This window comes from Carassius auratus, chromosome 27, assembly GCF_003368295.1.
Source record: "Carassius auratus strain Wakin chromosome 27, ASM336829v1, whole genome shotgun sequence".
Classification (NCBI taxonomy): Eukaryota; Metazoa; Chordata; class Actinopteri; order Cypriniformes; family Cyprinidae; genus Carassius; species Carassius auratus.
The window spans coordinates 16,230,765-16,302,853 of record NC_039269.1 but is presented as its reverse complement, the minus strand read 5'-3'; the positions used below and the strand labels follow the sequence as shown (position 1 = coordinate 16,302,853).

At 39.7% G+C, this 72,089-nt stretch overlaps 2 protein-coding genes across 8 annotated transcripts; one reads left to right on the top strand and one right to left on the bottom strand.

Annotated features, from left to right (window-relative positions):
* Positions 1–13,695: 13,695 nt before the first annotated feature.
* cryz (crystallin, zeta (quinone reductase)) lies at positions 13,696–69,476 on the top strand. Of its 7 annotated transcripts, XM_026206195.1 has the most exons (11): positions 13,723–13,781; positions 13,943–14,110; positions 31,316–31,917; positions 33,925–34,077; positions 34,186–34,349; positions 34,459–34,510; positions 54,531–54,680; positions 60,374–60,475; positions 60,553–60,648; positions 60,813–61,194; positions 69,316–69,476. In XM_026206195.1, the coding sequence occupies exons 3-10, from the start codon at positions 31,510–31,512 to the stop codon at positions 60,972–60,974; spliced, it is 1,287 nt and encodes a 428-aa protein (XP_026061980.1). In that variant the 5' UTR covers positions 13,723–13,781; positions 13,943–14,110; positions 31,316–31,509; the 3' UTR covers positions 60,975–61,194; positions 69,316–69,476. The 7 variants fall into 7 exon arrangements, with proteins under 7 accessions (XP_026061982.1, XP_026061983.1, XP_026061980.1 ...); XM_026206197.1 differs by lacking the exon at positions 31,316–31,917 and having other exon boundaries at positions 13,696–13,781; positions 13,995–14,110; XM_026206202.1 differs by lacking the exon at positions 31,316–31,917 and having other exon boundaries at positions 13,729–13,781.
* LOC113045661 (zinc finger MYM-type protein 1) lies at positions 24,920–27,784 on the bottom strand. Its single transcript, XM_026206194.1, has 2 exons — positions 25,537–27,784; positions 24,920–25,293 (listed from the first exon to the last, which is right to left on the bottom strand). The coding sequence occupies exons 1-2, from the start codon at positions 27,140–27,142 to the stop codon at positions 24,983–24,985; spliced, it is 1,917 nt and encodes a 638-aa protein (XP_026061979.1). The 5' UTR covers positions 27,143–27,784; the 3' UTR covers positions 24,920–24,982.
* Positions 69,477–72,089: the final 2,613 nt, after the last annotated feature.

Sequence of the window (72,089 nt, the reverse complement as noted above, 5' to 3'; positions counted from 1 at the left end):
GTAAACATTGAAATTCCACAAAAAAAGGCTGATAAAGGTGGAATAAAAACAAAAGAATAATGATAAAAGAATAATGCGGATAATGTGTCATACCTGGCGGAAGTGTGAAAGACTCACGGTTTACCAACCGTGATCTCAGGGTTTTGCACTATGTGGGTGAAGTCTGTGTGTTACGCGTCAGCACTGATTAGTTTGTGGGCGTCTCCGCTAATTGTCATCAGCAACAGCTGTCACTCATTACTCATCCCTGTATATTGGCTTGTCTAGCGTCTTGTGTTTGTGAGAGCATTGTTTCATGTACCTCGTCTTATGTTTGCTTTCTTTTGTGTTTCTGCGTTTGGATGTCCATGTCTCCCCGGAACCCCGTCCACTCTTCGCACATCACCAACCAGCAACATCACTTACCTTCGGCTCGCTTCCCTGTAGTTCCTGTGTCACCCTCTTCTGCTGCCAACTCATCTCCGCCATCCGGATCCTTCACTCACCTGCACCATCCTGGACTGTGTATTCCCTCCAGTATCATCTGTGTCCATTGTTCTCATTAAACTGTATTAACTTGCACTTGCTTCCTGCCACTCCTTTCACCCCAGTCGTGAAACGGGGAGTTTTCAAAGCCAATACACATACAGAGAGCACAGGAGTATTTACATGTTTGATCTTACAAAGATGACAAGTGCCATAAATCAATCTGATTAGCCTTCTCTAAAAACACACATGTCATGGCCTTAGAAAATATTTTATAAAATTCACAGTTTTACAGATTCGATTATGAAATTTCTAATGAAGGTTTGGAAGACTTGTGGCTTTAGCTACACAGTATTTCTAAACTCATATCTTACATCAACAATGTTTTTAATACATTTAAAAAATATGTTTTTATTATTTTCATTTTTGTTTTTATGTTTGAGCTTATATACCTCTATTATCATAATAGTCTGAGTGATTCTGATTCCTGTACATGAAAACTTTGAAGTGTCAGCTTTGTGAAAAAATGTTGATTATGTATCTAGTCAGAAAGAATCGTGAGCAGAAACCTTTTTATTTTGGGTATGTCATTTCTGTCTCGATGCCAAAAAAGGGGGGTGACTGGTAAGGTTAATTGCCCATCTCGTGAGATGGGATGAAGGTTGTGTTGGTTGAAAACCCAGGTAAGGGCGGAATGATCTGTCAGTATGCCAAAACGATGGCCTTCTAGGTATTCACACCATTTCTCCAGCCCACACAACTGCCAAGCATTCTTTCTCTGCTGTAGAATAGGTTTTTTCAGCTCCATCCAGGAGTCTTGAAGCATACACTACAACTCTTTCTCCCCGCTCTGACTCTTGAGGAAGGACAGCTCCAAGCCCAATGTTACTAACATCAGTCTGCACTCAAAAGTCATGACTGAAATCAGGGGGGCACAACACAGGAGCTTTCTGAGGAGCTTCTTTCAAGGTTTCAAAAGCTTGCTGGCCCATTCCCATCTAGTCTTTTTCTTCTTTAGTGGGCGGCAGTGGCTCAGTGGTTCATGTAGGTTGTCTACAAACCAGAAGGTTGCTGGTTCAATCCCTGGGTCCACCTGACCAAGTGTCGAGGTGTCCTTGAGCAAGACACCTAACCCCAGCTGCTCCCGACGAGCTGGATGGCGCCTTGAATGGCAGACACCGTAGTCGGTGTGTGAATGGGTGAATGTGAGGCAAATTGTAAAGCGCTTTGGATGGCCATGTTTTCTGTTGAAAGCGCTATATAAATGCAGTCCATTTTGGGAAGTTGTGGCCTAATGGTTAGAGAGTCAGACTACCAATCGAAGGGTTGTGAGTTCGAGTCTCGGGCCGGCAGGAATTGTAGGTGGGGGGAGTGCATGTACAGTTCTCTCTTTTGAGTAATGATGAGGTTGATTCAAATAATCATGTCAGGTGGTATGACCCCTGGAAATCTTTGAAAATGTGTTGTTATTATAAAAATGTGTATTAGATAAAAAAATTTATCTATAACCACGAGCACAGGGTCAAACATTTGTATAGGCATCCAAGTTAATGCCTGTTAGATTTTAATTAAGTTTTAAATGTCAGGTGGTGTGACCAAAAATGTCAGGTGGTGCGACCGTCCGAACATACAAGCAGAGAACAAAACTGAGAAATAAATGTTAATTTTCTCAATTAAATTCTTAATCAAATATTTTGGCATGATTTATGTTAAATTCCTTATAAACGAGGGGAAATAGTGTATCGGTGCTATTTCAAAGCTATTCTATTGCTTAAAACTCTTTTGTCCGGAAAATTAACTTCTACTAATGTCAGGGAGAGTGACCGACATAAAAATGCAATTTTATGCAATGTTCCTTTAAGAAAACCATGTGACAGCATATAACATCACACAGAAGACTCCTGAGGACCCCTTTAATGCAGTAACAAAGTTAGTCACCCTCCCATAAATATTAGATATTTTGACCTTTTTGAGTAATGATGAGGTTGATTCAAATAATCATGTCAGGTGGTATGACCCCTGGAAATCTTTGAAAATGTGTTGTTATTATAAAAATGTGTATTTGATTAAAAAAAATTATCTATAACCACGAGCACAGGGTCAAATATTTGTATAGGCATCCAAGTTAATGCCTGTTAGATTTTAGAAATGTCAGGTGGTGTGACCAATATGTCAGGTGTCGCAACCAGAGTTACAGTTAAACCAACCAAAAAAAGTCATGTTAATTTATGTTTTGAAAAAAAATTATACATTTTAATAAATATATAAAGCTTTTAAGTTGTTTAAAGAGACAATCTGCATATGAATATATATTTGTTTATTTTATTATGGTATGAGTCCTATTCTTCAAAAATATTGGACTGTATAATCAACATTGATAGTAAAACAATTGCAACTTTAAATTAATCTATAAAAAAAAAAAATGTAGATACCATTATCAAGCAAGGAGAAAACAGCACGGCATAGAGCTTGTTAAAAGTGTGATCCAGTTGCAAGGGCAGAGTACCTAACCCTTTCTTGACTTACTGTAAATACTGAATCTATGGGCTAGGTGCACAAGATGGCGCCGGTGAGCTTCAGCGACGCGAGTGTGTGCATACTTATTTCCGGTCTTGCGACGCTCGCATTGACTGTAAAGGCGGGCGTACACGGTGCGAATTCGGATGGTTGGAAGATCGTATGTCAACGCACACGGCACGAGTGAATTTATCTGAAAATCGTACGGACGACATGATATACGACACGATTTTACAACCTGCGAATTCCAGAAGCAATCGCACGAAGTTGATAGACGCGCTCGACTTGAAGCAGCGCTGCATGCACAGAAGGATCACTGTATGACATTACCGCGAGAGCGATATGAGAGCACACATATCCAATGCATTCGAATCGCTCTCGCGGTACTTTGATGTCATACAGGTGATCATTCTGTGCGTGCAGCGGTGCCTCAAGGGGAACGTGCCTAATATAACTGCTCTCCCTCTCTCATAACTGCAAATAAAATATTGATACGAGCCTTGACTGTTTCCTACACATACAGGTTATTTTTCAGCAATAGGAAACCGGGACGTTTGGTTACCCTGTGTGTGTGTTCTTGTAGGCCTGTTTATAAATATCTGAAATGGGTATTAAAATGTAAACATGGTTTATGAGGACAATTACTGTGCTCTCGTAAACCAAATGGCTTTAAATACTATACGGTGTTTAATAGAAATTTTAAACATGCATTTTTCGTGATGGATAGAAGTAGTGTACGGGGATATACAGTATAGAATACCGTTACGTCTATGGAGAGTCCCTGTAAACGATGCATGTGTGAGAGAGCGAGAGAGAGAGAGAGAGAGAACTAAAAAGGCATTGGAATACGTTGCTAGAAACATCATACAGCGCTCGCTGTTCCTGTCAGACTTCAGCTGCCGTCTTCGTCTTTCTTCTTCTGTGGTTTTCCTAGTTCGTGATTGGTCAATTTCAGATAAATCAACAAATCGGCTCGTTCAACCGCACAAATGGCACGAATTCAAACCGATAGCTCACGAACTTTTTAGACATGTTTAAAAATGATCGGGAGGTCGGGAAGTGCTCGTAAGCCACTCTGCTCGGCTCGTAATTCATCGCAAATGATATGAGCCGCGACATACGAGCATACGCGATTTCCACACGATTGAAAAAAATCGCATGCAAACTCGTACGACAGCAAAAATCGCACCATGTGCGCCCGCCTTAAGGGAAACTTACATAGGCCTACGAAACTTGGCTAGATGTATATAATTAATGATTTCCAAATTCAACAGCCGATAGTGGTATATCAAAAACATGGGGAAACATCCTCCCTATATTTTGCGTACCTCTGTGTGGAAATTCATCAAGATACAACGCGGAGATTGCTTTATTCTTCTGTAGATTATGCGGATCAGCGTCAGGTCAGGTCCACATGGATTTCTTTTTTCAAACAGAAACCTCTCAAATATGCAATACTTTTCATTTTCGAAGAGCTGGTTTGTTCTGTTATGTAAGATAAATGTTTCTGACTGTCAAACAAGACGCACAGAGATTTCTTATAAAACATGTTTTATTAACTTTATTTGATGACATAATTTATAACTAACTGTACAATTAAACGTAATATAATTATGGTAGGTTTGCCTTAAATAAAAGATCGCTGTTTGCATTCATGTGTGTTTTTATCTGTTTATTTGTTTTGTGAAAGATCTGTAGCATAAATCATTATCTGTCTATGAGCAGCCATGTATATTGTTATTGTTTTGAATTAATTATCAGATTAAACAGATATTAAAATTAATCACGTATTTTTTACTGTGTAAAATAATAAAATATGTTGTGAAAATAACGATGAAACAGACTGATGTATGTGTACAATTGAGAAATGGATACTTCTGAAGATAAATCGCAGCCCACGTCTCACAAGGTAAATATTAAATATAAAAATACTACACACCATGAGTTCAACTTTCATTTCGTGAACAGTAGTGAACATTAGTGTATTTAATTCTTTCACCAGACCCAAACATACACAAGTTTCAAATCCACTGGCTCAGTTAACATTTGTAGTAGGCCTATAGTGATAATAGCAGTGTATATCTTATTTGCATATGAAGTGATAATATAAATCCTGTAAACATATAGAAGGTAATATTTGGACTTCTCCGGTTCTCTGCACTGACTTTAAGCACAACCGGAAATATCTACGCACACACTCGCAAGACCGGAAATCCAAGATGGCGGAGATATGCAACTAGCCCATTGAACAGTAGATTGAATTCTGCCCTTAATGTTTTTGGGCCCAATATTTGCACTAATTCACTGTGTCATGATATGACATTTTATAAAAGATGTTCTCATTTTTGAAAAGTGTTCCAGGAGACGTTTTAAATATCTAGATTTATAGATGTGATGATCAATTTTTTTTCTTTTTTTTTTCTTGACTTACTGTTACTGAATCTATTGAGCAGTAGATTGAATTATTTCCTTAATGTTTCTTGGCCCAATATTTGCACTAATTCACGGTTTCATATAAAAGATGTTTTCATTTATTAAATGTGTTTCTTGAGGTTCCAAAGTTATATTTTTAAAGAAGCAATGATCAAATGTTATCATAACATGCAGTATTGTTTTGCACTGTATAATTAATGAAATTTAATTATATGATTGAGATAGAATATAAATTGGTCAGAGGATTAAAATAAAAAAAAGCCAATTTAAACCTGAATAAAATTAAATGACATATATTTTTTTTTATTTTGTGAATATCAATCATTGTTGATCACAACGTCAGGTGGTGCGACCGGTCATGGTCAGGTGGTGCAACCAGCAAATTTACATTTAAATATCTCAATTCCCACTGCAATTGCAAAATGAAGTAAGAAATATAAATGTAAACTTTCATATAACGTATACAAATCATTTTTACAGTTAAAAACAAAACATAAAAAGTCCTCATGGAAAAATGGGTGTTTGAACACACAGAAAAGCAACCGTTTATATGATTTGGAATAAAAGGGCACTTAATAAAGAAATAGAAAGGGAAATTACCATGTGATATGCATTTTAGACACTACAATGATTCATATTTACAAGTCTCAGTAGTGCTAAGTAAATTAAATGTATATTATTTTTAATTAACATATGGTCGCCCAACCTGACATTTTCTGGGTGGTAAAATCAGAAATCTTGTTTAATAATGAATTAATGCTGCCTAGAATGCTGTAAAACCAATATAAATCAACACAAAACATTTTTGGGGGCATAAAAATGCATTTTAAAACTGTTTTGCTTAAAATATTTATTTTTTCTTCTTGAAAATCTTATTTGTCATTGACCCACGTACAAAACATACAAATTACCTTTCAATAATAAACTACTTATGGATTAATAGATTACAGAAAAAGCATTTTAAAATAAAAATTCTTAAGAAATAAAAAAAACATGCCACAAAAAAAAGTTACGAGCAAATCAGGGAAAAATCTTAAACATGACACAAGTTCTAGATGTTTGTATATCTTTCTTGTTAACAGACATTGAAATTGTATTTAAATGCAACTTCAGTTCTTGTTAAAGTGGGGGTTACATTTATATTTACATTTATGGACCTGAAACTTTCCAATAAATAACAGGAGGTTATACAAAAACTTGCATCAAATAGATTTATCCAATAGATAGATATTTATTATCTTTGGCATAAAACCCACAAATAATGTGTTTATAACACAAAGAGAAATCATAAATTAAAAAAAAAGAAATTTGGACAATCACATTATTCCAAAAATAACAATAAAGGGACATTCCCAAAACAAATGAGGTATAGTTTCAGAAGAACATTTACAGAAAGAACAAGATGTATCAATGTCACTTTTACATTTCTGCAGAAATTGCTTGACAGGATAAATTTATTTTTGAATTATTTTTTTGATTATTTAATCTGGATCGGCTCGGTGTTCATCTTAAGTTCTCTCTTCACAGCAGTGCAGTCAGTGTACTGTTTGAGTACATTAATTACTCCAGGATATTGGTTTGTTTGAACTCAGAGGGAGTGTCAGCCACATTAAAAAAGTTAACAGCTTAAGTCATTTGTGGAATTATGCTTATTGGAGACGCGAACCGTTTCAAACAATTCAGTTCGATTTTGTGAACTGATTCAAGAAGATCTGGTTACATCGAGTGATTCGTTCGTGAACCAGATATTACTAAACTGGAGTGTTTTTAATGCGCTCACAACAGATCCGGAAGAGAAGACAAAGCTGAATAAAGTCATAGTTTTTGCTATTTTTGAACCAAAATGTATTTTTGATGCTTCAAAAAATCCAAACTGACCCTCTGATGTCACATGGACTACATTGAAGATGTTTTTATTACCTTTTTTGGACATGGACAGTATACTGTACATACGTTTTCAATGGAGGGACAGAAAGCTCTCGGACTAAATCTAAAATATCTTAAACTGTGTTCCCAAGTTGAATGGAGGTCATACGGATTTGGAACGACATGAGGGTGAGTCATTATTGACATAATTTTCTTTTATCGGTGAACTAACCCTTTGAGACATAACCAACAGTTTTTTTGAACATCTTTTCCAAGACAGGTATTTTGAAATCATTTTGTATGTATTTTGTCGGTACAAGAGCAAGAAGATGCAAATTCTGTTCTAGGACTAGGAAATTCTGTTCAGGTGCAGGAGGGTGCGAAGGAGAGCACAGGTTCGATGTATCTGTTCGTGAGATGCGGCTCTCTTGCATGCGCACCGAACACAGTGCGCGAGTAGCCTACTCAGTTGAGATTTCCCACGTCTTGTGTTTGAATGCCTTAAACACTTCTGAATGTTTAAATTGGCAAGGTTTAAAAACACGTGAAAATGATAAGCTTTCGTGACAACACACAGCAGTGGCCCATCCACTGTCCTTAGCGTCTTTTTAGGCTGGCCTCAGCCAGTTTTTGAGATCGCCAGGGGCCCTGTAATCATCACCATCTTTTACCCCGGCCCTGATTCCCTATAAAGTTTGGGAAGGTCAACACACCCTGTCATGGACCCAGAAAAAATAATTATATTAATTATAATAAAAAGATTGTTAATACTTATATAAGAATAAGTATATAATATAATATATATATATAATTATAATAAGAAGAAAAATAAAGAAGAAAAAAAGGAAATAAATCGGGTTTTGAAAAATCACAGTGTAAGATGCATACTATCTTCCTGTTAATTAAAGTAACTGGCCCATTAATCTCAACTTTTCTTCCTTCCCTTATTGCCTTTTCAACGAGTGGCCAGAGTTTGTTTCTCGCCTCCTTGTCTTCCTGAGTGAGATCTTCCAGTATTTTCTTCTGTTTCAGCTGCTCAGATCATTTGGCTTCTGCCCATATTGCTTCACAACATGTGCGGGATAAGAACTGGACGATGATCCTCCACAAGTTGGACTTTCTAGACTTGGGGCCAAGTCTATGCGTGATGTCGACCATGTCCTCTAGTTTCTCCATGGAGTGTGGAGAGAGGTTCTGGAACACCACAATAATAACCATTTTGCCGTTTTCACGCTCAGGTATCCCAGCTACACAGAGATTCCATCTGAGTTTGTAGCTATCCAACCCCCTGCATTTCTCCTTGAGAGACTTGTTTTCTTTTGCGAGGTTCTCAAACTTTGATTTATGGCTTCAAGCGAGCAGGTAAGCTTGCAGACTGAAGAGGTGTTTTCATTCACCGAGGCGGTCCTTGGCGTACTGCAGTTTTACCAACGACTCTTCTTGTAATTTGCTGACCTTTTAAATTGCCGTTAGGCACCACAAAATTAGATGGTGTGTCGGGGGTGTTTGTTTGAGATTTCTTCTGAGAAATCTTTTGGGAGAGTTCCCAAATGCATTCTCTAGGCATCTTGCATAATTACGCACCTTTAGATTATCACTGTTTCCAGAAGCCTCAACAGAGGCTGTATCCATATCTTCGTCCATGTTTGTAGCAACCGAGCAACTTTACTCAGGCGTAGAGAGTAAAAAAAAAAAAAAAAAAAGGATCCCAAAATCATTAAAGACAGTCTTAAAAGATTATGCTGAACTTCTGCAACAAGTTATAGAAAAGAATGGCACATAAAATAGAATAAGACCCAAATAAAGTTGCTGTCAACGTGGTGCCATCTTGACACCTCCCCCATCGGCTGACTTACGGTGCTTTCCAAACAGAATTTATCGCCTTCTGAAGGGCACTTTGGAAACAATCATGGCTGCTATATCGAAGGGTAGTTCAAAACCGAAGTGCTCAAAACTGGCCACTACAAAGGGCCCTTTGGAATGAAGAATTTCAAAGGGTATAACTGTTGGACACTTCGGGCTCCCATGATTCTTTGCATGATGCATGTGGGAAACACAACACTATTATACATTATTTATTTAACACAAAAACTTATTTACATTTCAGATTTGCACATATCATATATATATATATATATTAGGGGTGTAACGGTTCACAAAATTCACGGTTCGGTTCGATACGATACACTGATGTCACGGTTCGGTTCGGTTCGATACGTTTTAGATACAGCAAAATGTAAAAACATCTCAACTTTTCAGAATGCCGCAAGCGCACCGCGGGTCATGTGACAAGAACCAACCAATCAGCTTCATCCTTTCCCGTAACAACGTTGAGAGCTCAGCCAAGATGAAGGAACAGCTGATCATAGTTGTATATGGATTGCAATTTTGAAATAAATTCAGTAGCAGAGCTACTGCAAGCGATTTTTAGAGCTGCAAATCCATTTATCCTTCGCTGAAATTTCCGCGTCTCATGGAGAGAGCACGTCATTGTTGCTTAGCAAAGACAGACGCCTCATGAGCGCTTCTGCCCGAGCGCTTTGGAAAGGAGGAGAAAGACGTGCTTAGCGTTTTCCATGCGTTTTTAGGAGCGATATGTGAACGGCCCCTAAGGCGCTCGCTCACTCAGCACGCGCTGAAGGCTCGTTGCAAAATGTCTAATGCATTTAACAGACCAGAAATATAAGATCCTAAAATAACCAACAGGTCTGGTGTTTGGGTTGGATTCCCTGTAAGCTATAGTGTCTAAATGCTGCAGGGATAGTTTGCTGCGTGCATGTTTCTCCTTTTTTTCGTCTTTTCCCAGATAGTACTGACGCATATATCCCAGATATTCCCGCTGTTTTTTTTTTTTTTTTTTTTTGTAATCCCGCTGGTGTACCCTGTCATGTTGCAGATGCGACATACCGTTGTTTATTTATCCACCACTCTCTTGCCATCACCATTATAGCTTAAAGGGAATCCAAAGTGCACCCAAACACCAGACCTGTTGGTTATTGGAGGATCTTCTCATTTCTAGTCTGTTAAACGCATTGGCTATTTTGCAACGAGCCTTCAGCGCGTACTGAGTGAGCGAGCGCCTGCTGAGTAGCCTAACATAAACATATAAGATGGTGTTTTTTTCTTCTTCGGGAGTGTCAGGGGCGTTGCCTGTTACGTTGTTTGGGTTATTGGGCTACCTTGTTGAACGCATATCATTATATTTCTTTCTCTCTCTTTTTTTTTTTTTTCAAATATAATTAATTACTCCAACGAACCGTTCGGTATACATAATGCGTACCGCGTACCGAACCGAAAGCGTCGTACCGAACGGTTCAATACGAATACGCGTATCGTTACACCCCTAATATATATATATATATATATATGTGTGTGTGTGTGTGTGTGTGTGTGTGTGTGTGTGTGTGTTATTTAAAAAATATATATTATTATTATTATCTGTGTCCTGTCTTGTCACTCTCCTTCTGTTTGCACTATGGAGCTTCTTTTACTAAAACAAATTCCTTGTATGTGTAAAAATACCTGACAATAAAGCTCATTCTGATTCTGATGATGACAGCGCCTCCGTGTGGGTACGTGATGATGACGAAGAAGGGCACTTCAAGAAACAGTTGTTTGGTCCCCTACACCCTTCAACCCTTGAAGCTCCCTTTGAAGGGATTAGGGCGTAGGGATCATCCCTTCCGAATGGAATGCAGGAACTGCCACCAGAGTTTCTCCAGAGTGACTGCAGGGCTGCATTCAGCCCCGACAAAAACGATGCAAAACATTTTTTAAACGGAAAAAGTGGTTTGTTGAACACCCTGTCCTAATGAGTTGCAACTATGGCAGCTGAGAAGGCCATTCTTTTTGTTCTTTTGAAGAATTTTCGGAGCCTGATGAATTCGGAATAAATACGTGCTTAAAGCTGCGGTAGGGAACTTTTGACACTCTAGCTGTTAATAAACAGAACTGCTTGTGTTTTGCGGAAGAACATCGTAGCCGGAATTACTTCTCTCTGTTTATGTCTATGAAGAATCACAAAGGTACTGGGTTACTCCGCCGCGGTACCCCCCGAAGCAATCTAAAATAGTCCGAATATAAACACTTATTATAGGTGCACCCTAGTGATTCAGGACAAGCTAAAAACACGGTTTGGAAAATGGATTCATGGTGTACTCGCTTACTATATACATCTTTCTACATTTTGAACACAAACAAAGTTACGGACCGCAGCTCTGATTGGTTGATTTCTTACCGGGAGCGGTCCGTAACTGCAAATGGCAATAGACAGTTTCAACAGCAACAATATAAACAAACGTTACTGCGCGTGCCCATATTATGGACCTAACTTAACTTCAGGTAGACTTCCAAATAGAATAAATAACAACAGCTAAGTGCCTCTAGAGTAAATATTTTTGATAACAAACAAAATATTTTTGCTGCGTGGATCAGGCGGACTTAATGAATATGCAAATTCATTATTTGCCAGCAGGAGATGTTTTAAAGCATAGACATAAAGCGCGAGAAATAGAGGTTTCCCCAGTAACAGCTGTAAAGGAAGCAGAGCTACTTTCACACGCTGCTTTATCAGGCATATAACATGCAAGTCCTCCTCCAGAAATACAGTGATATAAAAACACCTGTGCCTCGCTTTGATATTTAAACATATAAATGTAAGGAATTATTATTAATAAAAGTGCAGTAGGTAACGTTACTCATGTTTATTCAAAGAAGCCTTTTTGAAAATCGATCAGTTTTAAAATTGTGGCGAGTCTCCAAAAATAAAATAAATGTATGGGAAACACATCCCACAGTACAACCAACTGAGCCCAACTTCAGTCTACTCATCACCTTAACTTTAACTGCGTTTGTAGAAGGCAAGGCACTGCAGCCAATAGACCGGAAGTTAACTTAGGTCCAGGCGCGTGCGCCCGATGAAACCGTCTATAGGACCACTGGGAGGAGCCAGAGGAGCTTGATTTTTTTCACAGATTATCTGTCTCATATTCTACTGTCAGGACATAAATGACAGGTTTAACAAACATGAAAAATATATATATTTACAAAAGTTACCTACTGCAGCTTTAATACTGCAAAATATGCTTGATGTTACAGTCAGTGCCCTTGCCATCCAGAATAAAAAAGAACATCCCAATCAAGTGAAGGGATTTGTGGAAACTGTGGTTCCTAATTACTGTGATTCAACATTTGCCTCGCGTATATCAGGATGAAGACAAACATTTCAGGTGAAGGATAATCCACGTCTTACCTCGAGAGAAAATATTATTTTTATAGTGAGAATTATCATTATTGCTGATACCTGTTGTTGTAATATTGTAATATTTTCCATTATATAATCAGAGGGGTATAGAAAAGTATGTGAAAGTGTCACTCCATAATACAAAAGTAAAATATATAAATATATATGGTATTTTTATATGCCATAAATCAGTATTTAGCACACCTTCTTAAGGAAAGGATATGGACCAGAAAACAAACCCACATAATAAACAAAGCCCTTAATTTAGAAACTCATGATATTTTACTTATCAAAAACCCATATTTTTTCTGACAAAGATATTTATATTATTAATCTGCTAATTATCTTAGCAAAGTTTTATATTCATAAGTCAAAGATAATTCAGAAGAAACCATCATATATTACATTTTTTAACACTGATCTTAAAATATACTTTGAAACCCTTTCTTATATGCGATCACAAAATAAGAAGCTTATAAAAACCATACAAGTTCTAAACCTTTTAAAATGTATGTAACTGCCCTAATGTATGTATTACTTTTTTATACTGTATTTATTTTTATAGTGTTCCTGTAGCTCAATTGGTCGGGCATTGATAGCACAAGGTTGGGGGTTTGATTCCCCGGGGACACATAATAGGTAAAATTTGATAGCCTGAGTTCACTGTAAGTTGCTTTAGATAAAAGCGTCTGCTAAATACATACATTTAATTTTAATTTATTTATTTTTATTATTGTATTTATTTATTTATGGTTTTATTTATATGTTTGTATTCATTTATCATTTTTGTTGTTCTGTTTTGCATGCTTTGAGATGTGCAGCGTTTACCTGTTTGCATTGTGCCTTTGTGTGATGGAACTGAATAAAAAATGTAAAGAGAGAGAGAGAGAGAGAGAGAGACTGATGTGACATAAGTGTTCTGCAGCTGGAGGTATCTGGTAAGCTGGAAACTGGAGAAGTTGAACATGCAGCCCAGTTTTATTATTATTATTGTTGTTGTTGTTGTTGTTGTTGTTGCTATACGGTATAAAATGTTAAGAAATATAGGAAATGTTTCTGATCCAAGCTACCTGATGATAGCAGTAATGCAATGTTAAGAGCGGTTGCCAAAATAAATAAATAAATAATAATAATAATAATAAAAGAATATGCTCCACACTCCAGTCCAGTTAGCGGCGGTAATGCACTAACAAGTTAACCAAAAAAACACCAAAGAAGAAGCAGACGACGACGACGACCTGCCTGGCAGCAAATTAATGTATCTATAACGTTTTTTATTTTCTTTCTTTATAACGCAAACCTGTATAACGATTGTGCACTACATGTGCTATATGCTAATAGGCTATTGGAGAAAGCTCTAGTTAGATCGTTTCGATTCAGATGTCCTAATTTACTGATTGTTTTTTTTTTTTTCAACAGTGCAGAAACCAGTTAAACTTCAACCTACCTTTTCAATCCATTTGTTTTGCAGGGGCTACTATGGCCACATCTAAATTAATGAGAGCCATTAGGGTGTCTGAGTTTGGAGCCCCTTCTGTTTTAAAACTTTGCACAGACCTGCCTGTGCCAAATCCTGGTCAGAAACAGGTGGGTCAAAAAAATCAAATAAATCTGGACTTCCTCATTTACTGTTAAGTTATAAATTCTGTTTAGGTTTTTCACATGAAAGCTGATGCAAATTATTTATTAGTTTTATAATTAATATGATTAATTTATTAATCATTTTGAAGAATCGGTGCTATCAAATTATATGACATAAAATTACATTTTCTTTTAATTATTTAATAAATGTCTTATTTTGCTTTTTGCACAGATGACCAGATGGTGATTTTAGTTGATTATCAAAATAATAGTATGTTGCAGCCCTTATTTGAAGTGTATTTAAATACCACAGTCAAGGGACATATTTTTACCTTGTCTTTTTAGAAACAATACTTATGTTCATCTACGGACTTAATTAGTCACAGTCATAGTTTAATATTGATATATGTTGTTTTATTTATTATATATATATATATATATATATATATATATATATATATATATATATATATATATACTACAAGTCAAACATTTTTGAACAGTAAGATTTTTACCCCAGTTTCACAGGCAAGTCCCAGACTAAAATGCATGTTTGAGCTATCTCAACTGAAAATATCTTGCTCTGACATATCTTACAATATGCACACCTTAATGTTTTCTGCTAAGGCATTTTTGTAAAAGTTTCTTAAATATCTTAATTTAACTAAGGCCTAGTCCTGGCTTAAGCTAAGCCCTGTTTGCAGGGGCGTAGATTACGCGGGGGTCGTGCCCCCCCCCCCCCCCCCTCCCACACACACACACACACACACACTTTTAATATCATGGAAATTCGTCCCCCGCACTTTTTCGGTCGATTTTGTTCTCATAGAAGTTTTCAAGAGCTGGTTTGAATAAATATAGATTTAAACCCAAAGACACGGAATAGTCTGCATATGATTTGATATTTAATTCGGACCCAGAATAAAAGAAAAAACCCCCCAGAAACTTTTGCAAACACGAAGACATTAAACATACGATTGCAACAATGTATGTTTTTTTCAAGTAATCTCCAGCAGGTGATAAGTTCCAATTGACATAGCATTTATTACAGAATAGAAACGATTCTGCCTTATTATGTGATAAAAACATTTGTTTGTAGTATATAAACAAATCATTATTATTTATTATTGTCCAGCAGTTACAGATTTCTAAGCCATTTCAAAGCTAGAAATTTGAGAAATATTTAAGTTGCCTATAGTATCCACTACCAGTCAACAGTTTTTGAACAGTAACAAGTCTCTTCTGTTCACCAAGCCTGCATTTATTTGATCCAAAGTAAAGCAAAACAGAAAAATTGTGAAATATTTTTACTAACCTATTAAAATTAACTTTTTTCTATTTGGATATATTTCAAAATGTAATTTATTGAGATTTCAAAGCTGACCTTTTAGAATCATTTACTCCAGTCACACGATCCTTCAGAAATAATTGATATTCTGATTTGCTTCTCAAAAAAAAAAGAAAAAAAGAAAAAGAAGCAAGAAACACATTATGATAATGTTGAAACCAGCGGAGTAGATTTTTTTCAGGTTTCTTTGATCAATAGAAAGTTCAGAAGAACAGCATTTAATTTGAAATAGAAATCTTTTAAAAAATTATTACTTCATCATCACTTTTGATAAATTCAAAGTGAAATGAAGTGACATTCAGCCAAGTATGGTGACCCATACTCATAATTTGTGCTCTCCATTTAACCCATCCAAAGTGCACACACACACTGTGAACACACACCCGGAGCAGTGGTGCCCAGGGAGCAGTGGTGTTGCTGGGAACCCACAAAAGAGTCCTTGCTAAATATAAGTGTTCATTTCTATAATTTATTTTCTCTAAGCTTTTGAATGATATAGTGTATTATATTGCAAAAGCTTTTTACTTCACATAAATGCTGATCTTTGGATCCTTATATTCATCAAAGAATACTGAAAAATATTTAAAAAAAATTGAAAAATATTTTAAATATTGACAATCAGCAAATCAGCATATTAGAATGATTTCTGAAGAATGTGACACTGAAGACAGGAGTAATGATGCTGAAAATACAGCTTTTTATCACAAATAAATTACATTTTAAAATATATTCAAATAGGGGAAAAAGTTATTTTAAATATAAAAATATTTCGAAATATTACTGTTTTTGCTGTACTTTGGATCAAATAAATGCAGGCTTGGTGAGTAGAATAGACTTCTTTAAAAACTAAATATATTACAGTTCAAAAACTGTTGATTGGTAGGCTATATAGATTACAGAAATGTTATATATATTTAATTTCTGTCCCCCTCACTTCTGAAAAGATGGCTACGCCCCTGCCTGTTTGTGAAATAATTATCTTATGCTCACCAAACCTACATTTATATTTGATTCAAAATACAACAGAAGCAATAATATATTAAAATATTTTTTACTATTTAAAATAACTGATTTCTATTTGAATATATTTTAAAATGTAAATGCTAAATTTTCAGCACCATTACTCCATTGTTCCAGTCTTTAGTGTCACATGATCCATAAGTAATTATTCTAATATGCTGATTTGCTGTTTTTTAATTATTTATATGATCAATATTTAAAACAGTTTAGTATTTTTTTTTTCAGGATTCTTTGATTAATAAAAAATATCCAAAGATCAGCATTTATCAAAAATAAAAAGCTTTTTTGTAACATTACACACTATATTTTACACATGTAGAAAGAAGCAGATGTCGATTCTGGTTCAACACATTGAATATAGCAATGTTGTATGCAAACCTGGAAGACAGATATAACATTTGAAAGTCAATCACAAGTGAAGCGTTGCAATTCTGTGTTAACCATCAGCTTGTCTCTGCATTTTCTGAGTCGATACGATTTTTCCTTTTCCAGCGGCAGGAAGTCACACGGTAGGAGAAGATTTCTGTGGATGACACAGCTTTTCCCATTTTCCCTTTCAGGTCTCACTTCATACTGGACTTTCGGCGTGTTTCCTTTCCTTTACCACATGTACCTAATCTTCCCAGTATGACCGTATATTCCCGGGACCCCCCCTCAGAGTTAGATTGTGGATCAGGACCCGGTCACCAGGCTGAAGATCTCTCCCTTGAGCCTTCTGGTCATAGTAGGCTTTCCCAAGGGCTGCTGTTTTTGAAGCTGTCTTTGATGCAATTTGGTATGCCTCACTCATCCTTTCCTTCCAATGAGACACATAGTCCTGGTAAGTGCCATACTTCTCATTTGTCTTCAGGTTGAAAAGAATGTCAAGTGGTAAGCAAGAGGATCTTACATACAACAAGTAGTTCGGAGAAAACCCTGTTGCTTCACTTTGTGTGCAATTTTATGCATGAACCACTTTGGCCAAGGAATTCTTCCAGTCTACTTTTTCCTCATCCGTAAGGGTACTGGGCATGGACAATAGGGTGGGATTGAATCGCTCCATTTGTCCATTGCCTTGTGGATGGTAGGGTGTGGTGTGTTATCCGCAAATTCTACAGAGTTCTTTCAGTTTCTTCATCAGTTTATTGTTAACCCTTGTGCATTGTTCAAATTCACTATCCTTTCGTTATGTTCGGGATGAAAACATCCACTCAATTAAACTGCTGTAAAAATGTATCAGATTCATATTTTTTTTTTTTTTTTTTTTTGCATAAATCTGTTAATCAACTTCATTCCTGATCAAAACTACCAAATGTTTAAAAGAATCCAAGAATTTAACTCTTTAATTGCCAAGTTCATAAATGATGTCACTGATTTGGGGGGAAAAAACACACAAAATGACTTTTTTTCAATATAAAAGTAATTGTGGCTGGATTTTTTTTTTTACTTTTTATAACAGTCTTGGGCATGTCAAAGATTAGTAGCAACATTGGCTTTGATGCATTTTTAGTTTTTGTGCAGCATTAGATTAATTGTTTTTCTCCCTAATTAGTTGTTGGTGGCTGTTTTTGCCCCATTGACTTCCATTATAACGACATGTTTTGATTGCAAAGCCATGACACCATATAATCATGCATTCTTGATTGTTTGTGGTTTTCCCTTTTGGGAAGAGGAAAAAAAAAAGATTTTTACAGTTGATCACTAGGTGGGACAATTAACCCTTTAGATAGGCCTGTGCAAAAAAAGGCTTAGTTTCGGGCTTGTATATGGAGTATAATAGCAAATTATAGTGTTTCTGTGTGTGTGAGATTCTTGATTGTTGGTGGTTTTCCCTGTTGGGAAGAGGTAACATTTGTTATTTTTACAGTTGATCACTAGGTGGGACCATTAACCCTTTGGATAGGCCTGTGCAAAAAAGCTTAGTTTCTGACTTGTATATGAAGCTATATGGAGTATAACAGCATATTATATTGTGTGTGTATGTGTGTGTGTTTGAGAAAGAGAGAGACAGAGTGTGTGAGAGAGACCTTTGCGCACTTACCTTGATGTATTTCAGAAAATCAAAATGTACACCTCAGCTCTCAGAACTACATGGAGTAAACAAAAGTGTATTTATGCACCTGCTGCCTTTTAATGGTGGTGAAAGTATTCGGTTGTTAAGTGATGACGTAAGAAGCGCTGTTTTCGGGTCCAGACCTCAACTCGCTTCACTTGAGAATATGACCTCAGCAGCAGTTTGTGAGCATTGTTTATTCATATTGATAATTTAAGCTAAACGCTTTCAAACTTACGATATACACTACAGTCTCCATGCTCACAGTGTCCCAAACACAAATAATTTTTATATATATTTTTTTATATTTATATTTTCATTGTCTGGCTATCAGGGACTTCAGTATGGAGTTAAAGGTTAAGATTATAACTTTTTCGCTAGTATTCTATCACATTGTGAGTTTATATTAGCACCTTTTGTTGTTTTCTCGTGGTAACTGATACAGCATTTGGACACGGAAGCGCTGCTACGTGACGTCAGACTTAACAAGGGAATAGACTAAACAAAAACAAAGTACATGGATTTAAACACTTGCATGGCATCGTGCTGGTCATTTAATGGTGAGAAGAGCAGCAACAACTTGTACCAAAGTTTTAGAAATGATTATGCAGTTTGACCCCTCCAGCGAGCTGCAGCTTATTTGAAGTTGGTATTGCATTTTGGTTCATAATACATTGTTCATAAATTTGATGCGAAGTAGATTTTTTTACAGGATTTTAAGGTTTTAAACTGGCTTTACCATCAAGAAAAGACGAGCATTTCAAATATAGGCCATCTGTACTTTTCACCATCATAAGGCAGCATGTGCATAAACACACTTCTTGTTTTATTGTTTACTCCATGTAGTTCTGAGAGCATGAAGTGCATATTTGGATTTTTTCCGATCCTGTACATCAAGGTAAGTGCACAAAGGTATCTCTCACACCCTCTCTTTCTCTCTCTCTCTCTCTCTCTCTCTCTCACACACACACACACAAACACACACACACTATAATTTGCTATTATACTCCATATAACTCTATATACAAGCCAGAAACTAAGCCTTTTTTAGCACGGGCCTATCTAAAGGGTAAATGGTCCCACCTAGTGATCAACTGTAAAAAATAACAAATGTTACCTCTTCCCAACAGGGAAAACCACAAACAATCAAGAATCTCTCACACACACAAACACTATAATTTGCTATTATACTCCATATAACTCCATATACAAGCCAGAAACTAAGCCTTTTTTTGCACAGGCTTATTTAATGGTCCCACCTAGTGATCAACTTTAAAAATATTTTTTTTACCTCTTCCCAAAAGGGAAAACTACAAACAATCAGGAATGCATGATTGTATGGTGTCATGGCTTTGCAATCAAAAAATGTTGTTATAATGGAAGTCAATGGGGCAAAAACAGCCACCAACAACTAATTAGGGAGAAAAAATGTAAATCTAATGCTGCACAAAAACTAACAATGCATCAAAGCCAATTTTGTTACTAATCTTTGACATGCCCAAGACTTTGATAAAAGGTAAAAAAATATCCAGTCCACAATCACTTTTTATATTGTAAATATGTAATTTTGTGGGGGGGGGGGGGGGGGGGGTTCCAAATCAGTGACATCATTTATGAATTTGGTAATTAAAAAGTTAAAATCTTGGAATTTTTTTTAAACATTTGGTAGTTTTGATCAGGACTGAAGTTGATTAATTGAGTTATGCAAAAAAAATGGAAAACAAATATTTATCTGGTACATTTTTACAGCAGTTTAATTTAGTGGATGTTTTCATCCACTAACAACTCGAAAGGGTAGTGAATTTGCCCACAGTGTACCGTTGAGTTTTTGAAAAATATGGGTCAAAATAAGATTTGTCACCAAAAATCATTCCATTAGCTCAAACACAGAGAAAGTTGTGGCCAAAATAAGACTCAACTTTACCCCCTAGTGGACGAAAACGTCCCCAACAACGCATAAGGGTTAAATTCTTTGCCCATGTCATGATGGATTTTACAGGGAAACCCAAACTTCAAAGCAAAGTCATTGAAAAGTTTCTCTGCAACAGTCTTAGCAGATTTATCTTTGCATATGCCTGTGCAAACCTAGTAAAGTGATCCATCACAACAATAATTTATTCAATACCTTGCTTGCAGGCCTCCAGATAAAGAAAGTCGATTGAGACCATTTTGAATGGATATGTCGTGTGAATCGGAGTTAAAGGTGCTTGACTTCGTTTGACTGGCTTTTTCTTTTTCAGACACTCACATACTTTGGTTACAAAGTGTTCAACATCTCTCTGCATTCTTGGCCAGTAAAAGCAGTCTCTGATGAGGCAGAGGGTTCTCTCCACACCCAGATGACCCATCTTTTGGTGGAGTTCAGTTAGAATCAGGGAATGGTAAGACTCAGGCAAGAGCAACTGTTCTCTTTTCTTAGTTTTCCTATACAGTGCTCCATCTTCACCCAGCCAGAGTTTGAACCATTGTTTTAACAGCATTGTCACATCCGGATGTTCTGCTTTTACTACCTCTCTACTTGGTCGTTGGTCTTTCTCCTTCAACTTTAGGACTTTCCCAATAATGCTGTCATTCTCCTGAGCTTCTCGAACCTGAGCTGGGGACAGTGCTGGACCCAGTTCACTTTGGTCTCTCTCTCTCACTAGACTCAAGGCATTAAAATGAATCAACCCTGCTCCTTGTGAGGGATTTTCACACTCCACTACCACTCCCTCCATTGAAGCTTGAAGGACTTCTGGTTGTATTTGTTCTGTGCACTGCTCCATAAATTTGTCGATGTCCTGTGGCATGCATGACAGATCATCCGCATCAGCATTATTTTTACCCGGCCGGTAACCCATCTGTGCCCGGTGGCATTCAGTTTGGCAGGGGTGAGCACATAGGTCAAAGGATTGTTATCCATGTAGACAACAAAAGATGGTTCAAGTAATGGCGGAAACTCACAAACAGCCCACTTTAATGCCAGAAATTAAAGCTTGCCAGAAAGCATGTGATACCTTTTCTCTGGGGCACTTAGTGTTCTGGAGCCGTAAGCCATTACATTACTACCATCTTACCATTCTGACGTTGATACAATATCGCACCCAACCCTTCCTGGGATGCATCACAGTGTAGCACAAAGGGCTGAGTGAAATCTGGGAAAACCAGGACTGGAGGTTTTGCAAGGTGATCCAAGAGGTTGCTCAGTATCACTTGATGAGTTTGTGTCCACTCAATGGGTGTTTGTGATGTTAAACTACTTTCTTTCCTCTGCTGGATGGGTTTTCCTTTCCTAGAGACCATTCCTGATCCACCGGAACCCTTTTCTCTTACTGTCAGTAGCTGGTACAGCGGCTGGGCAATGCGTGAAAAGTTTGGGATATAGGAACGGTAATAGGACAGGAAGCCTAACATCTTCCTTAGGTCACCCACTGTGGATGGTGTCCTTTCCTTCAAGGTCTGCACTGGAGCAATCTCCGCTGGGTCCATCGTATAACCTTCATCAGACACCATCTTCCCCAGGGACCTCACTTTGCATTTGAAGAGTTCACATTTTTTTGAGCTTTACACCATGCTCTTTGTAGCGCTGGAGCACCAGCCGCACATGAGCCAAATGATCTTCAAAACTGCTTCTATGGACCAAGTTGTCATCTAGGAAGGGCTGACATATCGTGTCCCGAAGGCCTAACAAGCAGCTTTCCATACTTTGGAACTTTGCTGGTGCCAAATGGCATGCATATGCATTGGTACAGCCCCCATGGGGTTATAAATGCTGATAGTGGCTGGCTCTCCTCATCCAGGAAGCCCTGGTGGTATGCTTTTCCCTGGTCCAAGACAATAAACCAAGTGCTTCCAGCATGTCTTTGTATCTTAGGGATTGTGTGGCGATCAGGAACTGACTTCTGTTTTACTTCCGGTAGTCGCAGCATAACCGAAGACTGACATCTTTTTTTCTCACACAGACTACTGGAGACGAATTTGCCGACCCGGAGGGAGCCACTCAACCTTTATTTAACAAGTCTTGCAAGTACTCCTTGACCTCATCATGCAAGGGTTTTGGAACAGACATAAGTTTTCTGCACAGGTCTTGTGTCAGGAAGCGTGATGTGCATCTTTAAAGATGGAATGCAACCAATGTCGTCGTCATTGTAAGCAAAAGCTTGACACTCTTCTCTTGGTACTTTTCTCACAGCTTCCTGTTGCGCTTTTGTGAGATGGTCCAGATTCACAGGGGTATCCCATGCTGGTGGCGGTGATTTGCCTCTTGAATTAGTAGTGGTCTTTTCATGGACTGACTCACAAGTTTGGGCTCTCTCTGTCAGGGGATCCTCAAGTCCTGTGGGGTGGACTGCCACAGGATACACTGTTTTCACAGGCTGTAAGTGACCCAAAATGTGGTTTCTCTGTAGGGTGATATTATGCTTTGCTGCATTGACAGTTGATGTGGGTATATACTTGATGTGTCTCACAGGAATCTTCACTATTGCTTCACTCAATTCTAGATCTTGAACTGGGCTTGCCTCACTGGGTAAGAAAAGCCTCTCCTAACAACTCTTCCAGGGGCCGGACAACAGTATCTGGGAGGTGTTGTTGTCGCCATGCGTCATTAACAAAGCTCGCTTGTGCACCGGTGTCCCACAGTGCCTCCATTGGCTGACCATTCATGTGGCAGTTGACCAAGCTGCACTTTCCAATCAATTTAATGAGCTGTGATTCATGTTGGGGTGGGAGATACTTCACACTACAGAGATTGGCTTTTACTGTGGTTGAATTAGATGAATGGGCATTCGATGTGGCAAACCGAGACGGCTGATTAGTTTGTATGCAGCCCCCAGAAAGGATTGGTGACGAAGAATGGGACACTTCAGGCAGGACTACTGATGGCCCTTTCTCAGCAGTCCTTGGTCGTTTCCCGACTGTGAGCTCTGTACTCTTCATCCAAGTGAGAAATGGCCTGTTTGTCCACATTTGAAGCAGTGTTGGCAATCTTCTCCTACTTTCTCTTCCCTACATTTTTTACAACATCGCTGTCGTTCTTCTCTGTACCGTAAGGATGTCTTATTGTTTGCTTTCATTGCAGCTGTAATCATCTGTCTCATTTCTGTTCTCAGCTCCTCTATGAGCTTTTGGGTGTCTGGAACGTCATTATTGACCTTCTGGCATTCTTTAAATTCCCACCCTTTAACAGTTCTAATTGCCATAGCCATGCCAGGCTCTTTTGCTGACTGCACAGCCAGGGCAGGTGAGTACTCAGATTGTGGGTTGGTATGGAACTCATGTATGTGACTCACACATTTCTCAATACAAAGTATGCTGATTTTGGACTTGCATCCACGGTAGCCTTTTTCACATTCGACTCGGGTAATCCTGCAAACAGCAGCGTACTTGATAAAATCAGTCAGCCCGCCTTGGCTACTGCAATTTTACTCACTGTATATTTACAATAAAACGAAAAAGGATGTTTAATACCAGTGCCTCCTTCCGTTTTTCATTTAAAAATAATAATAGCTGCAGAAATGTACTTAGTTCAGAAAAATGTGTATATATACAGCCATTACAATGAAACAAAATATTATATCAATTGCCTCTTATTATTTTCATTTTAACATATAGATAAATTTAATACAGACCAAAGATTACCTGTTAGATTTACCCAAAACTAATGATGTTTTATGTTTAACCACTAAAGAAACATCAGAGCCAGCGGCAAATATCAGAAGTACTAGCCTATTTTTAAATAGGCGCTGTCTATTTTTTGGCACACTGCCAAAAGAACCAAAAGTTGGTTAAATGACCATGGTGTTGGTGTGCTTGACTGGCCAGCAAATCTATGAGAATCTATGGGGTATTGTCAAGAGGAAAATCAGAAACAAGAGACCAAAAAATGCAGATGAGCTGAAGGCCACTGTCAAAGAAGCCTGGGCTTCCATACCACTTTCAGCAGTGCCACAAACTGATCACCTCCATGCCACGCCGAATTGAGGCAGTAATTAAAGCAAAAGGAGTCTCTACCAAGTATTGAGTACATGTACAGTAAATGAACATAAGTTCCAGAAGGCCAACAATTCACTAAAAAAGTTATTTTTATTGGTCATATTAAGTTTTCTAATTTGTTGAGAGAGTGAATTGGTGGGTTTTTGTTAAATGTGAGCCAAAATCATCACATTTAAAAGAACCAAACTACTTCAGTCTTTGTACATTTAATTTATTTAATACACGAGTTTCACAATTTCAGTTGAATTACTCAAATTAACTTTTCTACAACATTCTAATTGATGGAGAGACCGACTAATTGAGATTCACATATATATATATATATATATATATATATATATATATATATATATATGTATATGTATATGTATATATATATATATATATATATATATGTATATGTATATGTATATATATATATATATATAATATATATATCAGTGGCGGCTACTGGTCTGTCAGAGAGGGGAAGCTCATTTTCGGCCTACATCATAAAATTGTCTATTTATTTAAAAGTAATTTCTGCCCTACGTTCCTTTTCAAGAAAATGGTCTGTGACCCTGTCGTACCAACTAGGAGTCTTTTCAAGTGACTTGACCAGTGTCCTCTCAACGGCCAGCAGAGCCAGGCTGCTTAAACGGCCTTGGCCCATTGTGTTTCGGGTGTAGGACTTGAGTCGCTTTAAACAGGAGAAGCACCTTTCTACACCTGCAGATGTAGCGCCAATTGTTGCCACTAATGAGAACAGTTTGTAAAGCTGAGGCATTGCACTGTCCAACTCCATGTCTTTAAGGAACACCAAGTAATCACACAGCTTTCCCCTGTTACCCTGCAAGTCCTGATCTGAATACAGGACTTGAAGTTCTGACCTCAGTCTTCCTGAATCAAAGTGATGGCCATAACTTTTCAGGATACTTTGGAAGGCCTCCTCTGGAAATACCTGTCTCATGTCATCAAATTTCCCTGAATTGACTAATTCTAAGAAGAGAATGCTTTCCAATTTTGAAAAACGTCAAGGAATCTGCTCCAAGATGTTATCAAGGATGGCCATGTACAGATTTCTGTATCGCACTTGGGGATCCTGCAATTGGGTCAGACGGCGCTTTCTCATGGGCTCATCTCGTGGGTCTGATGTGAGATCTGCTGATTTGGCATAAATGGCTTGGAAAGCCCCCTCTGACCTCTTCTCTTTGACAAATGCAAGAAGAGATTCAATTCTGTTCTTGCAGTAAAGAACATCCATTGCCCACTGCTGAACAATATCAAACACCACATCAGTCTCAGAGAAGATTTGTTCATATGTGTACAACATGAACACAAACTCAAAATCCTCCAGTTTCCTCACAAAGCCTTTGGCACAATCCAGTGTATCATCATCCATTGTTGTATCTGCAATGATGTTCTCAAATGTCTGCAGGAGGCCATCATAATTGTTTGCCACAGTGCTCACTATCCGTGATGTGAAATTCCATCGAGTAGGAGTGTTTCTGGGCAACCTTGAACAGCCTGCAGACTCCAGAAAAGATGTCCTCTTTGTGGATTTTGAAAAAAATGTGGCAAATCCAGAGAGTGATGCAAAAAGAATTCTGCACTCAGGCAAGCATTTAGCCCCCTGTGACAGCACCAGATTCAGTCGGTGTGCATAGCAATGCACAAACATTGCACTGGAGGCTATTGCTTTCACTTTGGCCTGCAGATCATTGAGATCTGAAGCCATGACAGCAGCCCCATCATAGGTCTGTGCCACAAGCTTGTCCTTAAAATTGTAGCCATGCATGTTCTCATTTAATATTTCAAAAACGGACTGGGCATCTCGCCCCCCCGAAACATCAAAAAATCCAATAAAGCGCTCCTGAATTTTACCTGCACTATCCACATAGCAAACAATGACAGAGAGTTGGGCACGGCAGGATATATCAGTTGTTTCATCCACCTGCCATCCAAAAAAGGGAGCATCCTGAATTTCATCTCTGATCTGATCAGAAACGGTGGCTGCAAGAGCAGAGATCAAATCATTTTGAATAGTATGGGACATACCAGAAAACACAGTTGAGGACTCGAATTGTGTGGACAGGACAGAGTCATATTTAGCTAATGTTTCTGTGAACTCCCTGTAATTCCCCTTGTTGGATGATTCACTACTCTCATCATGTCCCCAAAATGACAGCTCCTGCCGGCCAAGCAAGGATGTCACATCAATAAAGTGGTTTAGGAAGGCCTTGTTTTGTTTGACTATTTCATTATGTTTAGCCACTTGAATGCGAGCACCTTCATTTATTGCATGCTCAACCCTGATCCTGCCCATGCAACTTAATCTTGCACATGCACTCACATGTTCATTGCTCTTTTCATGTCTTTTATATGCCCTGTCAAAGTTAGACAGATCTCCAAACCCCACCTTTGACCAAACAACACATCCGTGAGATGGTTTCATCAAGAGGCATGGCCAGCAGTACATTTTATTTGTCACAGCACTTCCAGTCAGCCAGCTAACTTTGTCATACCAGGAGAGCTGAAAAGACCTGTTATTTTTCCCTATCTTTTGCACTAAATCAATCTTAGGTGTTGATCTGCCCTGCTGTTTAATTCTAAGTTTTTCCTCGTAAGGAACACTTTCAAATGGCTTTGCCAAAATCAGGTCGACAATATTAGCACCGTCTGCCATCGTTTCACCCACGACGCTAGCCTAGCCTACTAACGTTATATGAATGAATGAATGAACGATCTAAAAAAAAAAATATTAAACTCTGTAAAACTGAAACAAGGAATGTGGTGTATAATTGTGTGAAATGTATGATAAAATTCAAGCAATTTCTCCCAGCAAATTTCAAAGAAATAGGTTTCAGCAGTTTTTATTTTGACTAAACTTGAGAAATCCGCGATGGGACTGAGCGCGAATAGCTTCAGTGATTCCTTATAGTACAGAATCGCTGTCAGTCAAAAGGAGATGCAGTCTTTCGACAGACCCTCTAATCATCACGCAGAAGCTCAGAGTCCGGGCCAGCCCACTTCCCATTCACCCTTAGAGATGCTGAGCGTCCGTGGGCGGGACATAATCGTAGCGTTTATACAATGACCGTCTAGTTTCGAAGTGCTGAAAAAAAAACGTTCAAAGCAGCCCCATTGAAGGCAATGGACGCTTGGCTTCAATAGGGAAATGCACTGTGACGCTGCGGGAATGTATGAGAAGGAAATCGAGTCAGCCGACCTGCTATATGTAACTGATCCTGAGCGAACTCGTCTTTGAGATGAACGTTTTCTAACGCATTTTTAGTCAATAAAAATTCCCTTGCAGTCTTAAAGAAATCGCCACTGATATATATATATATATATATATATATATATATATATATATATATATATATATATATATATATATATATATGTGTGTGTGTGTGTGTGTGTGTGTGTGTAATTATAAACTCTTCTACTGCTGTACAGTTTACAAAGGTTTTTGCTGAACTCTCAGCAGGTGGCACGACACAGTATTCTGATTTGGATGGTTTGGTCGATTAGTTTTAATACATCATTTACTGGGATATAAAATTAAATTGCTAAAGGAAGCTAAAATCTGAAAAACAGCCTTGGATTAATAGAGAGGTTTGTATTCTATGGAAGGAGTGTAGAAGTGCAGAAAGAAAAGATGCAGTTCCCATGCAAATGTCTAAATATTTTTCCAATGTGATTTCTCAAAATTACCATTGTCCAAAGCTTTTGTTTTCTACCGTTAATTATGTATTAAATCCTCCTTCTGGGATTGGTGTTGGTCATACCACAAGAGTTGTGTGAGAAGTTTTGCTGTTTCTTCATAAAATTGCTTGCATTAAATCTCAGATTGTAATGAACACATCACAGAAGGTCTGGTATTTACCTTTGGGTCCTGGTAAATTTTCACATTTCCATCCTATCTCAGACTGTTGTCTATCTGAGTTGTTGAGCATAGTGTCCAGTTTAAGATTGACCACTTGCTCTCTTGAAGTTATACCAACTATGCTACTAATGAAAGTGTTGGACGCAGTTGCACCAAATATTATTTATGTTATCAACATTTCCTTACAGACAGGTTCAGTTATATCCTGTCTGAAACATGTAGTGGTTCATCCACTGCTAAAGAAAGCAATTCTCTATCCTTCTGATTTTAACAACTATAGACCTATTTTGAAATTGCCATTCTTGTCAAAAGTATTGGTGAAAGCTGTTTTAAATCAGTTATCACCTTACTTAATTGAAAATAATATATTGGATCCTTTTCAGTGTGGTTTCAGATCTAAGCATATCACTGAATCAGCTTTGTTAAGAGAGTTAAACAACTTTTATTTTTATACTTATTATATTTGTGGATACAGTTTTATATTTGTGGATGCAGTTTTAGTACTGTTGGGTTTAAATGTGGTGTTCGATACAGTATATCACTGTATTCTTTAAACAGGTTAAAAACAGGTTAGATTGGTTTGAATCATATTTTACTGCGAGGAGTTTCTCTGGACATAGGTCAGTCTCATTCATCAACTGCTTCTGTTACTGGTGGGGTGTCACAGGGCTCCATCTTAGGCCTGATTTTGTTTGCTTTATGTATGCTCCCTCTTCGTTACATTTTTGAGTCTCACAAGATCCCATATCACATTTATGTGGATGATACTATATAATTGTAAATGTCAATTTAAACTGGGTCAAACTCCTTATCTGACTTGCTTGCTTGTGTAAACGACATCAAAAGCTGGATGGGTGATCATTTTCATCAAGTCTATTTGGTTCCCTCAATTGGTTAACAGCATGTCCTCTAGTTTAGGACCCTTACAAGCAAATATCTGTACTCATGTAAAGAATCTGGGTGTTGTTTTTGATTCAGAGTTAAAATTCGACAAGAAAATAAATTCTGTTGTTAGAACTAGTTTTTTTTTTTTCAGGTTAGGGGTTTATGTAAGCTGAAATCTCTTTTATCTTTTAGTGATCTAGAGACAATTATTCATGCCTTCATTTCAACAAGGCTTGATTATAGTAATGCTTTATATGCAGTTTTCCCTTTCTTGTTTGCAGCTTTTTCAAAATGCTGCTGCCCGCTTCTTAATGGGGAAGCAAAAGAGAGAGCACATAACCCCAGTCTTTTTAGCACATTTACATTGGCTACCAGTTAAATGTAGAATTGAATACAAGATTTTATCTTTTGTGTTTAAAACCTTCCATTGTTTGGCTCCAGTCTACATCTCAGACCTTATTTGTTCATGCTCACCACAGAGATCTCTTAGATCATCCTCTGATAATCGATAAACTGACCCATTGTCTCATTTGAAATCTGTGGAAATTGTTACCTGTTAGGTTATCATCTTCTTTATCTGTGCATATACATATATATAGATTATTTACTTATGTATTTATTTTTGTTAGGGGGAAGACATTATAGAATTATAGAATATTTTTAGAATATTTAAATTGAACTAAAGGAATGATAAAGACATTTATAATGTTACAAAAATGTATATTTCAGATAAATGCTGTTCTTCTGAACTTTCTATTCAATAAATTTATATTCAAGAAACCTTAATAAGTTCTACTCAGCTGTTTTTAATATTATAATAATACATTTTAAATTTTGAAATCCCAGAAATAAATTATATTTTAAAATATATTCAAATAGAAAGCAGTTATTTTAAACAGGGAAAATATTTCACAAAATTACTGCTGTATTTGTTGTCTTTTGGATTAAAAAAAACAGGCTTGGTGAGCAGAAGAGAAATCATTAAAGGGAGCATAATACACACAGTTTCACCCAATCTCATGTTAATCTTGAGTACCTATAGAGTAGTACTGCATCCTTCCTATCTCCAAGAATACTTTAGTTTTGTCATTTTTATAAAAGAAAGATACAGCTCTACGGTTCTCTCCAGAAAAAGCTGAGCTCCTGGAGGAGTGCTGTGGGCGGAGCTAAAGAATGACGAGCTCTTGCCAACAAAACAAGACATTTTACAAGACAAGTTTCACTTATCTGCAGTTCTGAATCATGAACAATATCTTTAATTGAGAGTGAGGAGTTGTCGTCATGTTTCAGAGCCCCTCCCCTTGATATCATGGTATCTTGTGGGATCCCCACCCTCTCCGTCATGTTGGCAGGATTCCGGCAGCAAAACATGATTACGTTTACATGTGTTGTTAACTCAGTAGTAGAGGAGGTTCTCACAATTCCGCACTGTTTTACCATGCCTGAAAGTAATTGTTGCGTCAAAAACTGCTCCAGTACCTCACACGATACATATGGAAAACACAGGAACAATGGAATGCAGTTTTTTAGGTTACTGAAATGGACACACCATCAAGGCACAAGCTTCTGACCTGGCGAGGAGATGCCAGATTGCTTGTTTGGCTGCAATAAGAAGAAAGGACCTTACTTTTGATGAGAGTGTGTTCTCTGCATTTTCACTTGGGTACGTTCTCTAAAAAAAAATTTATGTTGCTGTCTCTTAAAGCTACGAAGTGTAGGTTACCTAATATTGTTGCAAACCCTAAAGTGCATCTGAAGTTGCTGCCTAGCTAACTATCTAACAAACTGTTGCCTCTTCGAAAATGTTCAATGGCCAACCATTAATGTTAACTAAAAAGTAGTTGAGATTCTTTATGACATTATGCTACCTGTTAAATGTAGTGCATTTGTCTCTGTCTCTTTGTTCTCTACACCAGTTGTTCCCAACCTTTTTGTCTCGTGTACCCCCTGAGCTCTTTTGTCATACCATGAGTAGCGTTACTCTCTCAGGCTTTTTTTTTTTTGCATGTGTTTTGCGATGGATTTGTCACTGTAAAGCATTGATTACATTGTTTTTTTCATAATCAAATTATTCTGTTGTAGGTAAACCATTATATGAGATGTTGGAGAACCACCCTGACTGGACATCAACACCAGCCCAGGGCCAGCAGCAGTCGCCATAACCAGCCCAAGACCACCAGGACATAGAATATGGACTCTGCACATCAAGACGAGATGTTATCAACAATATTTTGGAAGAAAACAGAGAGCTGAAGTGGGAGCTTGATGAGTACAGGATGAATGAGAACTTTCTGAGTGGAGATGATGACACAGTGAAGTATTACATGGGGCTTCGAAACTTTGCATTTTTCCAGATACTTATACTCACCCTCACTCCATATCTGCCTCAAGGTAGGATGAAGAACCTCTCACCCTTCCAGCTTTTCCTATTGATTTTAATGCGCCTCAGACTAGACCTTCCAATACAGCACCTCAGCCATCTGTTTAGAGTTCATAAGACAACAGTCGCCGATGCCTTTCACCATACCCTTGGAGTGATGTATGCACAGCTGTGTCCATTGGTGCACTGGCCAAGCAGGGAATGCTTATTTACCAGTATGCCACACCAGTTTGTGGAGTCATTTGGGAAAAATGTGGCTGCCATTGTGGACTGCTTCGAGGTGTTCATCGAAAAACCCTCAAATGTACTGGCAAGGGCACAGACTTTCTCTCAATACAAACACGCATACACCATGAAATACCTAATTGTGATAATGCCCCAGGGTGTCGTTTCCTTCATATCGAATGGGTGGGGTGGGCGCACAAGTGACATTCATATAACTAAACAAACTGAACAAACTGTTACCAGGTGACATTGTGCTGGCAGATAGGGGCTTTAATATAAGAGAAAGTGTGGGCATGATGTGTGCTGAAGTGAAAATACCTACATTCACAAGGGGTCGTGCACAGCTGGAGGCGAAAGATGTTGAGGAGACTAGGTCCATAGCACATCTCAGAATTCAAGTTGAGAGGGTGATTGGTGTTGACAAAAAAAAAAACACAGGTTTGCACTTGTTGATCTGTGTTCTGGTGTGCTGTTTGGGCAGTGTTTACCTGCCTCGCTGTCTCCTCGTGTCTGATTCCCCAACTGGTGGCAGCTGTTTCTGGCCCACGAGTTGAGTAACACACCCTCTTTACGATGGAGAGAGATGGAGAACTGAGGTCTGTTCCATAGACGCTATGCATCGAGAATGGCCGTGACTCTCCCTGCCCATGCAGCAAACCAAAGGGATGACGTGTGCTGTCCTTGTCCATCTATCCATCTGCACTGCCTGTTCCTCAGACACATCTGCAATGATCTTTATGGTCTGACAGTGCTGTTGCAGTGCAGGTAGGTCACTCCTATTAAGGCCAGTTCCATTAACCAGAGACTGTAGGCTCCGAATGGGCATAACAGAATCTCTAAACAGCTCACAGTAGTCAGGGAGCACACTCAAAATGGCAAATCCTGTGCCCGTCATGCTGATTTGCCGGTAGAATAATGCCAGCTTTTCTGGTGTTGGTGGTTGTTGTTTTGGCCATACATGTTCTCTGCGGTGGACTGTTGTTGGTCTCACCATCAGTTTGTCTGTCCAGAGATCTGTGTGTGGCTGTTGCAGATATAAAATTGATCTGGTGACTAACCTCTGGTTGCACCTTGTTGATGCTGCTTGGGAGCGTCCAGTACGCCAGCTCATCTGTGACCATGGCCTTCTCCTTTAGCCGCATGTGAAACACACACTAAAACGCATGTGAAGAAACTTACCTTGGCCAGGACCACGCTGTTTTCACCACTTGGAGGCTTGAAGATGGCCAAGTCCTGAACCCAGCCACTGTAGAATGCCTCGTAACTTTCCAGAGACTTGTGACTTTTAAACTGCTGCATTGTGTAGTAACTTACACCAAAAACAAGATAATTCATAAAGATAATTCATAATGTCAATATATAATATAAAATAAATGCCCAAAAATTAAAGAGCTCTGGAATGTTTAGTCGTGCCTCCGGCTCAGACCCCACCCAAATCAACCCATTTCAGCACGTGACTCCTCACTCTCAAAAGCTGGGACCACTCCCTCTTTCAGTATGAAACAATGTTCAAATACAGCAAACTCTGTTGCTGCGCCGGAAAAACCAATTGTGTCCACATTTTACATAATGCTGGTTTCTTTAAAAAGCTGAACAAAGTTATTTTTCCCTTGCAACCAAAAACACTTCTTTGGAGGCATTCTTCCCGAGCAAGTCTAGTGCAGCACTGCCACTGGATGAAGCTCGTTGATGGGCATGATCTCGCTCTGGTCGATTTGTGCGCGGGCACATTTTTCCTGGGAGAAATGCCCATGTAAGGAGTTCCACCCTCGTCTACAGTACGTCATAAAGAGCCATGATTGAAAAAAAAACTATCCAAAACTTTTTTTAATGAAACTTTGTCTATGCTTAGCATGAGAATTAAACTTTTTAACAGTGTAAAAAACCCTGAATGCATGAAACAGCATTGCAAACCCCAACCCCCCCCCCCCCCCCCCCCCCCCCCCGTTTTAAAAAACTTACTGTTCAAAAAAAAAGTATATATATGTATATATATATATATATATATATATATATATATATATATATTTAAGTTTTATTTTTTATTTTTTTGAAAGGAAGTTGTAAACCCTTTCTGCATTTGTAGGTTCTGATTCGAGTCCATGCATGTGGCATAAACCCAGTGGAGACATACATCCGCTCTGGATCCTATGCTCGAAAACCCAGCTTGCCCTACACTCCTGGATCAGATATTTCTGGTGTGGTTGAAGCTGTTGGGGATGGCGTTTGCCTCTTAAGGGTGCCTTGATTTTATGTGTCAACTTGTGACCCTTCACAAGATCTTGCACACTGACTACAAGTTTACATGTTTGCTTTGCATGGGTTGCAATCTTTTCTGTTTTCACAGACAGGTGACAGAGTTTTCACCACAGGCACAGTGACAGGAGGATACGCTGAGTTTACTTTGGCTTCAGAGGACACTGTTCACAAGCTTCCTGATACCCTAGACTACAAACAGGGTGCAGCTATTGGAGTCCCATATTTCACTGCATACCGGGCTTTAGTTCAAAAGTAAGATTTTGTAATCTTTGTTGTAGGGCCTTGAATGAGGTCATGGGTATGGCACTGCATGAAGTGTCTGGAGCTATAGAAATGCATTATAATACTTTTTTCTAAACAGGGCTCATGCCAAAGCAGGAGAGACAGTTCTTATCCATGGAGCCAGTGGTGGGGTAGGATGTGCAAAATTTACCCTTAGATTAATAGCATTATTGTACTTCAAAAATGATTTGGATCAATCAGGCTTATATCATTTTTATCCCTTCAAGTTTTTAAGTGCAGTTCCCCTTCTAGAGGACTTGCACTGCGTCCTCTAGTGGACACTTTGGGGAATGCTGCCAGCATGACCAATATCTGAAGCACATGTGAAAAATCTCCAATCCTATTGGTCCACATAACCTGTGATGTCATGAGCGAACACACCACCAACTTTTGTTGTCTTCAGGAGCTGATTGTTTGAAGCAGTGAATATGAAAGACCAGGGCAGGTGAGCATAAGGAAGTGTCAATTCAAGTCACCTTTATTTATATAGCACTTTAAACAAAATACATTGCGTCAAAGCAACTGAACAACATTCATTAGGAAAACAGTGTGTCAATAATGCAAAATGATAGTTAAATGCAGTTCATCATTGAATTCAGTGATGCCATCTCTGTTCAGTTAAATAGTGTCTGTGCATTTATTTGCAATCAAGTCATCGATATCACTGTAGATGAAGTGACCCCAACTAAGCAAGCCAGAGGCGACAGCGGCAAGGAAACGAAACCCCATCGGTGACAGAATGGAGAAAAAAACCTTGGGAGAAACCAGGCTCAGTTGGGGGGCCAGTTCTCCTCTGACCAGACGAAACCAGTAGTTTAATTCCAGGCTGGATTTGGATATTAAAAGCATATTAGTATGTTATGTGTAAGCCAGGTTAAAGAGATGGGTCTTTAATCTAGATTTAAACTGCAAGAGTGTGTCTGCCTCCCGAACAATGTTAGGTAGGTTATTCCAGAGTTTAGGCGCCAAATAGGAAAAGAATCGGCCGCCCGCAGTTGATTTTGATATTCTAGGTATTATCAAATTGCCTGAGTTTTGAGAACGTAGCGGACGTAGAGGACTGTAATGTAAAAGGAGCTCATTCAAATACTGAGGTGCTAAACCATTCAGGGCTTTATAAGTAATAAGCAATATTTTAAAATCTATACAATGTTTGATAGGGAGCCAGTGTAGTGTTGACAGGTCCGGGCTAATATGGTCATACTTCCTGGTTCCAGTAAGAACTCTTGCTGCTGCATTTTGGACTAACTGTAGTTTGTTTACTAACCGTGCAGAACAACCACCCAATAAAGCATTACAATAATCTAACCTTGAGGTCATAAATGCATGGATTAGCATTTCTGCAGAAATGCATTTAAGTGTGTGCCACAATGCCCGAGGTTTCTGACACTTGAAACCTTTTCACAAGAGCACACCCTTTCTTGGGTTGTTATGATGATGAAGTGAGAGAACAGAATCATTTCAGCCCTGATCTTGCTAGTTTGTGGGTGGAGCTATATTCAGCTCAGCTGTGCCTCTTTAATATGCATATTATTATATGGAGTCTTGCTGGACGTGGATATATTTAAATGCTCTGTTAAAAAATGCTTGCAAGCTTTCTCTCCCAGGGTGTTTCATTGACCTAGAGTAGTTATGGGGAATGTTCCTTCCTATGTTATGCCAGATGGGTTCAGGAGTGGGCTGCCGCCCCTGCCTCCTTGAGGTTTTTATGTATATTGCCTATTTGAGCCCCTTGCCTACACTGTGCTATCTCCCCTGTTTGGGTTTCATTTATTGATGGTTGGTCTGGATCTCCGTCGTGTGGGCTTCTTGTCAATAACATGGTGGTTTGCTAGCCCCTATAGGACTGACACTGATTAGGGCCCTGCTTAGTAATGTTGTCAAAAGTACAAACCACAATAACAGTTGCTACTGAAAAAAAAAAAAATAATTAAATTCCTTCTAATATTTGAGTGCTGATGAGTGGATTCTTTAAACAGTGCTGATTGGCCATAGTGTTCATGTGCTCAATAGGGGTTGTCACAATAAAATAAATTGCTGGACGATAAATTGTACAAGAAATTATTGCGATAAATGATAAATATTGTCGTTCTAAGACCAGTTTCAACTAAATAATGATAATGGCATAATAACGCGGGTATACCTTTTCAAAGATGAATAAACTTTTATTTTATGGCAGATTCAGAGCAAGAAATACCAACATGTTGACTTTGTGTGGCTTAAAATTAGTTAATTTTGTATGTTATATTATGTTTATATGCCTGTGATGAGGTTCGAGACAGTTATGAACAGGAAGGAAGAAGACGGGTCGGCTTGTTGCTGGGACGCTCGTTTTATTTCAAATAAATAATAACGCGCCTCAAGCGCGGTCAGTGTGCCCTTTGCACAATATTACTCAAATAACTCAGACTTCTGGTCGTTGTCACTCCCCAGCATCGCCACGAGGTCCCAGCTTGTCTCTCTCTCTCTCTCTCTCTCTCTCTCTCTCTCTGTCGTGCTCTGGCTTATATCCGGTCTCTCCACGCCAATTACTGAAATCAAACACACGTGTTCGTTATTTACACTTGACCTACTTACACCTCTCTCTGCTCCATCGTCTCTCTCCCGTTACAGACTCTGCCAAACCACGCCCCCCTCGCCACATACCCCCACCGCCCGACTCAGGCCGGGAAGCCATCCAGCCTGCAGCCCCGAACAGAGTGGTCCGAACAGAGGGTGAAATCCCAGGAGGTAATACTGGAGGGTAAGAACAACCCATCTGATGGCCAGACACTCTTTCTCTATGGTGCTGTACATCGTCTCTCTCTTAGAGAGCTTACGACTGATGTACAGCACCGGCCGTTCTTCTCCCTCCACCTCCTGGGACAGGACCGTGCCCAACCCCCTGTCCGACACGTCTGTCTTTAAAATAAAGGGGAGAGAAAAATCAGGAGCATTTATGAGCAGTCCACCACACTGAGCAGCCTTTATCTGGGTGAAAGCCTGCTGACACTGCTCCGTCCACTGGACCCTATCTGGTGCCTCCTTTTTAGTTAAATCAGTCAGCGAGCTAGCAGTGTCCGACAAATTAGGTACAAACCTTCTATAATAACCTGCCAGCCCCAGGAACTGTCTAACCTGTCTAATCTTGGAATAAAGTTGCAACCGCTGCCGTCTTGTCAATTTGGGGACACACCTGTCCATGACCCAAGTGGAAACAAAGATATCTTACTTCCACCCGCCTAATTGCACAGTTCTTCGGATTAGCCATGAGCCCCGCCCTCCTCAGTGTCTTCAGGACCGCTCGCAGATGTTGCATATGTCACTGCCAATCCCCACTGTAGATGATGATATTATCCAGGTAGGTGGCGGCATATGCAGCATGCGGCCGGAGAATTTTGTCCATCAGACGCTGAAAAGTTGCTGGAGCCCCGAACAATCCGAACGGAAGAGTAACAAACTGGTGTAATCCGAACGGCGTTGTGAAAGCGTTGTGTTTTTTCTTTGGTCATGGGAGACAAGGGGATCTGCCAATAACCCTTAGCTAAATCCAGTGTCGAATAAAAGCGAGCAGTGCCTAGTCGATCAAGCAGTTCGTCCACCCTGGGCATTGGATATGAGTCGAATTTCGACACAGCATTCACCTTTCTGTAATCCACACAGAACCGTACTGAGCCGTCCGTTTTAGGAACTTACACTACCGGCTCGCCCAGTCACTGTTGGACTCTTCTATTACTCCCATTTCTAGCATCGCTTCTAACTCTCCTTCTAACTATTTTTTTCTTGTGTTCTGGTAACCTTTACTGCCGGCTGCGAACCACCACGCCCGGCTCAGTCTCAACATGGTGCTGAATGAGATTCGTTCGGCCAGGCATGGGCGAGAACACATCAGCAAAATCTGCTTGTATTGCCTTTATATAAGTGAGCTGCGAGGGCTAGAGGTGGTCTCCTCAAGCATCACTGATTCAGCCTCAGACCATTTTTTAAGCAGGTTGAGGTGATATATTTGATGTGCCCCGCCCCTATCCATTCGGGCTGACATCCATAGAGAAGCTCGAAGGGGGAAAACCCCGTGGAGGCTTGCCCAATTTTTGGCGTCCTCATGTAAACGTGCGGTTAAATCATTCGACCAGTCCATCTGTTTGTGTGTGATAGAAGCTTGTTCGAATTGATTTAATGGCCAATAACTCGTAGAGCTCGGGAACAGTACGTGACATAAACGCCGTGCCCTGATCGGTGAGGATCTCTTTCGGAATCCCCACCGGGAGATTGATTGAAACAGTGCACTCACAACACTTTTAGCGGAAATAGTGCGGAGAGGCACTGCTTCAGGATATCGCGTTGCATATTCCACCAGAAATAATGCAAAGCGATGTCCTCGCGCTGACCGCTCTAATGGCCCGATGAGGTCCATACCAATTTGTTTGAAGGGGACCTGCATTAAAGGTAAGGGGCACAGTGGTGCTTTTGGGTTGGCCGGTGGATTCACCAACTGACATTCACGACCACCTGTGCACACCTTCTCGTGAATGCCCGTCTGTCACGCTGTCAGTCTCTGTTTTCCTGGGTGTCCACTAGTGAGCTGACTTCTCCTTAGGCACTTCACCATAGGCACTATAATTCCTCTAGTCTGGTCCTGTCTTCACAGTAATTGCACTCCAGTTAATCGCAGGGGCAGGCAATCTATTGTCATTAGTCTCCTTATAAATACCTGTCTTTCCCTGTTGTTTGTATGGAGTCCTTACCCTTCATGTACTAATGTTCTCGTCTCCCAAGACCTACCCTTGCCTTCTCGTCCTCCGAGTTCCCTGTCCGTTCCATCCAGTTCCCTCTTTTGTTTTGTTTGTCTCCTTGGACTGTTTGTGTTGGATTACCCTTTTTGTCTAATAAACATACCTGCAATTGGATCTCTCCCTCTCCTCCTGTTTTCCTAGTGCACGATCGTCACAGAAGGACTCCATCCCTTAGATCCAGCGGTATGTTTGATCCAGTTTCCTCCTCAGCCATCAAGCGGGAGAGAAATGGTTTTGAGGGCACTCGCCAAGTTGTGTTCCGTTGAACCAGGGGAGGTCGCTCCAGAGCAAGCAGTCGAGAGGAGGTCCGGCAGCAGCGATCTCCACTGTGGGCTCCCATTGACACGGGGTTCGGTTTGGAGCCGCCATTTCCCCATTATGACCAGAGAGGGGAGAGGAGACGCAAATCGGCTGAGCCAGCGCCGCTGTGCAAGATGGCCGCCAATCCTGTGCTGCCGCACAAAATGGCCGCCAACCCAGCACCATGAGGCAAGATGGCCGCCAGCACAGAGCCAAAGCACAAAGTTGCCACCAGTCCAGCGCCACAGTGCAGGATGGCCGACAGCTCAGCGCCAACACACAAGATGGCCGCCAGTCCAGCGCCATAGCACAAGATGGCTGCCAACCCAGCGCCAAGGGGCAAAACGGACGCCAGCACAGCGCCAAAGCACAAATTGGCCACCAGTCCAGCGCCACCGTGCAGGATGGCCGCCAGCTCAGTGCCAAAGCACAAGATGGCCGCCAGTCTAGCGCCACAGCACAAGATGGCTGCCAACCCAGCACCAGGAGACAAGATGGATGCCAGCATAGCGCCACAGCACAAGGTGGCCACCAGTCCAGCGCCACAGTGCAAGATGTCCGCCAGCTCAGCGCCTACGCCCAAGACGGCAGCAGTAACATTTTTGAATTATTTCTCCAGGCTGTCAAAAATCCTAGAGATTCCCAAGACTGTTCACGTCATGTCTGCGGAGCCAGCACCACTGCACAAGATGGCCGCCAGCCCGGAGCCACTGCAGAGGAAGACAGTTACAGTGGGCTTTCCTGAGTAGAGTCAGATTCCTGTTGATCTTCCAGAGGACGATTCAGGTGCCCGTTGACTTTCCAGAGTTGAGTCAGTTTCCGGTTGACCCTCCAGAGTCGAGTCAGGTGTTCATGGACCCTCCAGAGTCAGGGTTAGTCACCGTCGACCTTCCAGAGTCATGGATAGTTACCGTTGACTCTCTAGAGTCAGGGCTAGTTCCTGTTGACCTTCCAGAGTCGAGTCAAATTCCAGTTGACTGTCCAGAGGCAAGTCAGGCTTCTGTTGACCTTCCAGAGTCGAGTCAAGTGTCCATTGACTTTCCAGAGTTGAGTCAGTTTCCGGTTGACCCTCCAGAGTCTAGTCAGGTGCTCGTGGACCCTCCAGAGTCAGGGTTAATCACCATTGACTTTCCGGAGTCAGGGTTAGTCACCATTGACCTTCCAGAGTCATGGTTAGTCACCTTTGACCTTCCAGAGTCAGAATTAGCTACCAAGGACTTTCCAGAGACAAGGCTAGTCACCGTTGACCTTTTAGAGTCGAGTCAAGTCACTGGTGATCTTCAAGGACAGAGTCAAGTCACTGGTGATCTTCAAGGACAGAGTCAAGTCACTGGTGATCTTCAAGGACTGAGTCAAATCACCAGGGATCTTCATGAACAAATGCAAGTCACCAATAATCTTCATGAGCAGAGTCAAGTCAGCACTGATCTTCTGGAATCCAGTAGAAACACCATAGGATTACCAAAGGTTCGTTCTCCCGTTGGTCTGGCCACACGGATGTGGTGGTCTTCTGCTCCGCCCTGGGGGACTTCGGCCTCGACCACAAGGATGTGGTGGTCTTCTGCTCCGGCCTGGGGGGCTTCCGTCCTGACCACACGGTTGTGGTGGTCTTCTGCTCTGCCCTGGGGGATTCCGGCATCGACCACAAGGACGTGGTGGTCTTCTGCTCCGCCCTGGGGGACTCCAGCCTCGACCACAAGGATGTGGTGGTCTTCTGCTCTGCTCTGGGGGGTTTCCGCCCTGACCATACGGTTGTGGTGGTCTTCTGCTCTGCCCTGGGGGACTCCGGCATCGACCACAAGGACGTGGTGGTCATCTCCGCCCTGGGGGACTCTGGCTTCGACCACAAGGATGTGGTGGTCTTCTGTTCTGCCCTGGGGGGCTTCTGCCTTGACCACATGGTTGTGGTGGTCCTCTGCTCCGCCCTGGTGGGCATCACGTGATGTCCTTCACGGACCTATGTTTTTGTGTTTTTGTTTTCTTTTCTTTTCTTTCTGTCTGTTTTCTTCTTTGGCCTGGTCCTCCGTCCATCTCCCTGATCCTTCGCCGGTCCACCACCCTCTTGGACTGCTTGTTTTGTGTTACACTTCTCTTGTCTCTGTCTTTCCATTTTACCTGGTTGTCTTGTCTCTGTCTCCCCATTCTATCTGGTTGTTTTGTCTCTGTTTCCCCATTCTACCTGGGTGTGTTGTCTCTGTTTCCCCATTCTACCTGGTTCTCCTGTCTCTGTTTTCCCTTTCTACTTGGTTCTCCTGACTCTGTGTACTATGTTTTCTGGCCCTCCATCCCTCCCCCTAGTCCTCCGCCACTCCACCTCCCTCCTAGCTTCTTTATCGGTTGGGTTTCCCTGGGTTTCAGGTGGAGCATCTGCAGGCTGCTCCGTGGAGGAGGGGGTAATGTCACGCTGTCAAGTCTCTGTTTTCCTGGGTGTCCACTAGTGAGCTCACTTCTCCTTAGGCACCTCACCATAGGCACCATAATTCCTCTAGTCTGGTCCTGTCTTCACAGTAATTGCACTCCAGTTAATCGCAAAGGTGCAGGCAATCTATTGTCATTAGTCTCCTTATAAATACCTGTCTTTCCCTGTTGTTTGTATGGAGTCCTTACCCTTCGTGTACTAATGTTTCGTCTCTCCCGAGACCTACCCTTGCCTTCTCATCCTCCGAGTTCCCTGTCCATTCCATCCAGTTCCCTCTTTTGTTTTGTTTGTCTCCTTGGATTGTTTGTGTTGGATTACCCTTTTTGTCTAATAAACATACCTGCAATTGGATCGCTCCCTCTCCTCGTGTTTCCCTAGTGCACGATCGTCACATCGGCCAAAAGAAACGGGCCATGAGATGGTTTAGTGTAGCCGTTTGCCCTAAATGCCTGGCCATTGGATTACAATGAGCCGCCGGGAAAAGCATTTCCAGACGATTTCTAGGTATCAGTAACTGGGTTGTATCCTGCTTTGTCTGTGCGTCTTGGGTCACCCGATACAACTTATCTTTTAAAATTGAAAAATAAGGATAGGAGAGCGGTTGATCAGGGTGAAGAAGCTGCCCGTCGATAGAACAAACCTGATCAAAGGCATTTTTCAGCGTTTCATACCGGGACTGTTCCAGGGGAAAATCATAGCGCTCAAGAAGGATGTTCCGCTCCAGAGCACTCTGTTCCCCTGAAACAGGCTCCGGATGTTCCGGTTCAGCCTCTCCCAACTGTGCAACCGCTATTCTAGCCTTCTCTCTTTTCCCCCAAAAGGCATCCGAACATAAATACCCCAATAATTTATTAAACAAGGGCCAATTAGTACCCAAAATTATTGGATGCCGGAGGTGCGGATTAACTGCCACCTCTATTCTATGCTTTTCTCCCCTGAATTGAATATCCACAGGCAAAATAGGATAATTCACCACTTCCCCGTGTACACACCGGACCTTAACCATGCGGCTATTATCCAATGCCCTCGGATGGATCAGACTTTGATGGATGGAGGATTGGTTACATCCTGAATCCACCAAAGCCTGATATGTACCCCCCTTGATACTCACTGGTATTTGGTAAAGGCCAGCTTGATCGAGGGCAGCCTGTTGCATGTCGGGGACCCGGATCAATGTACGTGATATTAAAATAAAGCAGTAGTGCAAGTAGAATGCAATATCACTTGAGACGCAAACATCCACAGGCAAATGAAAGGCGCTTCCCAAAGCTGCCCACTGTAGCGAGACCTTATCTCTTTCTTCCCGGGACATCTGTGCCATCGGAGAGGGTTTTTTTCTGCCACAGGCTGCACTCCAGACTAACCCCACATCATGACGTTACAGTATTTAAATAAAAATTGAAAAAATTCAATTCAAGTTTATTATTTGTATAGCACTTTTTACAATACAAATCGTTACAAAGCAACTTTACAGAATTTTTTTTCTACAATATTTAGTAGTAGCTTATGGTGGTGACTGTCAGTTTGTGCACGTTTGACAGGATTTTTAGAAAAAATTAATACAAGACGTAGTCAGCTAGACGATGAACATTATTAATATTATTAATTAATAATTATTATATGATGCAGTCACACATGTAGTAATGATTGTTAGTTCTGTTTGTTGATTCAGGGTTAGCATCATCTGAGGTCCTCTGATGGTCAGCATCATCTCTTCTCAGGTGGTCTGGATCCAGAATGGAGCTTGTGTAAATCCTAGCAAAACATAGAAACAAAATAGAGACATCATTAGCATAGCTGCTGATCCATTAAACTAAAATTAGTTTAACCCAAGCTAATGAATAAAAATGCACATTTGATCAGATGCAACTTCACTCACAATGTAAGAGATAACATTATTCGAATGCTTGGAAGAGATGGGTTTTTAATCTAGATTTAAACAGAGAGAGTCTGTCTAAACCCCGAACATTATCAGGAAGGCTATTCCAGAGTTTGGGAGCCAAATGTGTAAAAGCTCTACCTCCTTTAGTGGACTTTGCTATCCTAGGAACTACCAAAAGTCCAGCGTTTTGTGACCTTAGGGTGCTTGATGGGTTGTAGCGTGGTAGAAGGCTAGTTAGGTACGCAGGAGCTAAACCATTTAGGGCCTTATAGGTAAGTAATGATAATTTGTAACTGATACAGAACTTAATAGGTAGCCAGTGCAGAGACTGTAAAATTGGGGTAATATGATCATATTTTCTTGACCTGGTAAGGACTCTAGCTGCTGCATTTTGGACTACCTGTAGCTTGTTTATTGACGAAGCAGGACAACCACCTAGAAGTGCATTACAATAGTCCAGTCTAGAGGTCATTCTGCATCAGAAACAGATAACATGTTTCGTAGCTTGGCAATGTTTCTAAGATGGAAGAATGCAGTTTTTGTAACATTGGAAATATGATTTTCAAAAGACAAATTGCTGTCTAATATAACACCCAGATTTCTGTCTATAGAGGAAGTAACAGTACATCCGTGTAGTTGCAGATTGTAATCTACAAGATCCTGTGTAGTGTTTTTTGGTCCAATAATTAATATCTCTGTCTTATCTGAATTTAATTGGAGAAAATTATTTGTCATCCAATCTTTTACATTTTTAACACTCTGTTAGCTTAGATAATTGAGAAGTTTCATCTGGTCTCGTTGAGATATATAGCGTATCTATATATTTTATATATTTTAGATATATAGTATCATCAGCATATCAGTGGAAGCCAATTCCGTATTTTCTAATAATATTACCAAGGGGCAACATGTATATTGAAAATAGAAGGGGACCTAGGATGGATCCTTGTGGCACTCCATATTTTACTGATGATAAATGAGATGACACCCCATTTAAGTAAACAAAATGGTAGCGATCGGACAGGTAGGATCTAGGGATGGGCATTCGATAAAATTTTCGTAGTCGATCGTCGGGAGAATTAACGATCGACTATCGATTAATCATTAATATTTTTATAGCTAATATAATTAATTATTAAATTTTTATAATTCAAAAATGCAATGAATACAAAAACACAGCGTGTTTTTCCACGGTGAGACCTTTATTACAAGATCAACTTGTGGCAGACAGTTACGTTCCGGCAAACCGAACATATATGCGCGTGCATATACGGTGCTATAAAGCAGCGGAACCTGCAGCTGCGAGCCGGCATTCTTAAACAGAGACCTCATTCGTTCCAAAATAATAATAATCAAAGTATCATGTTAAACAATAACTTAAAAAAAAAACATAATACTTAGATCTGACAGGTTTTGTCAAAATGTAACAAAACTTTCCAAGCCAGAAAAAAAGATTTTAGCCTTCCTAACAATAAGGCTAACTTAACAAATTATGCTATTTAAACCTCGTGAAAAATAACTAACTTTAGTAACTAGCATACAACTTCTGCACGAGTCTACTGATTTTTGTTTAGAAATAGAAGCATGTTGACATGATCTGGGGTCAGACGCGACCGCAACCTGGTGACCGTCAGTCCAGCCGCCGAAAACACCCGCTCTGAGGGAACTGATGTTGCCGGGATGCACAGGTACCTCCGCGCTAACTTGGCCAGCCCGGGGAACCTTATTCCGTTCACTTTCCACCAGTCTGTAGGTGTGCAATTCAGGGGTGGGGGAGTCTCCCTCAGAAAATTCTGAAGTTCTGCTTCGATGCCAGCCTCGCATTGAGTGGTATAGTGATCCCCAAGGAGTTGTGCCATAGCAGATGACTGGGAGGTCGCGACTTCAGTGTTTGCGCTCCCCTCGTCCATGTCAGAGAACGCAGCCTCGTCTCCCCCAGCCTGTTGGATAGCCGCCCTATCGGTTCCCACCGCCTCTCCCAGTTCAACCAGTTTCACATTAGCAGCCAGTCTCTGTGTTGGTGTAAGAAAGCCCAGGTGTTTGTGACGAGGGTCCAGCATTGATGAGATCATGGGGGCGAATGACACAAGCTCACCAGACTCAATCTGTATAAATATATGATGGGGAATCAACGTTGTATTTTTTTATTGTTTATTTTATGAATTAAAATAAATATTAAAATGAATATTTTTATGGAGTAACAGTTTTATTATTTGAGGGGCTTACTGCTTAAATATAAAAAGGTAACATGCAGATAACAGGAAGGTATCCATGTACTTATGTATATGTAAACTAAGACAAACAGTTTAGCTTACATTCATTCGTTGGATGAGAGATGAACGCACTTTTGTCTTGAATTCGATGAGTCTGGGCCCGTCTCCTTCACTGCGCATGAGGTGGATATTGATGAGGCCGAAGGTGATGGGATAAGTGTTCGAGATGGAGACGTCTTTCTCTGCAGACATAACCGTGGTGGCACATTTAAGTGCTGACAGCATTGGCTGTGTGTCCTCCATCAGCTGCCAGTACTCATCCTTCAACTCCAGGATCCTGGCATCTTGAAGCTTGGTCACGGTTCGGTCCGACAGCACAGCAACAACAGCCCACCGCTGCTCCACCAGCCGATCAAACATCTCGCACACGGAGTTCCACCGTGTTTTACACGACTGGGTAAGCCGGTGAGTTGCGAGGCCCATTTGCTCCTGTTTCTTTTGCAGTGCTTTGGTTGCTGTAGTGCTGTGATTAAAGTGGCTAACGAGTTTACTAGCCGCTGATATTACCCGATAAAGATACAGTGCAAATCCGTCATTTATGGCCAACTGGAGGGTGTGTGCAAGGCAGGCAACGGAAATCCAGGGCACTCTGGTGGGACTGTTGGCAGCTACAATATTAGCCGCGTTGTCATGAACGCACGCAATAACTCGGCCTTGAAGTCCCCACTGCTCTACAGCTCCATTAATTTTCTCAGCGAGGTGGTCAGCTGTATGCCGGCCTGGCAGGCTTTCTGTGAGCAGGACCGCTGAGTTCATTTGCCAGTCATCACTGATATAGTGGCAGGTTATGGTGATGTAGCTCTCAGCTGTTAAAGCGGTCCAGCAGTCTGTAGTTAGAGCAACTCTCTCAGCTTTGCTCAGTTCTTTTAACAGCTGCTGCTTTCGTTCTTCATAGTGAGTTTCTACCAATCTGGTGATGGTACGTCGTGATGGAATTTGATATGCTGGTTCCAATAAATGTATCAGTTCTTGAAAACCATTGCCCTCAACAATACTTAAGGGCAGAATATCCATCTCAATGAACTTGCAGATCCCTTGGGTAATTTTCTCTGCTTGTTGTGCATCACAGCTCCGAGTCCGTGCTAACGCCGACTTGATGCTAGGTTGAGACTGAGAGCAGGATGCACCGCCACTGACATTAACAAGTGACGGATGCACTTTGTTTAAGTGGTACATCATTTGAGTCGTGGCCGTGTTGTACTTATACACGGCATCGCAATGTTTGCAGTGAACTGTTTCGTTTTTTAAATCAAAATGGTCACACGCCACACTTCGCCGTGACCTCTTCATGATTATTCTTTTGAAATCAAAACGGAAGATCACAGATAACCGCGTAGGGTGTCAAATATTGCACCCTGGTGGTAAAATATTTAATTGCTGCCACACAGTGAAATTCATTTAATTAATTCAAGACTCACACTACGCAACGCAGCCTGCGTTAGATTAAAAAAAAAATGCATTAGATTAATCGATAACAAATTAACGTGATCGAAGAAATTCTTAACGATCGATTATCGATCGTCGATTAATCATGCCCATCCCTAGTAGGATCTAAACCATCTTAGAGCCTGCCCTTGAATACCTGTATAGTTTTGTAGTCTATCTATGAGTATGTCATGATCTATGTTGTCGAACGCAGCACTAAGATCAAGTAAGACTAGAAAAAAGAAATTATCGCAGCTGGAAAAATTATCGAGCTAATTTTTTTTTATTGTGCGATTAATTGATTTATCGACTATCGTGACAGGCCTAGCACTCAACAGCTATGACTGTGATTGGCTCACACAAAAGCACACAGAAGCATTTGAAAGGCGCGTCTATCATTGGATCTGTCTATGTGCAGATACTTTATATTAGGAGTCCACTTAGTGCAGCTTTCAAATGCTCCTGTGTGCTCATTTAAAATTTCAGTAGCGACTGGTATCATGGTTGGTACTTTTGACAAAACTACTGCTTAGTAAAAATTGATAATACTTAATATTACAGCAATGATTATGGCAGGGCAGCTTACTTATAAATAATATAGGCTATCTGGAGTTAGCTGTGTTTTAAAGTCCCTTCTAAGAAACATAGCTATCTGAGGATTGGTGATTGCTGACCTTCTTTGGGGTTTTAGTAGCAGTCTTGAGCCCTTGTCTGGAGAGTGCTGTCTCCCTTTTAGGGCTTTAAGCAGACAGCCCAGTGCTGGTGGTCTTGGCGATTTAGCTACGCATTTCTTCCTTTTTTGGGGCCTTTAATTAACGATCTCCTTGAGCTCCTACCTAGAGGATTTCTAGTTTAGCCTCTTCAGTGGTCTTGTGTATCCAGGCTAATATAGCTCACGTGGCATATCTATCTGATGATAGCTATGCTCTTAACTGGAGATCGATCTCCCGATTTCCATGGTTGGCCAAAAGGGAACGAGACACTGTGTCCTCTTGCCATGCCTGTGGGCCTGCCTGTTACATGTCTCCTTCAGATAACTAAGTTGGTAACGTCTTCAGTGGGACCACTTTTATACTTCCAGATGACCACTCATGATGTCACAGACTGTTGGACAGTGTTTTCTCTACTTCCTGTTGGCCTTCTGTAGCTAATCGTAGCTCCATGTAGCTGTTTTTATTTTTTTCTCTAGAATCTTTATCTTGCTATCACTCTCTGTTTTTTAAAGTGATAAAATATAACTTAATTCACACCATATTTCTGATATTATCGATCTATCTTATCAGATTAATTTTGATCGTTCACTTTTATTTTATATATGTGAGTGCAGTACACCTGCAAAGCGTTAGCACTCGTTAGCTCATCATTAGCTTGTCATTAGTGTTTTCATTCGAACCTATCGCTGTTTTCTTTTCTCGCAAGTTCATTAAACAACTGTGGTAAGAATATTTCATCAAGCACGGTGAGTAATGGCTTCTCCTGCTATTGTTATTTGGATCTCTTGCCACATGTACAGTTTATCTATCTCTGTCACAGATGAGGGATTCACATGTGATAAATGCAGGGAAATATTTAGGCTGACAGAGAAGATTTCAGAATTAGAGACATGCATCCAGGACAGTATGAATGTTAGGTCTCTAGATACGGCTTTGGATGCGTCTAGCTCAGGGATTCCTGTACATTGTCCGGTTCCGGCAACAGAGACCCTGGAGCAGGGCAACTGGGTGACAGTGAGGCAGCGTAGTCGTGGGTCAAAACACCGCTCTTCTGTTCCGATCAAAACATTAAACATGTTCTCCCCACTCAGTGATGCAACCACTGAGAAACCTGATGAAAGTGCTCTAGTTATTGGTGATTCTATTGTACGGAACGTGAATATAGAGACACCAACCACCATAGTCAAATGTTTACTGGGAGCCAGAGTGCCTGAAATCTTGGCAAATTTAAAAGTGCTGGCTAATGCTAAACGTAAATACAGTAAGATTGTTATTCATGCTGGCGCTAATGATTTTCGACTTCGCCAGTCGGAGATCACTAAAAATTACATTAAAGAGGTGTGTGAACTTTCAAGCACGATGTCAAAGTCAAAGTCACCTTTATTTATATAGCGCTTTAAACAAAATACATTGCGTCAAAGCAGCTGAACAACATTCATTTGGAAAACAGTGTCTCAATAATGCAAAATGATAGTTAAAGGCAGTTCATAATTGAATTCAGTTATTTCATCTCTGTTCAGTTTAAATAGTGTCTGTGCATTTGCAATCAAGTCAATGATATCGCTGTAGATGAAGTGACCCCAACTAAGCAAGCCAGAGGCGACAGCAGCAAGGAACCGAAACTCCATCGGTGACAGAATGGAGAAAAAAATGGGAGAAACCAGGCTCAGTTGGGGGGCCAGTTCTCCTCTGACCAGAAGAAACCAGTATTTCAATTCCAGGCTGCAGCAAAGTAAGATTATGCAGAAGAATCTGTATCTGGGGCTCTAGTTGTCCTGGTCTCCGCTGCCTTTCAGGGCAGTAGAGGTCCTTTCTAGGTGCTGATCCACCATCTGGTCTGGATACGTACTGGATTCGGGTGACTGCAGTGATCCTCTGATCACGACACAGACTGGATCTGGTGGCCACAGTGACCTCGGAACAAGAGAGAAACAGACAAATATTAGTGTAGATGCCATTCTTCTAATGATGTAGCAAGTACATAGGGTGTTGTGGGAAGTGTTTCCGGTTCACCTAATTAATGCAGCCTAAAAATCCTTTAACTGATTTGGATATTAAAAGCATTTTAGTATGTTATGTGTATGCCAGGTTAAAGAGATGGGTCTTTAATCTAGATTTAAACTGCAAGAATGTGTCTGCCTCCAATGTTAGGTAGGTTATTCCAGAGTTTAGGCGCCAAATAGGAAAAGGATCTGCCGCCCGCAGTTGATTTTGATATTCTAGGTATTGTCAAATTGCCTGAGTTTTGAGAACGTAGCGGACGTAGAGCAGTATAATGTAATAAAGGAGCTCATTCAAATTCTGAGGTGCTAAACCATTCAGGGCTTCATAAGTAATAAGCAATATTTTAAAATCTATATGATGTTTGATAGGGAGCCAGTGCAGCAATGACAGGACCAGGCTAATATGGTCATACTTCCTGGTTCTAGTAAGAACTCTTGCTGCTGCATTTTGGACTAGCTGTAGTTTGTTTACTAAGCGTGCAGAACAACCACCCAATAAAGCATTACAATAATCTAACCTTGAGGTCATAAATGCATGGATTAACATTTCTGCATTTGACATTGAGAGCATAGGCCGTAATTTAGATATATTTTTGAGATGGAAAAATGCAGTTTTACAAATGCTAGAAACATGGCTTTCTAAGGAAAGATTGCGATCAAATAGCACACCTAGGTTCCTAACTGATGACCAGCACTTTTAAATTTGCCAAGATGTCAGGCGCTCTGGCTCCCGGTAAACATTTGACTATGGTGGCTGGTGTCTCTATATTCACGTTCCGTACAATAGAATCACCAATAACTAGAGCACTTTCATCAGGTTTCTCAGTGGGTGCATCACTGAGTGGGGAGAACCTGTTTAATGTTTTGATCGGAACAGAAGAGTGGTGTTTTGACCCACGAATACGCTGCCTCACTGTCACCCAGTTGCCCTGCTGCAGGGGCTCTGCTGGAACCGGACAATGTACAGGAATCCCTGAGCTAGACGCATCCAAAGCCGTATCTAGAGCCATAACATTCTTACTGTCCTCAATTAAAGTTTGGATTCGTGTCTCTAATTCTGAAAGCTTCTCTGTCAGCCTAACTATTTCCCTGCATTTATCATATGTGAATCCCTCATCAGCGACAGAGATAGATAAACTGTAAATGTGGCAAGAGGTGCAAATAACAATAACAGGAGAAGCCATTTCTCACAGTGCTTGAGGAAATATTCTTACTGCAGTTGTTTGATGAACTTGTGAAAAACTGGAGCGATAGAGAGGAGAAAAGAAAAGGCTAATGACAAGCTAACGAGTGCTAACGCTTTGCAGGTGTACTGCATTCACAGAAAAGTGAACGATCAAAGTTAATCTGATAAGATTGATTGATAATATCAGAAATATGTGAATTAAGTTATATTTTACCACTTTAAAAAAAAAAAAAAAAAAAAAACACTGATCGTAAGATAAAGATTCTAGAGAAAAAATAAAATGAAAACAGCTACACGGAGCTACGATTAGCTACAGAAGGCCAACAGGAAGTAGAGAAAACACTGTCCAACAGCGACACCCGATGTCAGACGCTGTAATATGCTCTGGTCCCCTCCCTGCTTACCGTGGTGACGAGATGCATAGCAGATTGTCATCACTCAATGGCTGGATGTCTAAGTGGTGCCCACAGAATAACATAGGTTTCATAGACAATTGGACAAGCTTTTGGGGCAGACCTGACCTGTTGAAAAGAGATGGTCTTCATCCCTCTTGGGGTGGCGCCACTCTTCTCTCAAGAAATATGGCAAATAGTCTTAGTGTTTATACTTGACTAACTGGGGCCCAAGTCAGGAAGCAGACAGACTGGCTAAACTGACCAACTGCTAGCTGCCTCACGTCACAGAGGTCAGCTATTTCTTAGCACATAGAGACTCTTTCACCTAGATATCACACTATAGAGACTTGTGTCTGTTCCCCTAACTAGAAATACAAAAAACGTCCAAACCTAGTTAAGATTAACAACTTAATTGAGGTTCAACAAATAAAAAACAGATGCAATATGAATAAACAAATGATAAAGTTTGGCTTATTGAATATCAGATCCCTTTCTACGAAAACACTTTTTATAAATAATATGATCACTGATCATAAACTAGATGTGCTCTGTTTGACAGAAACCTGGCTAAAACCTGATTACATTATTTTAAATGAGTCCACCCCCCAAGATTACTGTTATAAACATTTGCCACGTCTAAAAGGCAAAGGGGGAGGTGTTGCTATGCAGAGATATTTTGTATTGCTTGGCAGGAAAGTAACCTATCCTACAGAAAAGCATTAAAAACTGCTAGATCCGATTACTTTTCTTTTCTTTTAGAAGAAAACAAACATAACCCCAGGTATTTATTCAATACAGTAGCTAAATTAACGAAAAATAAAGCCTCAACAAGTGTTGACGTTTCCCAACATCACAGCAGTAATGAATTTATGAACTACTTTACTTCTAAAATCGATACTATTAAATTTAAATTAAATTTAATTAAATTTACTATTAGAGATAAAATTGCAACCATTCAGCCGTCATCTACAGCATTGCATCAGACAGGATCAAAAAATATATCCAAAAAACAGCCTTTGCTCTCAATGTCAAATGCAGAAATGTTAATCCATGCATTTATGACCTTAAGGTTAGATTATTGTAATGCTTTATTGGGTGGTTGTTCTGCACGCTTAGTAAACAAACTACAGCTAGTCCAAAATGCAGCAGCAAGAGTTATTACTAGAACCAGGAAGTATGACCATATTAGCCCGGTCCTGTCAACACTGCACTGGCTCCATATCAAACATCGTATAGATTTTAAAATATTGCTTATTACTTATAAAGCCCTGAATGGTTTAGCACCTCAGTATTTGAATGAGCTCCTTTTACATTATACTCCTCTACGTCCGCTACGTTCTCAAAACTCAGGCAATTTGATAATACCTAGAATATCAAAAATCAACTGCGGGCGGCAGATCCTTTTCCTATTTGGTGCCTAAACTCTGGAATAACCTGCCTAACATTGTTCGGGAGGCAGACACACTCTTGCAGTTTAAATCTAGTTTAAAGACCCATCTCTTTAACTTGGCTTACACATAACATACTAATATGCTTTTAATATCCAAATTTTTTTTAGGCTGCATTACTTAAGTAAACCGGAACTGGGAACACTTCCCATAACGCCCGATGTACTTGCTACATCATTAGAAGAATGGCATCTACGCTAATATTAGTCTGTTTCTCTCTTATTCCGAGGTCAACGGTAGCCACCAGATCCAGTCTGTATCCAGATCAGAGGGTCACTGCAGTCACCCGGATCCAGTACGTATCCAGACCAGATGGTGAATCAGCACCTAGAAAGGACCTCTACATCCCCGAAAGACAGCGGAGACCAGGACAACTAGAGCCCCAGATACAGATCCCCTGTAAAGACCTTGTCTCAGATGACCACCAGGACAAGAACACAGGAAACAGATGATTCTTCTGCACAATCTGACTTTGCTTCAGCCTGGAATTGAACTACTGGTTTTGTCTGGTTAGAGGAGAACTGTCCCCCCCAACTGAGCCTGGTTTCTCCCAAGGTTTTTTTTTCTCCATTCTGTCGCCTCTGGCTTGCTTAGTTGGGGTCACTTCATCTACAGCGATATCGTTGACTTGATTGCAAATAAATGCACAGACACTATTTAAACTGAACAGACATGACATCACTGAATTCAATGATGAACTGCCTTTAACTGTCATTTTGCATTATTTACACACTTTTTTGCTAATGAATGTTGTTCAGTTGCTTTGACGTAATGTATTTTGTTTAAAGCACTATATAAATAAAGGTCACTTGACTTAATTCTACTATAATATACTACCATACTAACAATATACAATGCGCTAGCAGCAAAACGACGGTGCGTCGTGCGCCTTCACACAGAGTTTACAGTTTGTCAAATACAGGTGTGCTGTGCATCCAATGAGATGAATTGACAAAATACAGATTGCTTGATGGAGAGCGAAACTCTGAAGATCCCTGTCAGTGTTCAGTGACTGAAAATGTGCTAGTCTTATAAATAGCCTTGAACACACACACTGGCGAGTAAAATCTAATAATTTATTACCCAATGGCTAGCGATTAATTACTAACGACATAATTTAGTTGCCCAGATTAAAATTGTATCGCATATGCAAGAGATTTACTTGCAATGTAGAGGGTTGCACATGCTTCAGACACCCACTCATGCTGGCAGCATTCCCCAAAGTGTCCACTAGAGTACCCAATATCTTGTGACCTCTCGGGGAACCTTGGTTGAATGCATAACCCAAGATGTTTTTCCTTGAAGTTAAAATTAATTTTAATCTTGTGTTTGTAGGTAGGCATTGCAGCGTGTCAGATTGCACGAGCGTTTGGCCTTAAAGTTCTGGGTACAGCAGGGACATCTGAGGGTATGCAGCTGGTGCTCAGCAGTGGAGCTCATCTTGCGTTCAACCACAGAGAAAAATACTATTTGGATAAAATTAAGGTTTAACTCTTTCTTATATTTTTATAGGATTTACATGACTTAAAAAATAAATAAATAAATATATAATAATATATATATATATATATATATATATATATATATATATTCCATTCAAGAGTCAAACGTTTTTTTGGTAACTTTTTTGGTTAATGCATTAACTAAAATTAACTAACAATGTTCAATATCAGTTTTATATTGTTTATTACCTTTGTTAAGAATATTTAATATAAATCTCATTGTTAAAGGGTTAGTTCACCCAAAAAAGAAAATTCTGTCATTAATTACTCACCCTCATGTTGTTCCCAACCCATAAGACCTTTGTTCACATTTGGGACACAAAAAATCTGAGATCTTCGATCCTCCATAGACAGCAATGCAACTACAATGTTCCCAGGTCCAGACACGTAGCCAGGACATAAAATAGTCCATGTGGCATCAGTGGTTCAACTGTAATTTTATGAAGCAATGAGAATACGTTTTGTGTGCAAAGAAAACAAAAATAACAATTTATTCAAAAAATTTTCACCCCAAGTTACCGTTTTCCACAATTTAGGAGAGTATCCACTAGGGCTGCAACTAACGATTATTTTGATAATCGATTAATCTGTCGATTATTTTTACGATTAATCGGTTTATGTACTTATATTTTAGTTTTTTCCATTTTTTCCCCAAGTAAATTATTAATAAAGGGTCTTTATCATTCAGCATAGATTTTTAAGAGATTTTAACCATTTTGCATTGTCATATCCTCATCAAAAATATACCTGGAGTTGTTTTATGTTAGTAATCCTTTGTCGAACTCTTCTGCAATCAAAACACTGATCCATACTCTAGCAAAATTCACAAGGAGATTTCAAATATTGTTTTCACCATGGCAGTCCTTAGAGCTCCTAAAGTAGTTTAACATCCCAAACAAAGCTTAAGGAATCTTTGAGAACATATGTTCACGAAGTATAAGGATAAAACAGAATAAAATTGCAGTGCATTGTATTTTATTATTTACTGGGAAAAAGCTTTATAGCTTATGCTGTGAAATTGTAAACAATCCTTCGAAAAAAAGTGCCAATGGCATGAAACCTGAATGGAACTCACAATTTAAAGTAAAATCCATCAGAAGGTTGTCCAGAAAAAAAAAAATGGGACACACACAAAAAAAAAAACCTCTCTCATTCAGTCATAATTATGTTGCAAGTCTGAATTATGAACTGGTAAACGACAAACTGATCACATAACATTTTGTAAAGCTTTAAATGTTAACTGTTAAAAAGCAATGTTATCAGCTTTTACGACTAAACATTTGCAAACAACCTTGTACTGGAGAATCTGCACAAATAAAATTCTTATGGGCCGTTCACATATCGCACCTAAAAACGCGTGGAAAACGCTAGTCGCGTCGCTTTCTCCTTCTTTCCAAAGCGCTCGGGCAGAAGCGCCCCTGAGGCGTCTGCCTTTGCTAAGCAACCATGACGTGCTCTCTCCATGACGTGCCCTCTCCATGAAGACCCGGAAATTTCAGCAAAGGACAAATGGATGCGGTTTGGACGCGCCTGGAAAAACGGGCGCATCGCACCGCGTGCGTGTCGCGAACGCGTCGCTTCCATTATGAGAGTGCATACTGCGCGCCTACATAGGAAATAACGAACTTGAGCACGCAAAAGACACGATATGTGAACGGCCCCTTAAACAGTTCAGTAGTGCAGAGTTTACAGGTTACTCTTCATTTTAAAGGCTCAAAGTAAAGTACTCCCACTTCCCGCTGAATGCTGCAGAGACGCTGTTCGGGAAGCACGTGACATAAAACGAGGCCAGCTATTGGCTATTCGCTACTTCACCTGCTGTACTGGCTGAGTAAAACCTCCGGTGGCTCATTACTGCCACACTTTGGTCACCGCAGATTTGAAATATGCACGAAATGAGCCGCTTATGGCAAATAAAATTTATTTAGCGACGAATCGATTACTAAATTAGTTGACAACTATTTTAATAATCGATTTTAATCGATTAAATCGATTCGTTGTTTCAGCTCTAGTATCCACTGAACTTCAGGATGAACAAAGGTTTTGCGGGTTTGAAACATGAGGGTGAGTAATTAAAGGGTTAGTTCACCCATTTTACTCACCCTTGATACATTCTAGGTGTATATGACTTTCTTCTTTCAGACAAATCCAGTCTGCGTTATATTAAAAATTGTTTTTGATCCTTTTAGCTCTATCATTGCAATCAGCGGGTGTTGAAAAAAAGCGCCCTTCTATTAAAAAAAAAAAAAAAAAAAAAATGTGTCACACAGGCTCTGGGTGGTGAACAAAGGCAAATCAATGCATTTTTGTAATTAAAAATATCCATATTCGAAACGTAATAATCATTTGAATCTAGCTTGCAATTTATCTTCCTTCATCAACTAAATCATCAACTAAAAATTGCCTCATTAGCTCCACCCAATCAACTTTGCTCCATTTGACTAAATCTGGGCAGAGAGTATGTCTGTCGCGTCATCAATTAACACCAGTAACCCAGTGCCAATGGAAGCCATGCATGCTCATGCCATCACACTGCTCCACCATGTTTCACAGATGATGTTGTATGCTTTGTATCACGAGCTGTTCGTGAGCCTTCTCCATACTTTTTATCTTCCCATCAATCTGGTACAGGTTGATCTTAATTTTGGCTGTCCAAAGAATGCATTTTCAGAAATGGTCTGGATTTTTAAAATGTTTTTTGGCAAAGTCTAATCTGTCTTCAATTGCACCTTGTGGTGAACCCTCTTTATTTGCTCTTGTGAAGTCTTCTCTTGATTGTAGACTTTGACAGTGACATGCCTACTTTCTGGAAGGTTTCTTCACTTGGCTGGATGTTTTTTTGTTTTGTTTTTACCATAAGGAGGATTCTCAGATCATCCACCAATGATGTGCTCTGTGGATGTCCAGGCTTTCTTATGTTTCTGAGCTCACTAGTGTGTTCTTTTTTCTCAGAATGTACCAAACTGTTGATTTGGCCAGTCCTAATATTCCTGCTATCCCTCTGATACATTTGTTTTGTTTTTGAAGCAATTATTTGTTTTTAACAATTATCTGTTTCACTTGTATGAAGAGATCCTTTGACCGTATGGTCTGGGTTCACAGCAACAGCTTCTAAATGCAAATGGCACACTTAGAATCAACGGCGAACATTTTACCTGCTTAACTGATGTAGAAATAACAAAAGAATAGCCCACACCTGTCCATGAAACAGCTTTGGAGTTAATTGTCTAAATAATTATGGTCCCCTGAAAAAGGGGTGTGGTACATACTAAATTACTGATTATCCCTTATAAATGCTAACTTACATCCCCATGAGAAACAATTACCATCCAAATAGTACTTAAAGGAGTGGTTGATTGCGATCTCACTTTAACATTAGTTAGTTTGTAATGTTGCTGTTTGAACAGAAACATTATCTGCAAAGTTGCAGCGCTGACAGCTCAGTGCAAACGAAGATATCTTCTTTTAAAATTCTGGCAGTTTAATGTCTACAAAAACGGCTTGTAAGGGACTACAACGAGTTTCTTCCTGGGCCCATTGCGTCCCGGGGACAACAAAGGGGGTGAGGCCATGTTCCGCTGTTCTGTTCTGCTGCTTTAGAGAAGAGGAAGAGGGGTGCACATAAAAAATTGTGCATGAATCACGATTCTGTTTTCTAATGGATTCACAAGTTTTAAAACCTATGTTTTAAAGCAGCGGTTCTTAATACTGTTCCTCGTGTCACCCTGCACTGCACTGCATCTCTCTCTCTCTCTCCCTCATTCAGATCTTCAGATCAGCTCCAGCAAACTGTTCCATTTAGATACTTATTTTCACAAAGCAATGAGAAGCGTTATAAAAAAAAACCTTATTCCAAAAAAGTTGGGAAACTGTGCAAATTGTGAATAAAAACAGAATGCAATGATGTGGATGTTTCAAATGTAAATATTTTATTCAGAATACAACATAGACGACTTATTAAATGTTTAAACTGAGAAAATGTATACTTTTAAGGGAAAAATAAGTTGATTTTAAATTTCATGGCATCAACACATCTCAAAAAAGTTGGGAAAAGGCCATGTTTACCACTGTGTGGCATTCCCTCTTCTTTTTATAACAAATATTAATTATTAATGCCAATGTCTGGGGACTGAAGAGACAAGTTGCTCAAGTGTTGGGATAGGAATGTTGTCCCATTCTTGTCTAAAACAGGCTTCAAGCCGCCCAACTGTCTGAAGTCTTCTTTGTCAAATCTTCCTCTTTATGATGCACCAAATGTTTTCTATGGGTGAAAGATCTGGACTGCAGGCTGGCCATTTCAGTAACCGGATCTTTCTTCTACGGAGCATTGATGTTGTAATTGATGCAGTGTTGGTCTGGCATTGTCATGTTGGAAAATGCAATGTCTTCCCTGAAAGAGATGTTGCTGGATGGGAGCATATGTTGTTCTAGAATTGGATATACCTTTCAGCATTGATAGTGCCTTTCCAGATGTGTAAGCTGCCCATTCCACTTGCACTCATGCAACCCCATGCCATCAGAGATACAGGCTTCTGAACTGAGTGTTGATAACAACTTGGGTTGTGCTTGTCCTCTTTAGTCCAGATGACATGCCGTCCCAGTTTTCCAAAAAGAACTTCAAATTTTGATTCGTCTGACCACAGAACAGTTTTCCACTTTGCCACAGTCCATTTTAAATGAGCCTTGGTCCAGACAAAATGCCTGCGCTTCTGGATCATGTTTAGATATGGTTTCTTTTATGACCTATAGAGTTTTAGCCAACAACATACCATTAAGAGCCATGCTTGCACAGCTCCTGCATGATCCTCTTCTTTAATATTTTCTGCGTCTCAATCGGGCTCAAATTGATAAGAAATATAGAAGTCGTCATTGTTTACAATACAACTGAGTGCACACTGAGCTTGAGGGGCATGATGTTCAGATGGGCTTGAGGCGGTTTAGCAAATCACAGCACACTGAGCCAGCTGACCAATCTTAGCCCATCACAAATTTCTGAGTGAGGAGCTTCATAATAACAGTAAATAAATTGAGGCATTTGTCAGAGAAAGGACAGATCATAGTGGGATAAAGGTAAATTATGTATGTTTTTTTTTTCTTTTTTACGAAGCATGAACACATTAGACTGCACCCCATAAACACAATCAAGCCTAGAAAAAAAACAAGTAAACCACCCCTTTAAAGCAGCTGGTGGACATACCAAGTACAGTACTCATCATTCCCTTTCTGTTAAACCGATATCTGTGAAAATTGTTGTTTATGTCTCAGTTGTTGAACTTTTTATGTCCTTACAAATAGTATACGTTAAGAAATTTAGTTGGGGAAAAAAAAAACTTTCTTCTAATGATCAATGCTTAAAACAGTTGTTTAATAATTTTGGGGTTTGTGATACATTTTTCATGATTTTTTTTTTTTTTTTTTGATGAATAGGAGGATGTTTAAAAGCATTTATTTAACATAGAAATCTGTTAAACATTATAAATATATTTACTGTAACTTTTTTATCTATTTAATGCATCCTTGCTGAGTAAATGTATATTTAAAAAAAACAATGAATGGTAGTTTAAGTTACACAGTGCACAGTCTAATCTGACTATATTATTGATATACTTTATACACCAATAGTTTGTGTTTACAAAAATAAAGATAGCAATTTTTCAGCTGGTCTCCTGTGTTTAGAATGCTACCAATGGACAAGGCGTGAATGTGATCATTGAGATGTTATCCAACGTCAACCTCAGTAATGATCTTCAGTTGCTTGACTTTGGTGGCAGAGTTATTGTAAGTACCCTGTGTTTGTTTAGCAAGTGTTTTGAAAATTTTTGTTTTTGTTTTCATCATATCGTTCTTCCTTTCAGATTGTTGGCTCTAGAGGCCCTATTGAAATCTACCCCAGAGACATCATGGTGAAAGAGACCAGCATCATTGGTGTGGCTTTATACAATGCAACTAATGTACGGTGGGCTTCCTGACATTACATAGTCAACATTTTCTTGCTTTTCTGGAATTTATGCTTGGAATATCATGCATTTATTCATTATCACCTATGACAAATCGTATTTTGCAAATGATTCATGGTAAGATGCAGACAGGTTTTCTTTATCTGTGTCTTCCACAGAAGGAAACATCTGAGTGTGCCACAGCTCTTTTTGCAGGAATGGAGACAGGCTGGTTGAAACCTGTCATTGGTCCTGAATATACACTTGATAAAGCAGCAAAAGCTCATGAAGACATCATCAGCAGCCCTGGAGCCAGTGGAAAGATGATTTTTATCATCTGAAATTATGCAGGAAGTAAAAAATCCAATACAGTGCAACATAACATAACCGTCGTTGAGGGAGTGTCATAATTTGTGTTCACAGAAGAAACTCAAACAGGTTTGGAACAAAAATGAAAACTCTGCCATCTAGTCATCCTCATATTGTTCCAACCCCTTTATGAATTTCTTTCTTTGCTGAACACAAATGAGGATAGTTTAAAGAATGTGGGTAACCAAACAGTTAGGCTAGTGACAAATGGTCAAAAAGTGCTTTAGTTTTCGAGATACCCCTACCGGAGGTAGAACTAAACCCAACAATGTTTTTCCTCATCTCTAAGGTCTCCCATATATGAAATGGATTCTTGGCTAAAAATATTTTACTGCAAAGATTGTTAAATTAACATATATTGTTATACACCACAAAACCAATAAAGGACTAAAATATAGCCTGTCCGTATGGGAGTTAAGGCATATAAACTAATGCAGATCAATCACACAAGCTCTGAGAGCTTTGAAACTTGACATGTTTGTAGTCAGGAAGTTGATTAAACTACTAGAAAAGACTGGATGTGAATATCTTGATGTATGGAATAAATAGACACATGTAAACACATATCTGAAATAAGCAGACATGCACAAATTTAATATCTATGCAGAATGTTTTCATTTACTTTGTACTTGCTTTGCCTGGCATTATCATAGAAACACATATGATGGCTTGTTGGAAAGGTGGGGTTGTGCTGAATCCAGCAATACCAAATATGTAAATATATAATAAAAGAGAAGTGTTCTGTCACTCAATGTATGAGGTGTCCAAAATGAAAGAACGCTGGACAAAATAGCCTCAAGTCCAAATCACATTATCAGTGGTGAGAAGAATGTTGACAAATTCATGGTTACTGCAAAGTAACTTACATTAGGTAAGTGCTGATCTATATTTATGATACATTTAATAATGATACATTTCATAAGGCACAATATACTATACAATTCATATGAACCACAGATCCGATTGAATCAGGTTAACATTGGAATGGAACACCTTTATTAAAATATCGTCACTGACGGGCAGAATCCTCGCATGTCCAAATTTTGTCTATTTCATATTTTTTCACAATTCAATGCTATTGGTCAAACCCCACGTGGTAAACAATCTAAAGTGTTGAAAATAGATTGAGAGCAAATCTCTTAACTCCATTGGGCACTTCAACTGTCTGAGAATCCTCGTAACGCCACCTCTTCTTCACTCGGCAGGAACTTCCACGGCATTTTGTGTTCTCAGGATTTAAAGTCGCAACGATTGAGAAATCCTCGTCGAGCAACACATAAAGCAAGCCTTAACTCGGATTTTATCTATTTTAAACTATGATATCAGTTATTGATGTATTTTAAATGTCTACTTATTACTAGGCAAGGCAAGGCAAGTTTATTTATATAGCACATTTCATACACAATGGTAATTCAAAGTACTTTACATAAAATAAAGTAAAATAATCATGAAGAAAAATAATAAAAATAAAGACAAGCAATTTTAAAACTTTTAAAATTATGAAAAAAACTACTTAACTAAAATGAATTTAAAAACAGTTAGAAAAGGATTTTACATAAAAAACAGTGAAAATATAGTGCAATCAGTTCGGACATTGCACAGTGCTCATTCAATAAATGCACAGCTAAACAGATGGGTTTTGAGTCTAGATTTAAATGTGACTAGTGTTTTAGCACATCTGATCTCTTCTGGAAGCTGATTCCAACTGCGGGCAGCAAAGTAACTAAAGACGGACTCCCCTTGTTTTGTGTGAACCCTTGGTATTTCTAACTGACTCGATCCTAGTGATCTGAGTGCTCTGTTAGGTTTATATTCAGTGAGCATATCTGCAATATATTTCGGTCCTAGGTCATTTAGTGACTTATATACGAGTAAAAGTACTTTAAAATCAATCCTATATTTAACTGGAAGCCAGTGTAAGGACCTGAGGACTGGTGTGATATGCTCAGATTTTCTGGTTCTAGTCAGAATCCTGGCAGCAGCGTTCTGGATGAGCTGCAGCTGTCTAATGGTCTTTTTGGGAAGGGCGGTGAGGAGCCCATTACAATAGTCCACCCTGCTGGTGATAAAGGCATGAACAAGTTTCTCCATGTCTTGGCTGGAAACAAAACCTCTAATTCTTGCAATGTTTTTGAGATGATAGTATGCTGATTTGGCTACTGCTTTGACATGACTACTGAAACTCAGACCGGTCTCCAGAATCACACCAAGATTCCTGACATGATTTTTAGTTGTTTGACCCCTAGAGTCAAGGTATGCATTCACCTTGAACACTTCATTTGTTTCCAAATACAATGACTTCAGTTTTTTCCTTGTTTAGCTGAAGAAAGCTCTGGCACATCCAACTATTAAATTTATCAATGCATTGGCAGAGGGAGTCAATAGGCGGATCTTTTGTGACATCATTGTTTATGTTTGTCGCGTTGCATCATGGGAATCGTGTGGCAGGAAACACCGCTAGATACCTGTAATTTGATTGTTTTGCACGTTTGGAGGAGGATTTAGAGAAGAGGATGGTTCACTCTTGCTGTGTGGTCGATTGTACGGTTAGTTGGGGGCCTGATAAAAAGTTTTCGCTTTCTGATTCAGGTGTCCCAAAACGCAATCCACAGCACCCAGACTATGTTCCTCACATCATTCTGTAGCTGTGCTTTGCTGCAAGCCTCACTAGTACATGCAGCATTTGTAAGTCCTATCCTGACAGCTGCTTCTACTTTAAACATTAAAGCTGCTACACGACTGCATGTTTCTCCAAGACTGGATTTGAAAGAAGGAGAAATGTGTAAGCTGTGATATAAAATTTTTCACCATTAGTACAGACGCCATTTAAAGTCTCACACTGAAAACAATTGAATTGGTACAACAGTCACTACATTTTCAGTAAATAAATAAGTAAATAAGAACACTGATCAATGAAGACTTACCCGGCTTTGCAGTCGCAGTGAGCAGTGATTATTTCGGCATTCTCTTTGGCGATCACCCATGGGAGATGCGAATCATGCTGTGACTCTGATTGGTCAGGTCTAACCTCTGCTTTTAGCACAATCACTGCTTTCTGTTTGGCAGAAAAGATTGGCCCAACTTTTCGAGAAACAAAATAATCATAGGCCTTCAGACTTTTGAAAGCCTTTAATCTTTCATGAGTGAAGGGTCCAGGGGTTTCTATTAAATAAGAATAAATGTCTCCCCAGCAGATTGGTGGCCAAGACACGGGCGAGTCGGACCAACGTTTTTTGTCATCCCAGATCTCATATGGGCTTTGAATAACTTCGATTTTGTCACCAATAAAAATTTTGAGCTTCTCTCCAAACCTCCTCCGGTCTTCAGATGTTAAAGTGCTTATATATTGAGGATTTTGCCCGCTAAAGGCCCGTTCACACCAAGCACGATAACTATAAAGATAACGATAAAGATATAGTTCTAAAAATCGTTCTCAATATTAAAGAATAGCAGAGTCCACACCATAACTATATCGTTGGAATTACTTTCAGAACGATTTTTTTCCCCCTGATTAACGATAAAACATTGCCAACCAATCAGAATCAATCCTGCTGTAATGAGCTCGAGAATTTAAAGCAGCAGAAGTGCCGTGTCCGCTTAAAATACACAGACAATATCGTTCGCTGGTGTGGACGCTAATATCGTTATCTTTATAGTTATCTTTATAGTTATCGTGCTTGGTGTGAACGGGCCTTAACTCACTTGAAAGTGCTTGTTGCGTCTTTACAGCCCGCCATACTGTTTGTTTTGTTGCCACACAACCACTCGCGTATGCGTACAAAGATGTCATCAAATACCCTCCTATTGGGCTGTAGTAATTTGGAGATAAGGCTAGGTAAATCTGGGTATCATCAGCATAGCTGTGATAGGCAATTTGGTTCTTTCTGATTATTTGACTTAGTGGAAGCATATACAGGCTAAACAAGAGCCGTGCCAGAATTGACCCTTGTGGCACTCCACATGTCATGGACGTCCACTTAGACTTATGCTCTCCTAGACTCACATAATAGCATCTCCCTTCTAAGTATGACCTGAACCATTTGAGTACCGTCCCAGAAAGCCCAACCCAGTTTTCCAGTCTCTGTAGAAGTATGTTATGATCGATAGTACTAGGGTTATTATTACTAGGCTTATTATACATGTGCATTGAAGTTTTAAAATTTATCTAATTTCTAATTCTACTTGTATTGAATTAAATGTTTTGGATACCAGTATTAAATTATTGTTTTTATTATTATTTTACTGACTCAAAGTTGGCACTGTGCATGTAAAATGCCCCAAGTAGGCTAACAGGTTTTATTTATGGGAGAAAAAAGGTCTGTCTACTGGCGCCAAGTAAGCCTATCTTTGTATAACTCTGTTTTTTTTTTTTCATTTCTTACAATAACGAATGAAAATCGTTAGGTTAGATACATTTGAGTAGGCTTGTTTTGTTAAAAATCCATAGCTGTAATGCTTCGGTAATGCTCCACACAGCTGTAATGCTCCACACAGCTCACGCTGAAAAGCGACGCAATGCCTTACTCGGAGACTGGCCCCATTCTCTCTTGCACGGCTGCTTCGCTAGCATCATCGGATGCCTATCAGAATCCGGGAGTTAAGACCGCAGTTTGAGCCAGTGGCTTGAATTGATGTGGCTCAGGCCCTGGCCCTGTGTCCTCAGACATCTCGACATCCTCCACTTGAGGTGAAGGTGGGGGAGAAAAGTCCTCTACTTCAAATGAACGCTCTGTTGCAAAACTACTTGCGTCACTAGAGTCACTCTCCATTTTAGCATCTGTCACTGAGGGTCTCAGGTTCACGCCCCACCGGCTCAGCCCTGCCCTTGGCTTGTCCCCTCTATCTCCGCTGTGCTCTGCCCACTTTTCAGCATTTTTCAAATATTGCCAGTGGGTGGAGTCAGGCTCTGACCAGGGGTTTAGTTACCCCTTAAAGCCTTATCTCTTGTCAAAAGGCTCGACACGACCGCAGACTTTGATGAACACTGCTGGCAGCAGCGACGTCTGTGTCTGTATCATTCTTATCAATGAGTGCATAACCTCGTATCTCCCTGCTCCCAAGTCATAAAAATCTCGTATCTCAGATTAAACATGATTTTGTCCCACCCTCTTTGTTTTTTGATGATGGAAGCATAAAGAAGACAACAGCAGCTGCCAAGTGTAAAAGAACCATCAGCATGTATCATTGATGGCATGGATCTTCTTCAAATGCTCAATGATTCAGCCTTTCAAACATACAATGACCTGGGTGAGTGTGTCTGGAAAAAGATTGCAACTTTAATGGGAAAGGAAGGTAACAGCTGTGTCGTTATAGTTTTTGATAGATATGACCACCAACACTCAATCAAAGATCTTGAAAGACAAAGAAGAGGCACCAAGATGGGGATCCTAGCACCAACCTGGATGAGCTGAGGTACACACTAGCATCTACCACAGATATGTCAGCAGCAAATCTACCCCCAACAGAAGATGGCTTCCAGCAACATGTGCTGAGAGCCGTGTACCAAACAGCAGTGTGGCATCATAGCCACCTGGCCAAACCTCTTCTCTGGATCCCAATTGGTAGAGGATGGAGGCTCAGAGAAGATGGGACCTCACCCACCTCTACTGTACAGACGGAAACTGTGCCGATGCCACCAAATGCCAGTGTCTTTCTGTGGGCTTGACCTGCACAGGGTTTTGCTCTTGCCCTGACTGTCCAAATATGACCCACTTTGTCACTGATGACAATGTGGATGAGTGGTGTGTTGCAGTTGTAACATCATGGGGGGTTGACCCCAAAATGTTTCAAGAGGGTCTGGCTGCAGGCTTGTACTTGCACTCTCAGACTTGCACACTCAGACATTTGCACTTCCGCTAGTGACATCACTTGCAGTCTTTATTTTTTATTTTGTTTATTTTTTTTATTACTTTTCGTTTGAATTTCCCAACATTTTATAAAGCCAGGTGGTGAAGACAAGAAAAAAGAAACTAAATTACAATGTCACTTGCAATTGCTACTTGAACTCTCCGCTACCTGTGACGTCACTTGCAATCAACACAAATCGTACATGTTGCCAATGGAGACAAGGCGCTGTGGTGGTGATTAAATTATTAAAACTAATTTAGTACTATAACGTACATGGTCCTGCAAGAAAAAGACAAGATCGGCAAATCGATGGCCAGAACACCAGAATATGAACATTTGCACAAAGTCTCTAGCTAAGCGTAGAAAAAAAACACTTAACATGGCTTAATATATTAAGATGCCATTAAAATATCAAATTAAATGTACAGTTCATTAATATAAGGAATATGTATATAGTATTTTCCTCACATACCGCAAAATGTGGCATAATGGACATAGATGAGAAAGGCCAAACTCATGCTTCTCTACTTTATTAAAATACATAACTAATATGTACAGGCAAGCAGGTGAGCCCAGAATAAACGCAACACGCAAAGTTTCACATTAAGCATTTTTCCATATAGAATAGACTGTCTACAACTTGTTTTTATCACTGTCTTTGTCCATTAACCTACATTATGTGTTTTATTTATAATGATTTTCTATAGGAGGAAAACGTTTAATGTACAATTTGACGCACTGCATTCTGTACTCGTCTGCTTGCCTGTACGGAGTTGATCCTTTTAAAATCACTTAATGCCGTTCATATTTGCTGGTCTGTATATACTTTGAGTCAACAACAAGACATATAGCCTAGGCCTACTAAATTGTCTTTATCATCTTAGTCTGTTATTAGGCCACATTAAGCGTTATGTTGTATGGGAGGACAAAGTTTGCACATTGTGTTCATAGCCATCTGCGTGCCTTGTAGTACATTGAATAATAACTATATATCGAATTTGGTCTTTTAATTGAACTTAATGTGTCTGAATACATTATGCCACATTAAGTGTTAGTTTTTTTCTACAGGAGGAAAACGCTTAACGAAAGACTTTGTGCATTGCGTTCATATTCTGCTGTTCTGTGGCCAAGGTCTGTGCTTGTCTTTTTCTTGCAGGACCCTGTACGTTATAGTACTAAATTAGTTTTAATCGTTTAATCACAACCACAGCGTCTTGTCTCCAGTGGCAACATGCATGATTTGTGTTGGTTGCAAGTGATGTCACAGGTAGCGGAGAGTGCAAGTAGCGATTGCAATTGACATTGTAATTTAGTTTATTTTTTCTTGTCTTCGCCACATGGCAACTGTTATAAAATGTTGGGAAATTCAAACAAAAAGTTATCAATAAATAGAACAAAATAAAAAATAAAGACTGCAAGTGACGTCGCTAGCAGAAGCAGTGTCTGAGAGTGCAAGTGCAAGTCTGCAGCCAGACCCTTCTCCAATGGTTACCAAAAGCAGTTGATGTTCCAAATGGTTGCTGCTAGAAAACAAACTAAACAGCCTGAGAAGACAGGGCTCATTTCCCCAAAAAGTGTTTGTTTCTTTAGTTAGATTGCCATTTGTTTTATTTAAGACAGTAATTTAAGTTGTATTGTGTGAAGTTAAGTTATAGTTTTATTAAAAAGTTCATTAAGTTAAAACTCCTGGTCTCCTGTTTGTGCTATGGTAAGGTGTTATCTTTCGATTTCAATCTTTGTTTCCATATAGTACAAGGTGCCATATTAAATATTTTTTGATGTCTCTTATATTTGAATTTCTCAACATTCTTCTCACCACTGATAATGAATGATAATGAATGGGTTTGGACTCAATTATGTCAGTGTTCCATTTTCATTCATTTTGGACACCTCATACATCGAGTGACAGAACACTTCTCTTTTATTATATATTTACATATGTGGTATTGCTGGATTCAGCACAACCCCACCTTTCCAACAAGCCATCATATGTGTTTCTATGATAATGCCAGGCAAAGCAAGTACAAAGTAAATGAAAACATTCTGCATAGATATTAAATTTGTGCATGTCCGCCACCGTAACCAGGACTGTTGTTTTAGATATGTGTTTACATGTGTCTATTTATTCCATACATCAAGATATTCACATCCAGTCTTTTCTAGTAGTTAAATCAACTTCCTGACTACAAACATATTGAGTTTCAAAGCTCTCAGAGCTTGTGTGATTGATCTGCATTAGTTGATATGCCTTAACTCCCATACGGACAGGCTATATTTTAGTCCTTTATTGGTTTTGTGGTGTATAACAATATCTGTTAATTTAACAATCTTTGCAGTAAAATATTTTTAGCCAAGAATCCATTTCATATATGGGAGACCTTAGAGATGAGGAAAAACATTGTTGGGTTTAGTTCTACCTCCGGTAGGGGTATCTCGAAAATTCAGGGGCATTGTCACTAGCCTAAGTTGATGGTAGCAAAGAATGGGAAAAAAAATACTATGGAAGTCAATGGCTAACATCAACTGTTCAGCTACATTATATTTTCATGTATGAATCACATATATGAAGCTGATCATAAAGACCTGTTTTGTGGAAATGAAATAAAATAAAGAGATAATTAAATCTTCAAGTCCAGTCACCATTATATGCAATATCGATACAGCTTTAAAGGGATAAACAGGAAAATATTGGTTAAATGATTGTTCAGAGATCCATTCTGCTGTAAACCAGCCCTGAAATGTGATTGTTCAATTCAACTACTGTGAAAAGATCATAGATTATGAAAGAAGTTCAATTCAGCTGTAAAGCAGCTATGGAGAAGACACTTATGTTGTCATCCATCTCATTTCAGTTCTCTTCCAATAATGTCTGTAAAGTTAATTAAATAATATTACTCAATATTATGTGTCCCCAACTAAGCAAGCCAGAGGCAACAGCGGCAAGGAACCCAAACTCAATCAGCAACAGCAATGGATTTAAAAAAATAAATAAAAGATCAGGCTTAATTAGCAGGCCAGTTCTCTTTTGGCCAGGTGAACCAACCTGGTGTGGTTTAATAACAGGCTGCATCACAAGTCAGATTGTGGATTGACATCCTTCAGAATATTCATCTGTTTCTTGTCAGGTTCTCATGGTCTTCACTGAGGATCTGTGCTTATAGCTATTGTGGCAGTTAGGACTTTACAGGGGATTTATCTCTATGGGCTTTACAGGGGATTTATCTCTATGGGCTTTACAGGGGATTTATCTCACTTCCAGTTTTACAAATGCTAGAAACATGGCTTTCTAAGGAAAGATTGCGATCAAATAGCACACCTAGGTTCCTAACTGATGACGAAGAATTTACAGAGCAACCATCAAGTCTTAGATGGTGTTTAAGGTTATTACAAGCGGTTTTTAGGTCCTATAATTAACACCTGTTTTTTCAGAATTTAGCAGTAAGAAATTAATCGTCATCCAGTTTTTTATATCGACTATGCATTCCATTCGTTTTTCAAATTGGTGTGTTTCACCTGGTCGCGAAGAAATATAGAGCATCATCAGCATAACAGTGAAAGCTAACACCATGTTTCCTGATGATATCTCTCAAGGGTAACATATAAAGCGTGAAGAGTAGCGGCCCTAGTACTGAGCCTTGAGGTACTCCATACTGCACTTGTGATCGATGTGATACATCTTCATTCACTGCTACGAACTGATGGCGGTCATATAAGTAAGATTTAAACCATGCTAATGCACTTCCACTGATGCCAACAAAGAGTTCAAGTCCATGCAAAATAATGTTGTGGTCAATTGTGTCAAACGCAGCACTAAGATCCAATAAAACTAATAGAGAGATACACCCACGATCAGATGATAAGAGCAGATCATTTGTAACTCTAAGGAGAGCAGTCTCAGTACTATGATACGGTCTAAATCCTGACTGGAAATCCTCACATATACCATTTTTCTCTAAGGAATATAATTGTGAGGATACCATCTTTTCTAGTATCTTGGACAGAAAAGGGAGATTCGAGATTGGTCTATAATTAACTAGTTCTTTGGGGTCAAGTTGTGGTTTTTTGATGAGAGCCTTAATAACAGCCAGTTTGAAGGTTTTGGGTACATATCCTAATGACAATGAGGAATTAATAATGGTCAGAAGAGGATCTATGACTTCTGGAAGCACCTCTTTTAGGAGGTTAGATGGTATAGGGTCTAACATACATGTTGTTGGTTTAAATGATTTAACAAGTGTATACAATTCTTCCTCTCCTATTGTAAAGAATGAATGAGAGAATTTACAATTTTGGCTATATGAAGTTTGCACAGAACTAAATAATGATCTGAGATATCATCACTTGGCTGAATAATTTCAACACTATCAACATCAATTCCATGTGACAGTATTAAATCTAGAGTATGATTTCGACAATGAGTAGGTCATGAAACGTGTTGTCTAACACCAATAGAGTTCAGAATGTCTATAAATGCTGATCCCAATGCATCTTTTTTATTATCAACATGGATATTAAGATCACCGACTATTAAAACTTTATCTGCAGCCAGAACTAACTCGGATGTAAAATCACCAAACTCTTTAATAAAGTCTGTATGGTGCCCTGGTGGACTGTATACAGTAGCCAGTACAAACATAACAGATGATTTTTCATTAGCATTTGTTTCTCTGGATAATGTTAAATGAAGCACCATTACGTCAAACGAGTTATACTTGAAGCCTGCCCTCTGAGAAATCCTGAAAACGTTGTTATAAATTGAAGCAACACCTTCACCTTTGCCTTTTAGACATGGCTCGTGTTTATAACAGTAATCTTGGGGGGTGGACTCATTTAAAATAATGTAATATAAGTATGATTTAAACCATGCTAATGCACTTCAACTGATGCCAATAAAGTGTTCAAGTCTATGCAAAAGAATGTTGTGGTCAATTGTGTAAAACTTGCTTGTCAACCATAACTCCTTCCAGGACAGCCAGGAGTTGTGATGGATCATCATTTAAGCTTCACAGACCATATTGCTACAATGACCCGGTCCTGCAGATTTGCCTTATACAACAATAGGAAGATTAGACCCTTCCTGTCAGAGCAAGCCACCCAACTTCTTGTCTAAGCTCTTGTTCTCTCAAGACTGGACTATTGTAATGCTCTCCTGGTGGGCCTTCCTGCATGTACTATCAAGCCTCTGCAACATATCCAGAATGCAGCAGCTACGGTTGTCTTCAATGAGCCAAAAAAAGCTC

What these genes read in the sequence shown, in the direction of transcription:
- cryz (XM_026206195.1), top strand. Translation starts at nt 31,510, where the DNA reads ATGAATGAGAACTTTCTGAGTGGAGATGATGACACAGTGAAGTATTAC. An exon ending in TACCGGGCTTTAGTTCAAAA is followed by an intron (nt 34,350 to 34,458) that starts GTAAGATTTTGT and finishes TTTTCTAAACAG; the next exon opens with GGCTCATGCCAAAGCAGGAG. An exon ending in CTTTATACAATGCAACTAAT is followed by an intron (nt 60,649 to 60,812) that starts GTACGGTGGGCT and finishes TGTCTTCCACAG; the next exon opens with AAGGAAACATCTGAGTGTGC.
- LOC113045661 (XM_026206194.1), bottom strand. Translation starts at nt 27,142, where the DNA reads ATGGCAGACGGTGCTAATATTGTCGACCTGATTTTGGCAAAGCCATTT. An exon ending in TCCCCAAGTGCGATACAGAA is followed by an intron (nt 25,294 to 25,536) that starts ATCTGTACATGG and finishes GTAACAGGGGAA; the next exon opens with AGCTGTGTGATTACTTGGTG.